At 40.5% G+C, this 64,540-nt stretch overlaps 2 protein-coding genes across 4 annotated transcripts; one reads left to right on the forward strand and one right to left on the reverse strand.

Moving 5' to 3' along the window:
• Positions 1–284: 284 nt before the first annotated feature.
• On the reverse strand, positions 285–37,063 carry Nup153 (Nucleoporin 153kD). Of its 3 annotated transcripts, XM_065234354.1 has the most exons (8): positions 36,460–37,062; positions 29,536–29,874; positions 25,898–29,474; positions 24,905–25,842; positions 22,011–22,142; positions 21,678–21,806; positions 12,273–12,340; positions 756–935 (listed from the first exon to the last, which is right to left on the reverse strand). In XM_065234354.1, the coding sequence occupies exons 1-8, from the start codon at positions 36,610–36,612 to the stop codon at positions 851–853; spliced, it is 5,421 nt and encodes a 1,806-aa protein (XP_065090426.1). In that variant the 5' UTR covers positions 36,613–37,062; the 3' UTR covers positions 756–850. The 3 variants fall into 3 exon arrangements, with proteins under 3 accessions (XP_065090425.1, XP_065090426.1, XP_065090427.1); XM_065234353.1 differs by lacking the exon at positions 12,273–12,340 and having other exon boundaries at positions 285–935; positions 36,460–37,063; XM_065234355.1 differs by lacking the exon at positions 21,678–21,806.
• Positions 37,064–50,148: 13,085 nt separating this feature from the next.
• On the forward strand, positions 50,149–52,093 carry LOC135711463 (uncharacterized). Its single transcript, XM_065234317.1, has one exon. It carries the CDS (start codon positions 50,195–50,197, stop codon positions 51,785–51,787), a length of 1,593 nt encoding a protein of 530 aa, XP_065090389.1. The 5' UTR covers positions 50,149–50,194; the 3' UTR covers positions 51,788–52,093.
• Positions 52,094–64,540: the final 12,447 nt, after the last annotated feature.

Here is a 64,540-nt window from a genome sequence, read left to right on the forward strand (position 1 = left end):
GGTCATGTGTGTGTGTCTTCTCAATTCAATTATTAAAGCATCCTACAATCGTACTATTAATGTTGAAGCTTAAATAGTAGGTTTCTGATATAATTACAGGTGTGATCCTCTGTGCAAACCTCTTTTCCCCGAGACAACAACTGTGAACTTTTCAAATCGTTCGGGAAAAGAGCTTTGACAGCTTTATGATTCTTGTTTATGTTTTCGATTGGGATCATTCAGTAGAATATATTTCATATACATAAGAAAAAAGAGCAGGTCGTGTTCCTTTTTTTGCCATCCGGGATGGCAAATACAGCTGCTTTCTATAAAATAATTTAATTCCTTCATTCGGGAGGAGAAGGGGAAAGGCCTATTTTCCTCAAATTCGACTGTACAAAAACAGTGCAGTGTATCTACCATTCCGTTCGGATGGACCGGCGGCAAGACCGATCCCGCCCGTGAATTTCATACTTCTAGTTTACTTGTTACTTCACACATAACAAATTTTGCAGCACTTTATCCGTTCACGACATTGCGTCTGGCTCCTGTTCGGGCAGCTGCTGACCGGAGGAGGATGTCAATTTACGTTTCAACTCCGGCGAGACGTATCGGAATCGAGATTTGTCATAGTTCTGCGATGATGATGGAGGCGGCGACGGACTGGTGGCCGCCGCCACCATCCCGGCGTAGGTACTCGTCTTATTTGTCGTCGTTGTACGTGTCGGGTTGTTGTTGTTGTCGTTGCTGTAGCTGCTATTCTGACGACCGTCCTTTGTCCATACTAGGTTAGTGTGTTTGTTGCGAGTAATCGTAGCGGCGTGGTTCGATGCTGTAGTAGTTGCTGCTGCTGCTTGATGGCGTCTTGCTCCTACCGTGGTATGATACGTCGCGTGGCGCGGATTTTCCGCCGAGTGGCTGGCTGCTGCTGATTTTGACCAGGTATACTTGTGGCGCTGATTGGTGGAGGAAAAGAGTTAATCATTCGAACGGGGGGTTATGTTTATATAAATTTAAGAAAAAAAATGAAAACGCGAACATGCATTCAACACGACACAAATTTTGAATTGATGTCATTCGAGTGATTATTATTTCAAAATTATCAAACTCATTGCAAGTTATGCTAAGGAAAACTGGGATGGGATATTTCACAAAGTGTAGTTATCACTATTTGGCTGCCGGTACCCCGTACCCACTTATACCGATAAATAATTACATTGTCTACTGGTTGAACTTCAACAGAATATGAAAGAACAGCTCATGATCAGGCCTGAACATACTCATTACAGCTAAAATGTTACTTTTAGAAATTATGAAACTATGAGATATTATAATAATAATTTGTAGATGCAAGATGCAAGTAGAGGAGGTAAAGTTTGTGCATGACACATAAAATCTTTCAATTTCGCTTCCAGAGTGTCACAATTAGCGATTAGCTATAACGAATAGTACTCACTCATGCCGATTACTCATTACACCTAAAATAGCTAGTTGTGACCCTCTGAAAGCAAAATTCACTCGTTTTATATGTCATTCAATTCACCAAACTTTACCTCCTCTTCTTGCACATTACATATAACAATTATTATTATAATATCTCATAGTTTCATAATTTTGAAAAGCAGTATTTTAGCTATAATGAATACGTTCAGGCCTGCTCACGATAAAAAGAAGGAAATATAATCATTTACTTGGTGTTTACCCTTTCTATGAACATGAACTGTTCTTTTTTCGTGTTTATGCCAAAAGACTTTAATGTCAAACGGCAGTTATGCCAAATGGAGTAGAGCCATAATTTCCTCATCAACTTATAAAGGCCCACGCACATTAGATCCGGATCGGACGCGTTGCGGTAAAGTGACAGCTAAATCTATTGTCTAACTGTCAAATTTACGTCAACGCAACGCAAACGGATCTAACGTGGGGGGCCCTTTAGATCCGTTTGCGTTGCGTTGACGTAAATTTGACAGTTAGACTATAGATTAAGCTGTCACTTTGCCGCAACGCGTCCGATCCGGATCTAATGTGCGTGGCCCTTAACTGAATGTAATAAAACTTTTGAATATGCTTCAGAGTCCAATTGTTGCACGCATCATTTGATTTGCAATTCTATTTTTTTTTTATTAAGGAGATTTTCAGCCGTAGGCTGCACTGAAAAAAGTTTTCATATAGTTTCCATTGGGAACGCACATGATATTTTTCCAATAACAAATTTAATGATTTTTATCTGAAATTCACATAACATTCACATGATCACATGAATTCTATGTTATAAATCACATAAACTTCATTGGACACATAAGGTTCATGTGATTTCGTGGTGCGATTCCCAATTATGAGATCACATGAAAGTTATGTGAAATCCTAATGGATATTTTCCATCGGAATGTGATTTATTTTTTTGAGTGTGGTTCATCTCCGAAAGCCCCTGAAGGGGACTAACCCAGTAACGTAGTTTATAATTTTCCGGTGAACCCTGAGGGGGTTCTCCTACGTATTGGTGTGCTTAGGGTGTTCCCTTGGTACATAGTATATTAACGTTTGTGTTTCGTGGTTGTTCAGCGTGGTTGGCGGTTCATAAAGGGGATGGCAGTGGTCGTTGTAGAGAGTAATCAGATAATCGTTGTGTGGTATCCAGCTTAAAGTAAATCGGGTCCGTGTTAGGGGCCTCATAGCCTAGTCAGTAAAGGCACGGTATTATCAAGCCGGAGGCGGCGGGTTCGATTCCCGGTCCGGTCGAGGGAATCTTTCAGGTTGGAAATTTTCTCGACTTCCCTGGGCATAGAGTATCATTGTGCTTGCCACACAATATACAAATTCATGCATTGGTATTAGCATCGAAAGCTCTCAATTAATAACTGTGGAAGTGCATTTAGAACACTAAGTTGAGAGCACGCAATAAGCTAATATGCGCTAAGCAATAAGCTTGAAATGCGAACAAGAAGAAGAAGAAGGGTCCGTGTTCGGATTTTTTTGTCATGACAGAACGTGACAGTGCTGTGATAATCGTGATTACTAGCTCATGTATTGCTATTAAAGTTACTTGTACCGAGGAAATCTTAAAAATATATTCACTCTACCGATTACATATGGTTACTTGCTTAAATTCATCTAAATCAGTTAGAAATGTTGATGTCAAAACTGCATAAAAATTATTCTCATGAGTGCTTGATCATTGGAAAATGACAAGAAAGCTAATGATCGGTCGTTTCGTCTCGTGATAGTTAAAGGACCTGTTTTCACATTGTAACATGACTTCCGTGATATTTACCAGCTCTGATTAGAGCAGCTTCCGTGGATGGGTCGTTAGACAGGGCATTGCGTATGCCGTCCGATGAGTAGATGTAGCGCTGCCCATATTATGGGTTACTCGTATGCGTCCAGATCGGAGCCGAGATAGGACCTGTTGTTCGCGTCGACTCGTAGTGTCATTCCATTTGAAGATGTCGTCCTTTATTTTCATTAAGAAGGGTCCCCTTTTTGTAACCCACTTTTGGTTCCAGGCGTCTCGAATGGTTGTTTTCACCCATGCTTTAATGTCTGAACTGGAAACAGATGTGGTAGTTAACGCGTCGGTGCGCCCAGTGGCGGCGAGATGGTCCGCTTCGCAGTTACCGCGTATACCACAATGGCCGGGTACCCAGACAAATAAGGTTTTCGGCGGTGCGGTCTTTTGTATTCCTTAGATCCAGGGATGTTTTGATGTTGCTGAATTCAAGGCATATAAAACGCTGGCAGAATCTGTTAGAACGCAAATGGGTTTATTGGAGGGCGTAGTGATGACTAAGTAGATGGTCGCGGCCTCCGCCGAGTAGACGGAGCATTGATCGGGAAGTCGAAAGAACATATCTGCTACTACGTATCCTACTTTCCCTGCAGCCTTGGAGCCGTCCGTGAAGCGGTGTTGAAAATTGGCATACTTAGTTCTGAGTATCTCCGCTAGGTGGCTGTGCTTAGCGTGAGAGTTGGCTCTGTCCATCCTCTGGCTCCGATCCAGTGTAACCTGTGCTCCTGATGGACCAGGCTTCCTAGGGCCCTATTCTTCTCTATGAGGAGAAAGGCCTCGTGGTTCCCAGTGTTCTTTCCAGGTAACTGGATGTTCTGCAACTCAGCGTTACGGCGATTTGATATTGGAACGGCAGTACACCAAGTTCAACGCATGCCGATTCAGCGGGTGTAGAAGACAGAAGACCTGCGACGACCCGGATGGCCTGGTTGTAGGTTGAGTCTTTGGAGAGGCAGGTTAGTTCAATCCCATAAAATAGTCTACTGTTTACGGTGGCCTTGGCTACCTTTAATATCTCTCTGTTGCTGCTGCGGTGCGGTTTGGAGAGTGTTCGCAGGAGGTTTAGTCGCGTACGGCAATTGGCTTTAGTGTCAGTAAAGTGTGCGTTGAACCTCAGCTCCCGGTCCAGGCGCACACCGAGAACATGGATGGTCTTTTTCTTATGCCTTGGCTAGATCCAGAAGTGAAGTTCCTCGTCCATCGCTTCCTGAAGTGTGTCTCCCAGGCCGGTAAAGTACGTTCCGGTGACTGAACGCATGCTGTCGGTGGTCGAGATGGTTGTTGTCCTCAAGGAACCGCATTAGCCGGCGATTGACCATCCGTTCCATGACTTTGCTGGTACAGCACGTCAGTGAAATCGGACGGAAATTTTCCGGTGTTGAAGCAGCTTGTCCCTGCTTTGGGGACTACTAGGCTGTGAGTCCATTCTTTAGTCAGGGTGCTGTCCGACCAAATTTTGTTTATTAGATTTAGCAGTCCGATTTTGGTGTTGGGTGGGAGGTGTTGCAACATGGGACCAGCAGATTTACTTTTGCTACGGGATAATACTAGATTAAGTTCTTCGAATCGAAAGGGAGCGTTTAAACTGGTAACATCGAGCCCTCCGGGATGACAATGTTACGAATACTCTGTGTGAACAAGTGTTTTTTTTTGTATGAAAACCGTGTCGTAACGATTAGGACACCACCTATGCGGCAGGAATACGAACTAAGCAAAAATCACCAAAAGTTTGTCCTTAATAAACTGAGCAACTTTGTCGAAGACTGCAAATCTGTAGAATGCATACCCACGGCCAGGGATGGATCGCTCTTTTGGGACAATTTCATTGCTTTTTTATATAGAATGCTAACATTGAATCCAATTGAATTTTCAGTTAACCCATCTTAATATAGATAGTTTAGTGCTATTAATCTCCCTGTAAAAATTCAAAATTCCCGCAGAGCCACACTCTGTGTTTTCACTGAAGGTGCACTTGAGAGCGCTCTCGAGTGCACCTTTAGTGAAAACACAGAGTGTGGCTTTACGAAGCAGAAACTTTGCATTCTGATAGGGAGATTAATAGCATCAAACCATCTATTTTACAAAGGGTTAACTGAAAATTTGACTGGATTTAGCATTCTATAATAAAAAGTAATGAAAAAGTTCCAAAAGAGCTATCCATCACTGCCCACGGCACTAGAGGTTTTGGCCATGCTACCGGTTCACTGCCCCACTGTGCCCCGGTGTACTGGTTATCGTCCATATCGCGCACGCCAAGCTCACGAGTTCAAATCTCATCCCCGCACAAGTCACAATTGACCCAAGGGGCTGTCCATAAACTACGTAGAAGTTTTTGAATCCGTCAGGAAAAATTTGTATCAATACATGGTTTCGGAGTTATTTCGGTTTCCTTTGGGGTCACTCTGGGTCAGCATTCGGCTTTAAGGTTCAATTTACTTTGATGATTTTTGGAAAATTTCAAAAGCAGTTTTTTTCCGGCGCATTAATTTAGATTGCAAAAAGCTCGCACTATTCGATTCATTTTGATATCTTACACAAAATGACGCGAGCTTTTTGCAATCTAAAATAATGCGTCGAAAAAAACTGCTTTGAAATTTTCCAAAAAGCATCAAAGTAAATTGAACCTTAATGTTCTGTAATAATCATGCACACGGTGAACATATTATTTTCTCACTCAAATGATGTAATTCTCGATTACTTTTTCGAAGGGAAGTATCAGCTTTTGTAAATAATACATTTGATCGTCGATTTGGCGTCACTGGTAGCTCACCCACGCATGCTGACACTACCATCGGATAGGGGACATTTTTCCCTACCTGATAGTGGTGTTAGAATGCGTCGGTGAGTTACCAGTTACGCCAAATCGAAGATCAAATGCATTGTTTACAAAAGCTGTTACGTCCCTTCGGAAAAGTAATCGAGAATTGGACCATTCACTGCTATACCGATGATCCATGATCACCTCCCGGGTCCATGATCAGCCCTCCCGGACTTGTACTGGTGCCACCGGTGAAGTTATCAATTCTCAACTAGTATTAAAACTCGTCGTGCGACATATCAAACTTCATGATTTTACAAAACATGGCCGGTTATGGCCTTATTGACAGTCCACGATCACACTAGCCCTCCCGGGCATGTTTCGATATATATGAAATTTGACTTCATTCGAGTTGTTCGCAAAATCATGAAGTTTGATGTGTCTTTGTTGAGAATTGGCCACTTCCCCCAGTATACCAGAACATTTACGGGATTGACAATGTGACCGTGGCATCTCAATAAAGCCATTACAAGCCTAGTTTTGTAAAATCATTAAATTTAATATGTCATACAATTGGTTTTGGTTCTTGTCGAAAATTGGCCACATCCTCGAGGAGCACCAGAACATGCCCGGGAGGACAAGTGTGACCGTGGGCTGTCAATAAGGCTATTACCGGCCAAGTTTTGATAAACCATGATGTTTGATATGTCGCACGGCGGCTTTGGTTCTTGTTGAGAATTGGTCACGTCAATGTGATCATGGTTCATCGGTATAGCCGTAAATGGTCCAATTGCATCGTTTGAGTGAGAAAATATTATGTTCACCGTGTGTATAGTGAACAGTAAAGCCAAATGCCGACCCAGAGTGACCCCAACGGAAACCGGAATAACGCAGGAACCATGTATTGATCCAATTTTTTCCTGACGGACTCGAAAACTCGAATAGATTCCCGACAAAATGCAACTTGTTGTGCAGAAAAAGAATGAGAAATTATGTTTTTGGAGCTAATTGAATTTTCAAATCTATGCAAATTTGGACGTTAGGTTAATGTACATGGAAAATCACACACGGTCTTTTAAAAGAGTAGTCGGGAGTCGACGTGGTATGTGGAAAATTAATCGGGCAAAGCCAAGAGGGAAGAAGAGTCTAATAATCGCTCTAAAACCCTTACACAATTTATGGATGTCCCCCTACTACAACAAATTGCTCAATAATTCATAGATCTTAAAGGAACGCTTAACAATTGTGTACAGTATCCCACGCTAATCCGACAAATTTGTGGTCGGATTATCTGGATTGATCACATAATCCGAACCAATCCATAGAAATCAATGCTACCAACCTAACAATGAAAAAAAAAAAGCTCCCTAAGAGACCGTGATGTCGGATTAACGAGAGCCGGATTAGCTGTCACTGCGCGATGCTGGAGATGCGCATCAATGATATTAGAAGAAGATATCCAGTGCTTCTTGGAACGATCATCTCCCCTCTCGAATTTTCTTGACGGCCCGCTTGAAGGTATCCACGAATCGTTCCGCCTGGCCATTCGATTGTGGATGGAACGGGGCTGTCGTGAGGTGGTGAATGCCATTAGAAACGCAGAAATATACGAATTCGGCTCTAGTCGCTGACTAGAGTAACGGGCATACCCAGCCGAGCAAACAACCCACGCAGGATGCTGATGGTCGCAGAGAGGTGATGCGGGTCGTTTGGATGATCTCGGGCCACTTGGAGAACGAATCGATAGCGAGCAGGTAGTATTCGCCTTCGATCTGACCAGCGAAGTCGACGTGGACGCGTTGCTGCGGAGCGGTCGTTTTGGGCCACGGCACCGGTGGAGAGTGAGGAGGTGATCTAGCTACGGACGCACACTGTTGGCATGCTTTGACGAAGTTGACGATGTCGGCATCCAAGCTGGGCCAGCACACATAGCTTCTTGCGATGGCTTTCATTCGCTGCATGCTTGGATGACCACGGTGGAGCTGTTCGAGGCACCGTTTTTTAAGCAGCGACGCACAGTGGCACGAATATGAATAAAGACGGTCAAAAATATTTTCTACCATTTTTTCTACGTTTAAGTGACTGGGTGTCTTGGGAGAAGTTGCTCAAAATTATACCTCGCATCTTTTGAAATACACACCTGAATAATATTTAAGCTAGTATTACACATCCATATTCTAACTTTTTCCAGTTACGAGATATAATAGATTTTCTCTTAAGACTACCCAAATATTGGTTTTTTGAGTTAATTAGTGCCTTTTCAAATTTGATCAATTTATCATGTTCTAAGAAATTGTTGGCATCATTAAAATATACAACTTTGCTGAATACACCAATGCTTTTCATTGACATCAATGAAAAGCCCATCAGCCCATCAAGCGTTTTTGTGACGTCATATTCAACGGCTCGAAAAGAGGGTGGGCGGGCCCTGGCGAGGTCTAAACCTGGTTGTATTTTGAAGATTACCTTATAAAATAGAACTTCTGCAAATTTCAGCGTTGGGTACAGAGGGGTACCTAGCCAAATCTCGATTCGAAAATGTCAATATTATATACAGCCCATCGGACGGTTTTGTGACGTCATATCGAACGGCTCGAAAAGATATTAGGCGGCCCCTAGCAAGGATTAAAACCGGTTGAATTTCGAAGATTACATTATAAAATAGTACTCCTGAAAATTTGAGCGTTGGGTACCGAGGGGTACCTAGTCAAATCTCGTTTAGAAATATTTAGTACAAATTATAAACCAATGTGTGCTACGAGTGTGCTACTTACTCATGATAAAATTTACAACTATGTCTTAAGAGAAAATCTATTATAGCTCTACAGAGTTATGATGTAGAAATTTGGTGTCTTTAGCAAATGTTCATAAAACTAACTGCTCTACAACTTTGTCCAAGACATGCAACCATTATCTCGTAACTGGAAAAAGTTAGAATTTGGATGTGTAATACTAGCTTAAAGATTATTCAGGTGTGTATTTTAAAAGATGCGGGATATAATTTTGAGCAACTTCTCCCAAGACACCCAGTCTCTAAAACGTCGAAAAAGGGTAGAAAATATTTTTGACCGTCTTTATTCATATTCGTGCCACTGTGCGACGGGATGATAATGAGTAGAAGATCGGAGACGTCATGTACAACTTGTGGATCGAAGATCATCGAATGCTGCGCTCGCATACAAACCAACTTCGGAGTCGCCTTGCTTGTTGGGTGCCTGGAACTTGCCAAATCAATCGCCAGGTACACTGCCACCGTCGCCGGCTACGCCTACTCCGTCAGCTGGTTCATCTTCACCTGCATCAGTGCCTGTCCCCAATCCTGAGCATACCGCGCCGGCTCGTGCTACGTCTACGCCACGTCACGAGGTTTCGGCCATTGTTCCGTCTATGTCAAAGTCATCAACAACGTCAATATCAACCGCCTTTAAGTCCGCTGTTGAAGTGGAACCGGTGGTAGATCTTCCTAGGTGTTCTTAACGTATCCGAAGACCGCCGCAAACCCGTACCACCTGTACCACCTGTATTAAGAGGAGAGATGTTGTGGACAACTCTAATGCGGAGTATGTCAGGTTCCTCGTTTGTTCGATACTTCGCAAAGTCGCAGGGCTCGAGTGCCATTCCCGGGGTATCGGCGGTACAAAAGTTAGATATTCGATTCACTCTTCTTTATTGTGTTGGTTTTAGTTAACAGGGTGGCCACTGGATTGAGGAATTCTCAGTTTTTTTCAAAGTTGTCTAAAACAGTTTTCCCGGTTTAATGGAAACAGATAAATATGGTGAAATACACCAACAAGTTTTATCGAAATTTCAAAGAACAAGTTAATATAAACTTAAATTGATAAAACTTAAACTGTTATTTGGGACATAGACTATTGCTTCGGATAACTTTTGTCCCATAGGAGTGCAGTATGTAGTTGTGAGATAAAAATACGTAGTTTTCAAACGATTTCAGAACAGAATTTCCAGAAGAATTTTTCACAAATTTTGAGAAGAACCTCAACGTGAATTTTAGAAAAAAAAACCAAATAAATTATGGGTAGAATTTAAAGGGAATCCAAAAAGAATGCTTTGAGAGTACTAAGCTAAATTATCAGAGCATTCCTAAATAGTTCTGTTTAGATTTCCAATACAATTCGGAGATGAATTCCAAGAAATTTCTTAGGAATATTTCAAAGATAATTTCCAAAGAGTTACTATTACAGATAATTATGAAGTGTGTTTTAAAGGTATTATCACGAGATACTACGATTACTGTAGGATATATTCTAAGAATTTCCTACAAGGGATTCCTAAATAGGTACACCTGTATTCAATATAATAGTAGCGCATGCCGATTTCCATGCAAAATGGTCAACTTTGACAAGTTTTAACTTTGTACTCTTAAGATCAATTGAGCTGAAACGTTCGCCACAGAACTACAAATAAGTTCAATTTTACGATTACAAAATACCAAATTTTTGGAAGCACCTGCCGGAAAGTGAGACACTAGGTAAAATTGTTCAAAATAATAGCAGTTCTAATAATTTGCATTTCAGCTCAATTTTGAGATTTTAAATTCAACATTTCTCAAAATTCTAACAATCCCCACCCAATTAACAAATATAAAATATTTGCAGTACATAAAAATTCAAATGAAAAACTGCTGTTATTTTGAACAATTTTAACTAGTGTCTCACCACAGACAAACAGACTTAACTCTTTGAATAAGTTTTTCTTGAAAACATAGTATCTCAAAACATATGACCTCAGTAACGACATCTTGTGTCTTCTTCGCGGAAAACAAGCTTGCTCGCTAACTCGCAATCAATATTGCATACAATTTCTATACGCTACGGTGAGTAGTTCGCGGAACTGATAATATTCAAATCAACCGTTAAATGCGTGAACGAAGATATACAATGAAGTGTTACGTCTGTTTGTCTGTGGTCTCACTTTCCAACAGGTGCTTCACAAAATTTGGTATTCTGTAATGGTAAAATTGAACATATTTGTAGTTCTGTGGCGAACGTTTCAGCTCAATTGATCATAAGTTAACAAAGTTACATCATGTCAAAGTTGACCATTTTGTATGGAAATCGACATGCGCTGCTATTATATTGAACACAACTGTATGTATGAACAGCCCCTGACGAGCTTTAAACAATAATTATTCAGCCAAGTACGGAATGATTATTCCGTGACGGCATTCTGACATGCAACCCACGGAGTTAGGCTAAAGGCACATGGCCACAGAAGCAAAATGGCGTCTGTTAAGATGCATCTTTGCAATATTTTCCCTCTGCAAAAACGTTTATCATTGTATATATTTATTCGGCATTCATTTTGAAACCATAAAGAATGGAACTCGTAACGAATTAGATTCAAATTACCAGTTGATTGACACAAATCTTTCAGTCAAACAGTCAAATTTCGCTCTTTGGGCTATGTTTAGGTGGACTACGTTTTAGTTGGGCTCCTGTTAGTTGGGCTGCAGCCTAAAGCCCTACAGTAAAAGAATGGACGTCTGTCAAAAATTGTTTAAATCGAACCGTCAAAATGCACCGCTTTGCTCGATTGGAACAGCTTTTTTCAGTTTTGTGGAGACAGTCGTCCATACTTTTACTGTAGGGCTTTACTGTAGCCCACCTAAATCAAAGTCAAACTTCATTTTTTACAGTACTAATTTTCGAGGGGCTCATGTATGAACAATTTGGATAGTTGCTAAAGGATTGTGATGATGATAAACAATCGGTGTATCCCTCAACCAATTTTCAGCTTGACAGCTCAGCCCAACTAACGAAAGTTTTTCACTAAGTGGGATACAGGTTTAGCCCAACGAGCGAAAATTGACTGTACTTGGTGTGTTTTGGACGATGCAGAAGTGTTCAGAACTTAATCAACTATTTTCAATTATAGTACAAGGTACAAGTGTATGAAACGATGATGAATCAATGCATATGTTTGGATTATATGAATAATTAGCGAAATTCTGTACAGAAAGTATTTGTGATATTTAACAGTGAAAGTAAAGGTATAGTTTTGCTTATGTTCCATCACAAAACAACCAGGTTAGAAATAACATGACTTGTGCCGCTTCAATATAAAAATGGTTATACTGGAAAATCACACGAAAAACCGATAAACAACATTCAAATGAATAACATCTAGGGGGTAGCCTCCAAACGTATTACGTGTTAATTGGGATCACTTAAAACTCTAAATACAATGAAACGAGTAACGATAATTACAAAAAAAGAAATGAATACTTACGCGAACGGATTCTGCTGGGGCATAGCGCTGGCGCCAAACTGGAATGCCGGTGGAGCGACGGGTGTGGCCTGTATAGGTTTTTATTTTGGTTTGTTTGTTTGTTTATTGCAACCAAGAATGATCCCGGGTAGGTGGGAGGAGGCGTAGATAGAGAGAAAGAACAAAAACAAAAATACGAAAATTCGAATTGGCATCTTTTAGTCGATCTTATGTATATTTTTTTTTTCAAAACTTGTGTGCAAGTTTTGTAGAATATTAGATTGTTTTTTTTTTCGGGAGAGGAGTTGAGACCAAAAAAGAACCACAAAAAGAACACCAAGCAATGATGGTAGAATGCATTGAAAATAGTGGATAAAATGGAGGGAAAAAGTGGCTTATGATATTGTGGGGGTGGATATTGCCAATAAAGAGTTTCCGATCGGATGTGTGGCTGTGTGTGTGTGTATGGGTGCGTGTGCGGTGACAAGTTGTGCGTGGTAGAACCGTGATGTAGAAGAAGATGAACAAGCAATGATATCTGGGTATCAAATTCGTGTCGAAGGGGGTGCTGGCAGCAACAGAAGAAAACAATAGGAAAACCAAAAAAACGGAAGCATTTTACAATTAAAAAGCGAACCTATTGTGTGACGTTTTACTCACCGTAATCGTTTGTAGTTCGGCGTGACCATTGTCGATTGGATAGAAAGCTAGTTATGTACTTAATGTTATTGCTTGTATAACGCGCAAAGCAAATTAACAGTTTTAAATGAAATGACAAAATGTTTTACAGAGTTGCAGTAAATGGTGACAGTTGGAGACTTTTGGACGGAATGCCGGAACGTAATTTCTACTTTTCTTTATCGCTATTACGTCCCAACTGAAATTATACGCAGGTAGAACACTACCGCCGCAAAAAGTTGCAGCATTTCAGTGACGCAAAAAGTGTCACAATGCAACAACACAAACAAGCAGTACTCAACAATTATGATGCAGTAGAATTATTGCTGTCCTAAAAGAAACTGATCTGTACAACAAATTGTTATTAATTCAATTTAGACATGAATGCAGGAATAAGTGAAGTCAGTAACAAATTATGCGTTATGTCAACTTGAATTTGCCTAATATATGACAAGGTGACAAAGCTTTATCTGCTTCGCCAATTTGCGTTTTCAGTTGTACAAATATCATCATCCAGCCGTTTAATTGAAATTGAGTTTTAAGTTCTGACAGTGGAAGCTTGGTAAACTCTGTTGATAAGGTGGGAAAGTTCAATGAGATGCTCAATGGATCACTTTTTCACTTCAATAGAATTTCCTGAGCTTGCACGAATTACCCTAAGCCTCCTTAAGATTATCTAAATTTCTATTATGTTTTCTGAGCTTCTACGAGCTTGCCTGATGTCTTAGGTTTTCAAAGAAACATGTTTGTAAGAAGTACTCTGGCAGTTTTTTTAAGTTCTCTGAAAGTACCCTGACCTGCTATGAGATTTCTTGACGTCTTTTGTGGTTCCCTGAAATTAATTTAAAAATCAAACTTCTATAAGCTTCCCTGAATGTTTCTGTAAAATCCCGAGGTTCCCTTAAGTTCGCTTGAGCTTTTCTGAGCTTCCCTTGAACAACTCCGAAGAGTCTTTCTAATTGTCCCCTAAAATTCGTTGTGTGTCTGTTTTTCCCCTGCGCTTCACATAATTTCGTTGAATTTGTCTATACTGAAAAGCCTCTGCACTTCACTAAACTTTTTTGGCGTCGCCCTGAACTCAATCCACCTGACCTAACAAATAATAAAAAAAATATCGGTTCCATTTGATACAAATCAGTGAAACTAGAAGACCCTATGCCACACGAAACTGATTAAAATCCAACCATGACTCTAAATAACGCTTTCAAAGTTGTTGAACAGACATCACTGCTTTGACGTGGTCTGCACTTCACTGAATTGGTCTGAATTTATCAGTGAACTTCTGAGAGGACCAGAACCTTCTGAAAAGGAAGTTCATGAAGTAAACTGCTATGATTTTCAATACACTGAAAATAAAATTGAACTTTAACTGCTCTGAACTTCAACAAACTTCTTTGAATTGCTCTGAACTTCACTAAACTTCTCTCAAGTGCTCTGAGCTTTACTGTGAACCTCATCAAATTTACCTGAAGTGCTCTGAACTTCACTAAGCTCTGAGCTCCACTAAACTTCACTGAAGTGCTCTTAATTTTCACTAAACATCTCTGCTCTGAGCTTAACTCTTCTCATAAGTGCTCTAAACTTCAATAAATTTCTTTGAAGTGTTCTGTACTTCACTGTGCTTCTCGGTAGTGCTCAGAACTTCAACACACTTCTCTGGTGCTCTGAATTTCAATAAACTTCTCTGAAGTGGTCTAAACTTCATAAAACTTTACCCTAGTGCTGCAAACTTCAACAAACTAGTATGAACTGTTCTGAATTTCTCTACACTTCTCTGAAGTACTATAAACTTTACTCAACTTCGATCAACTCTGATCTTCACATCTATCAAATGCTAAGAACTTCGCTCCACGGAAATGATCTGAAGCCCACTAAGCTTCTCGGAAGTGCTCTGAACATTGAACACTCTTCTCTGTAGAGCTCCGAACTTGAATAAACCCCTCACCAGTTCCTCATCAACTTCTGACTTTCATTACACTTATTAAAAGCCGTATGAACTTCATTAAAACTCTTTAAAGAGCTCTGAACTTCAATACATTTCTCTGGAGTGCTCTGGAGTTTAGTAAATTGCTCTGAACTTCTCAAAACTTCGCTTACTTTTGTGAAGTGCTCTGAACCAAACCTTTCTGAGGTGGCCTAAGTTTCTCTGAACTGCTCTGAGCTTCACTAAACTTGTTCAAAGTGCTCTTACCTCTGAACACTCTTCTCTGAAATGCTCTGAAGTTCCAATAGAATTCTTTGAAGTGCTCTGAATTTCACTAAATTTGTCTAAAGGGCTCAGAAGTTCTGAACTAAATTTAATTTCTCTGAAGTACTCTGAACTTCAATAAATTGCTCTGAAGTGCTCTGAATTGAAAAAAAATTCTGAAGTTTAGTAAATTGCTCTGAACTTCACAAAACTTCACATACTTTTCTGAAGTGCTCTGAACCAAACCTTTCTGAAGTGGTCTAAGACTCCCTGAACTGCTCTGAGCTGCACTAAACTTGTTCAAAGTACCTCACTAAAATTTTCAGAAGTGCGATAACTTCACTCATCTTCTTTATGTGCTCTGAAGTTCACTAAACTTCTATCAAGTGCTCTGAACTTCACACTAAATTTCGCTGACCTTCACTAAACTTATTAAAAAAGCTCGGAACATAACTAAAGTTTTCTGAAGTGCTCAGAACTTCGCTCAACTTTTTTAAGTTAACTTGAATTTCAATAAACTTGTCCAAAGCACCCAGAAGTTCTGAACCTCACCAGTGCTCTGAACTTCAATAAACTTCTATAAAGTGCTTTGAACTACATTTAACTTCTCTGAAGTACTCTGAACTTCAATAATTTCTCTGAAGTGCCCTGAAGATTAGTAAATTGCAAATTGTAAACTTCAAAACACTTTAATAAGGTGTTTTGAACTTCACTTAACTCCTCTGAAGTGCTCTGAACCTCACCAAATATTTCTGAAGTTGTCTAAGTTTCTCTAAACTGCTCTGAGCTGCAATAAAATTCTTCAAAATGAACCTGAACCTCATTAAAATTTACAGATGCGCTCTGAACTTCACTCAACTTCTCTATGTGCTCTGAAGTTCACTAAACTTTTATCAAGTGCTCTGAACTTCAATAAACTTCTCAGAAATACTCTGAACTTCACTAAACGTTTGTATGCGCTCTAAAGTTCACTAAACTTTTATCAAGTGCTCTGAATTTCAATAAACTTCTCTGAAGTGCTCTGAACCTCACCAACCATTTCTGAAGTGGTCTAAGTTTCTCTGAACTGCTCTGAGCTGCACTAAACATCTTCAAAGTGTTCTGAACCTCACTAAAAATGTTCAGAAGCGCTATGAACTTCACTCACCTAGTCTATGTGCTCTGAAGTTCGCTAAACTTCTATCAAGTGCTCTGAACTTCAATAAACTTCTCGGAAGTGCTCTGAACTTCACTAAAGTTCACTAAACTGCTATAAAGTGCTCTGAACCTCACCAAATATTTCTGGTGTGGTCTAAGTTTTTTTTTTAATGCTCTGAACTACACTAAACTTTTTCAAAGTGCTCTGAACCTCACTAAAAATGTTCAGAAGCGCTCTGAACTTCACTCAACTTCTCTATGTGGTCTGAAGTTCACTAAACTTCTATCAAGTGCTCTGAGCATTATTGAACTTATTTAAAAAGCTCTGAACATAGCTTAAGATTCCTAAAGTGCTCAACTTCTCTTAGTGCAATGAATTTCAATAAACTTGTCCAAAGTACTCAGAAGTTCTGAACCTCACTAGTGCTCTGAACTTCAATAAACTTCTATGTTGTACTCTGAACTACATTTAACTTCTCTGAAGTACTCCGAACTTCAATAAATTTCTCTGAAATGCGCTGGAGTTTAGTAAATTGCTCTGAACTTCACAAAACTTCACTTACTTTTCTTGTCCAAAGTACTCAGAAGTTCTGAACCTCACCAGTGCTCTGAACTTCATTAAACTTCTATGTTGTACTCTAAAATACATTTAACTTCTCTGAAGTACTCCGAACTTCAATAAATTTCTCTGAAGTGCGCTGGAGTTTAGTAAATTGCTCTGAACTTCACAAAACTTCACTTACTTTGACATGAATGCTCTGAACCAAACATTTCTAAAGTGGTCTAAGTTTCTCTGAACTGCTCTGAGCTGCACTAAACTTGTTCAAAGTACTCTGAACCACAGAAAAATTTTCAGAAGTGCGCTGAACTTCACTCATCTTCTCTATGTGCTCTGAAGTTCACTAAACTTCTATCAAGTGCTCTGAACTTCAATAAACTTCTCGGAAGTGCTATGAACTTCATAATCAATTTCGTTGAAGTGCGCTGACCTTCACTAAACTTATTAAAAAAGCTCGGAACATAACTTAAGTTTTCTGAAGTGCTCAAAACTTCGCTCAACTTCTTTAAGTTAACTTTAACTTCAATAAACTTTTCCAAAGTACCCAGAAGTTCTGAGCCTCACCAGTATTCTGAACTTCAATAAACTTCTACGAACTTCTTCAAAATGCTCTGAACCTCACTAAAATTTTCAGATGCGCTCTGAACTTCACTAAACGTCTCTATGTGCTCTAAAGTTCACTAAACTTTTATCACCAAACATTTCTGAAGTGGTCTAAGTATTTTTGAACTGCTCTGAGCTGCACTAAACATCTTCAAAGTGTTCTGAACCTCACTTAAAATGTTCAGCAGCGCTTTGAACGTCACTTAACTTGTCTATGTCTATATACTATAAAGTTCACTAAACTGCTATCAAGTGCTCTGAATTTTAATAAACTTCTCTGAAGTGCTCTGAACCTCACCAAATATTTCTGGTGTGCACTGAACTATTTCTGAACTGCACTAAACTATTTCGAAGTGCTCTGAATCTCACTAAAATTTTCAGAAGCGCTCTGAACTTCACTCAACTTCTCTATGTGGTCTGAAGTTCACTAAACTTTTATCAAGTGCTCTGAGCGATATTGAACTTGTTAAAAAAAGCTCTGAATATAACATAAGTTTTCGAAAGTGCTCGAGGCTTCGCTCAACTTCTCTAACTGCAATGAATTTTAATAAACTTGTCCAAAGTACTCAGAAGTTCTGAACCTCACCAGTGCTCTGAACTTCAATAAACTTCTATGAAGTACTCTGAACTAAATTTAACTTCTCTGAAGTACTCTGAACTAACTTCGATAAATTTCTCTGAACTACACTGAAGTTTAGTAAATTGCTCTCAACTTCACAAAACTGTGAAAACAAGTGCTCTGAATTTCACTTACTTCTGTCAAGTGTTCTGAATCTCACCAAAACATTTAGAAGTGGCCTAAGTTTCTCTGAACTGCTCTGAGCTGCACTAAACTTTTTCAAAGTGCTCTGAACTTCACTAAAATTTTCAGAAGCGTTCTGAACTTTACTCAACATCTTTGCTCTGAAGTTCACTTAACTTCTATCAAGTGCTCTGAACTTCAATAAACTTCTCAGAAGTGCTCTGAGCTTGATTGAACTTATTAAAAAAGCTCTGAACATAACTTAAATTTTCTGAAGTGCTCGGAACATCGCTCAACTTCTCTAAGTGCGACGTGGAGGCGAACCAGCCCCAGGCTGAAAGCCTCCCTAATAAAGATAAATTAATTAATTAATTCTCTAAGTGCACTGAATTTAAATAAAATTGTCCAAAGTGCTCAGAATTTCTTAACCTCACCAGTGCGCTGAAATTCAATAAACTTCTATAAAGTGATCTGAACTTCTCTTAAGTACTCTGAACTTCACTAAGCTTCTGATCTCTGAACACTCTTCTCGAAAGTGTTCACAACCTCACTAAATTTGTCCAAAGTGCTGAGAGTTTCTGACCCTCACCAGTGTGCTCTGTATTTTATTAAACTTCTCTTAAGTGCTCTGAGCTTCAATAAACTTCTCTGAAGTGCTCTGAACCTCATCAGTGCTCCGATCTTCATTAAACTACTATGAAGTGCTCACCAAAATGTTCTGAAGTGTTCAGAAGTTAACTAATCTTCAATGAATATTGCAGTGAACTTCTAAGAGGGTCAGGCATGCTCTGAAAAGAAGAGGTTGTTAAACCTGAGAAACTTTTGAGAGGTTCGTCGAACTACAGAGGTACGTTCGGTGGATTGCGGAGATCTAAACCGGGCTTCAGAGAAAATCAGCGAACTTCAGAGTTGTGCAGGGTGCAATCATTCCTAAATCGGTTGGTTTTAAAAAATATTCTGTGGGAGGAAATAGTTGGTGCATTTTTGTATGAGGAGATTATAACTCTTCAGTGTCATATCCTATTATTGGTATGGAAAATTATAATAAAATTTAATCATTCTAATTTCCCCCAACAGAATATTTTAAAATAAACCGATTTAGGACCCAAATTAAATTTTGGCTAAGAAAAACCAGATGTACATGGAAATTGAATAATCCATCATTTCGGACACAGTGTGCTTCGTATGTGTCAAATGAGCTCGAAACGAGTGCACTCTGGGAACTTCTAACAAGGTAATGAAAGTACTGAGCAGCTTTAGAGATTTCAGGAGTTCTTATCTGAATATCTGAAGACTACCTAGATCGTCCGGAGGTTTCGTTAAACACTGTGACGTTAAGTTTGTTGGCTATTTAATCGTTCCAAAAAAGCCATATGAGTTCTTGCTGAGCTCCCACCTCAGTGCAGTGGTGGATAACAAAACATTATTCTAAGGGATTTCTCGTTTTCCATGATCATGATGTTATCTTAGTGAATGTATTAGCAAAGACTTGACATGACATGTAGATCGCCTGAAATTCAGATGATCCTGAATAAAAACACTGATCATAATAGTGACCTAAGATTTACGCACATAGCAATTGATAACTGCTGAAAATTACTAAAAGGCTTGAGCAAAATATTCTAACTTAAGGTGCGGCTTTGTTCAGGAGACTAGAAAAAAAAAAGCAAAAAAAAAGTGCATGTTCACTTTAGGTCGGATTTTTAACTGTTATCGAACAGTTCCGTAGTTGAAAAATTACCAAAAAAGGGAAGCCTAGACTAGGGCACACTAATCCAGACCTCCACCGTTCGATAAATATTGTACCACAGAGCTGTTCGATTAAAGTTAAAAAATCCGTGAAAAATTCAATAATTCATAAATTAATTCCGAACTTACAGAAACTTTGTTCAATTTACCCCAACTCATAAAAAAAATGTCAATTTTATTGATATCGCAAGTGTAACGACCATTTGAAAATTAAACCGACTTGTTCTGCTGTTCAAACCCCTGGTAAAATTCTACCGACTTTGGTGATCTGAACTAAGTGTGTGTGTCCGGTTGTTCCAGTGCTAGGTATCAGTGCTGAGATTTGTCATTGTCACTGACAGACTTTCGCGCGATATTGACTAAATTGTTCGTCACATAGTCACTGACAGACTTGATCCTTAAAAAAAACCTTCGTCAAAATCTCATTCATTTTTTCGTCAATGACAAAGATTCACCTGGTAACAAAAAGTGTAATTTAGTACATTCTGTGTCACATTATTGTTATCCAAGTAGCTCAGGACGTAGATACTTGTTCACTAAAATGGATCCATGTAATTGTTTTGCTCAAGTCATTTAATTTCGTTACAAATTTGGCTAATAAATAAATCTGCACATGTTCGTCACTGACAGCATTGTCATTGACAATTGACATGGTTTGCCTTGACTATGACTGTTAGCTCCAATGAGTGACCAAAGCAGAATTGTCAATATCACCGTGTACTGTCGAGATTTTGCAGCACTGCTAGGTATTGATTTCTGAAATCTGTGATCGGGAAATCACATTTTTCCACCACAAAAACGCCAACTTTTCTTATGCAAAATGATGGATGTACGTCCACAAAACGCACGAATTAAAAATAGTCCATATTATTTGCTCAATTGGTAGATAAAAGATGTACCGAGAAACGATTGGAGGGATTTCCCGCTAAAATGTTCTTATCGCAAGATACTCGCGATAAATTGCAAAACTGTGCATCACCCCAAATTGATCATAACATCTGAGGTGCCGGAATGCATAGTGAAGATGTGAGTGAAGAACGGCCTTTTTAGTTAAGCTAACTGCGAATATGGATGTCCAATGAAATTATGAGATTGAAGCATTTTTACCCCAGTCCAAAAAAGATGTGTGCATTTCCACCGGCAGTGCACGCAGTATGGCCACTTACTTCCATAACTTCCGTCATCCTTGAAAATTGTTTCCATTGCCATCCGGTTGTGTCCTTAAACGTAAGCCTCGCTATAATTTACCATAACTGCTCCTCCTTGAGCCGTCGTCTCCATGACGGATCGTCATCCCCGTTAGAGGGCAGGTAATGTGAGCACGAATGAACCGCAGAATGAGTGCATATTGTTCCATCATATTACATAGTGCAAAATGCCACACGCATACAAAACTGCTCTAGCATTATGTTAGTACACACGCGAATTAGTAGGATCGTTCTTTGTTTTTATACAAATCCACATTTCATCAATTAGTGCACTCTTCAAAAGCAGTAGAGAATTCTTAAACAACACATGCAAACTGAATGGGGGGTGTCGTGCGCTGGCGATATGCAAATGAGATGTGAAACAAATGGGTGCACGGTGGTCACGCATCCCTTCCTGATCCTTTAGCAAAGTTAGTGACTACGAATTATACAAGGAAATTTAACGAAAATGATATACCAATCGACAACGCTCACGCTTCAAAACTCAAACTCAGAGGTGTAAAAACGAAAACAAAAAAATCGAACGAGTTATGGCCAGAAATATTTAAATTGAAACACGTACGTCAGCCATTCCTCCTAGTCCGCCGCCGGGTGGTGCTGCTGGTCCGGCTCCGACCGCTGCTCCAAAACTGAAAACCCCGCCGCTGACCGGCCCGGCCGGTTGACTGCTTCCGAAGGTAAAGGGAGCCGACTGATATGGGGAAGACGAACAAAGGCAGGTAGGCAGGCAGGCAGGCGGACGGAGAAGATTCAGCAGAGTGTGTGTGGGAACGGAAAAACGGGTGAATCAGAAATTTAGTATCGGAAATAAAAATAGCTACTGGAAAGTTAATTTCGATGGGCTTTTTTGGATTGGGGGGAGGGGATAGAGATAAGGATGAATCAAAACACTTACCGTTTGTCCAACGTTGGATCCAGCGGTGAAGTTAAAGCTGGGCGCAGAGTTCGCCGAGAAGGAGAACGGTTTTGCGGTGTTGTCATTGTTGTTGTTGTTATTATTACTGCTTCCGGTGCCAAACTGGAAGGCCTATCGAGAAAAAAGAAAAACAAAGCAAAAATACTGATAACTTAGACTGCTTAGGAATGAGAAGCATTTAGTTTGCTGGCCCGGAACCTTTTTTTATATTTCTGGAACCCGAACCAATCCGCGTAAATTACCCAATCCTGGAACGGGGAGGTAGTGACGAGAAAAAGCAATATAAGACTCTTTTATGATGTCTTATAATTGGAATGAGTTGAGCATAAATCCTTCAACAAGGATCAAGTGGAGGGCAAGTCTGGTGCCAGCAGCCGCGGTAATTCCAGCTCCACTAGCGTATATTAATTGTTGCGGTTAAAACGTTCGAAGTTTATTCTTGTCCTGTTACGGGTGCTACTCCTAATGATGGCAGTAGGTCACTGGATTGTTGCGACTATAAGACTGGGTGCGCCGGTCGTTTCGGCGGCCGCGCGTAGTGTGGAGCTGATGCCTTTCATCAGGTGCAGTTCTCCACAAACCCAGCTGCTATTACCTTGAACAAATAAGAGTGCTCTAAGCAGGCTATCCTACGGCCGAGAATAATCTTGCATGGAATAATGGAATATTCATTGGTTTGTAATCCAGATCAAGAGGTAATGATAAACAGAAGTAGTTGGGAGCATGAGTATTACGGCGCGAGAGGTGAAATTCGTAGACCATCGTACTGACTGACTAAAACGAAAGCATTTGCCATGGATGCTTTCATTAATCAAGAACGAAAGTTAGAGGATCGAAGCCGATTAGATACCGCCCTAGTTCTAACCGTAAACTATGCCAATTAGCAATTAAGAGACGCTACATTATGGTGCTCTCAGTAGCTTCCGGGAAACCAGAATAAGGTTCCGGGGGAAGTATGGTTGCAAAGTTGGAACTTAAAGGAATTGACGGAAGGGCACCACCAGGAGTGGAGCCTGCGGCTTAATTTGACTCAACACGGGAAAACTTACCAGGTCCGAACTTATTGAGGTAAGATAGATTAAAAGCTCTTTCTCAAAATTCAGTGGTGCATGGCCGTTCTTAGCTCGTGGAATGATTTGTCTGGTTAATTCCGATAGCGAACGTGCCTCAATCAAATTAAATAGAACGCTATCAAGCAGTCAGGTGTTGAAACCGCCGGTTGGGCCGTGGGCGGCTTCGGCCGTTCGCACCCGCCGGCGGTCTAGTGTGACCTGATAATACGTCAACTCATCGAGGTTGACTTCTGCTTAATAGGACAATTTGTGTTCAGCAAAATGAGATTGAGCGATAACAGGTCCGTGATGCCCTTAGATGTTCTGGGTTGCACGCGCGCTACAATGTGAGCAGCAACGTGTATCCTAGCCCGAGAGGGCCGGGCAAATCACTGAAATGCTCATTTAGTCGGGATTATGGATTGAAATGGTCCATATGAACCTGGAATTCCCAGTAAGTGCAGGTCATTAGCTAGCGTTGATTACGTCCCTCGGGATTATATTTGACTCGCTGAAGTTGACCGAACTTGATGATTTAGAGGAAGTAAACGTCGTAACAAGGTTTCCGCAGGTGAACCTGCGGAAGGATCATTACTGTATGATTCTCACCTATCAAGATATTTCCTGTGTCCAGATCGAACGTGTGTCTGGTGGCCTGCCGCCAACCGCACGAGCACGTTACCCTGTGTGTTTTCTGAGGACTCTGTGACCACGCCGGTGTTGTTACTCGTATGGTGTCGCGCGCCTTCGCTCGCTCACTCGACCCGTGTACGAACGTATCGTTACCGTGCAGTGCAGTGCCAGTCCGCGATGATTTACCAACCCGACCCATGCATGCATGCATGTATGGGATAAACCCAAACCAATGTTTTACCCGTTTTTGTTGCTCTCGAAATCTTGAAACCAAACCCTAGACAGGGGATCACTCGGCTTGTGGATCGATGAAGACCACAGCTGAATACGCGGACACATGAACACCGACAAGTTGAACGCATATTGCTCATCGCACAACAGTACAATGTACACATTTTTGAGTGCCTATAGTTATCTATTCAACTATACGTGTGCGTGCGCGTTCCACTTCGGGTGGACAGGCGCAGGTGCCCCCCCCCCCACGGCACGTATGCGTAGTGATGATTTCCCGCCTTCGGTGGCGGTAAAACATTGAAGATAGTCAGACGCGTCCTCCTCCGCTGACGTGGTTGATGAATACATCCCATAGGCCACTGTAGGCTATGTTGTATTCCATCACACACCAACCAACCAGTAGGCCTCAAATAATGTGTGACTATCCCCTAAATTTAAGCATATTAATAAGGGGAGGAAAAGAAACTAACAAGGATTCCCTGAGTAGCTGCGAGCGAAACGGGAAGACCTCAGCACGCAGAGGTGATGCACTTGGACATCTACTTGGTTCCGTGTACTGGAGATTTCGTCGTCTGCCGTAACCAGCGGTTACCAGTTCAAGTTCAACTAGAATGTGGCTTTTATTCCCATAGAGGGTGATAGGCCCGTAGAACGGCCAATTTTTATAATTTCAGAAGGGTGTACACAATGTCATGTAAGCAGTACTTGGAAATCAGGTCTTATTTACCTGACAAATCGCGTAGATAATCGAAACTTAATTTTTGCTCGGCTACGTGCAATTCCGATAAAAGCAACTTGTAAAATAAGATAAATGATAACCACCTATGTTTTAACGTAAATCGAACGTAAAGTATATATTATGTTCCCGCCATAGGAAATGTGGAATATCATCCGGACCACATAAGTCCCCGTTGCCCAGTGCTAGCGAGTTGATTTTGAAAACTATACACTTACCGCCGCCGTAGGTTGACTATTCCCGGTGGAGCTCGAGCCAAACTCGAACATCTTCTTTGACTGGGGTTCATCTCCGGTGGCAGTGGCGGCTGATGCGCCGCCGCCAAATGGACTGCTTGATCCAAATGCCGGGGGAGCAGCACCGAACACGGGGGCCGCCGATGAGCTTGACGCAGCTCCGAATGCCGGCACCGACGGCGCCGTTGTTTGCCCGAAGATCGATCCAGAAGCACTTCCGGCTGGGGCGGGTGATGTCGTTCCAAAAGTACTAGAGCCAAACGTTGGCGTCGAGTTGGTAGCATTGCCAGTCGCTGACCCGAAGCTGCCAAATGTGGGAGTATTGGTAGATGTGCTACCGAAAATGGGGTTGGCAGAAGCTGCCGCTGCAGCTGTAGTGCCAAACACTGGAGTAGCGTTGGTCGCCAGGGATGAATTGCTTTTGCTAGCGCCAAACGTAAATGCAGACGTGGTGGATTCGGCAGGTTTTGGTGTCACGGTGGAAGCTGCCGCTCCGCCGAAATTGAATCCTGCAGTAGTCGTTGCACTGCCGAAGATTGAGCTCCCTGTAGCCGCAGTAGCAGTCGAGCTAGCTGTTGCAGCAGAAGCTGCTGCTCCAAATGTACCGAACGTGGGTTTATCGGAGGATGCCGTGGCTGCTGCACCGAAGGTCGGCACTACCTTGTTGGTCGGTTGACTGCTCTGGCCGAAAACGAAGCTTGATGCTGCTGGCGCTAACGGGGCCGTACCGGTAGTGGTTTTAGTAGTACTGGTTTCTGCAGGTTTGGATGCATTCGATCCGAAAGAGAAAGCTGACGTAGCTGTGGTTGCCGCGCTAGAGGATGTTGTCGAACTAGTAGCAGCTGCAGAAGGTGATCCGGTTGCAGCGGCCCCAAAGCTAAAACTAGGGGTAATCGAAGGTCCGGCTGGTTTTTGAACACCTGCAATGAATAAATGGTCAAACCCTGAATAATTAATAAAGTACATACAGCTTACCACCAAATATAGGAACACTGGAAGTACCGGCGGTACTGGCGGAAAAGGCCGATGGCTTTGTTTCGACTGTTGGCACTGTCGTTGCAGTAGCCGTCGAACTTGTGGTCGAAGCAGATGGAGCTGCAGATTTTGAAGAACCGAAGGAAAACATTCCGCTTCCAACGATGGCTGGCTTGCTTTCTTCACTCTTAGCTGTTGCTGCTGCCGCTGCAGGTGATCCAAAGCCAAACGAAGAACTAGCGGGCGCTGTAAGTGTAGAACTTGCTGTTGTAGCCCCGGCAGCCAATGAACCGAAAGTAACCGCTGATTTCTTCTGTTCTGTTGCTGAGTTGGTACTGCTCGTCGTGGACGTAGTGCTGGGCGTGACGACAGCTGCAGGTTGTCCAAACGAGAAACCTGTGCTTTTTGCTGTTTCTGCAGATTTGCTGGCGGCTGAACCGAAACTGAATCCACTGGTTGTCGTCGTGGAAGTGACCGTTTCGGAACTCTTCGTCGGATCGGACGTTGCAGATTTGGAACCAAAACTGAACCCACCGGATCCGAAAGATGCCGCTGGTGTGGATTGCTCCTTTTTCCCACTTGTCTTAGAGCTATCCGTAGTGTCAGAAGAAGCGGCATTTTTAATACCGAAGCTTAATCCACTCCCCGTACCGAGGGCTGCCGTCGTGGCTGCAGCAGCCGTACTTCCACTACTTCCAAAGCTAAATTTGGGCTTATCTTCCGAGCTGGTCGCACTTGTCGTGGACGTCACTGAACCGAAGCTAAATCCTGTACTGGTTGATGCTGTGGCACTGGCCGACGAACTAGCCGGTACGCCGAAAGAAAACCCCGTCGTATTGGAAGCTTCCTTTCCGTCTGAATCCTGAGGCACTCCGAAGCTAAACTTTGCCGCGGCGGAGGATGGTTTGCTTCCGAAAGAGAAGGATGGTGCATTCTCCGGAGTCGAGCCTGGTTTGGCCTGTTCACAACAAGCGCACTTTGATCGGGAAGCTTCATTCCGAGTCATACAGGCGCTGCATTCCCACTTGTTGGCTGATTGTTGCGCGACAAGTGCTTTGAAGCCCTGATCCGAACTGCTGCCAGTCGGCATTGAGAACATCGACTTTACGGAAGCGGGAACGGCGGCCGCTGACGCTGCTGCCACGACTCCCGGTTTTGCTTTCTCACAGCACGCGCACTTGAGCTGATCGGAATTATTTCGTGTCATACAATCGGAACATTCCCACTTGGCCGACTGCTGAGCGACGAGCGCCTTGAATCCGGAATCAGTCATTGTTGCTGGAGGAGCAGTCTTGCTCGATGCCACCGGAGATGCACCGAACGAAAAACTACTCTTAGGCGCTTCCGGTTTCGATCCCGGTTTTGGACTCTCGCAAGCCACACATTTGGTCTTTTCCGGATCGTTTCGTACCATACAGGCATCACATTCCCATTTGTTAGAGCTGGTTAGCTTGAAGGCGTTACCGAAACCAGAGGTAGTACCGTTACCAACGGCTGGAGCCACCGGTTTGGCCAATGCTTGCAAACAGCTTCCAGATTTCAACTCCGTAACGACTGGACTGCTTTTCAGAGCGTCCAAACAGCTACCACTTTTCAGTGGTAATGGAGTTTTAAGAGTTGAAGGACTTGTTGGGATCGCTGCAGGGGCTAGAGTTTTTGGTTTGGCCATTTCCGGATTGAATTGGAATCCTCCCAGCTTGAGGGAAGTGATCGGTGTTGAACTACTGCCCTTACCAGCTCCAATCGGTTCCGGATCACTGAATCTAAAGTCGTTTTTGGCCTTGGAGATCAAGACGGCCGCTGCGTTAGCCGTTACGTTAAGCTTCGCAGGTGATGAGAATTTATACACGTTGTTATTCTTGGCTTTAACGGAGCCATCCGTGGTAGCTGAAGTTGTCACCGGTTTGGTTTTGGGATTTTCGGATGGCTTTGATGACGACACCGTCGACGATATTGGCAACTTGATGTCAAATTTAGGAACTGATTTCAAACCAGCCAGCTGCACTTCCGGCAGGTTCACTTGTGGCACTGGAGCTTTGTTGCCGCGATCCGAGTGGGATTCCTCCCGGATTCGGTGCAACTTGTTGCGCATCTTGCTGGTATGTTTCACATTGTTGTTGCTGTCGTCCGCTTCGGCATTCGGCAGTTTGTAATGTGTCGGTTCGTTGAGCACCGTACTGCCACTGGATTCGGTTGCCATCCGCCGAACGGACTCGGTATTGGTTTGGAGACGTTTCATTTGCAATAGTTGAGACATGGTGGGGATCTGTAGTTCTGTTGTTGGTGGCTTGTTGATGGAGGAGGTGGAACTGCCGATGCCGGTGGCACTCTGCGGTCTAGTGTAAGGTGTTCGAGGACTAGACATTCGTATGCTACGGTTCATGCTGAGATCTTCTTCGTTAAACCGCTTGCGTGCCTGAACCAGTCCAGGAACTTTGGCCGATGCCAGCGTGCTATTCAAGCTCAGACTGCTACCCAGCTTTCGAGCTTCGTTTAACGGCCCGGAACATTGGTTCATAATTTCCAAAATTCTCTTGGCCGTATTGGAAAGGGCTGACGTATCGGATGCCAGGCTCGCATTGGAAGAGGAGAAATTCGACAACGAAGATGATGGTCTGATCTGAACCGGAACCCTCAATGCCTTTTGACGAGCGTCTCTGCGGCTACTATAAGCCGATGCCCCTCCGTACATTGTTCTTCCATTGTAGAATGGAGAATTCGCAAACAAACTGCTATTGGTGCTGCCCAGCGAAGAAGTGCTTCCATAAAGCGATGCGTTGAACGCTGGTCGTCCTGACTGGCCTGAGTTTTTCATCGAAAACAGGCTCTTTTCCGTTTCCAAATGCGATGAAAAGCACAAGTCTCCCGTCGAACCTCCGACCCTGATTCGCTTGCTCCGGCTGTTCCCCATGAACCCAGATAATCGTCTACTGCGCTCCATCTGGCCCTCCGTCTGACTCAGGTTCAGATTCGAGACGCTACTGCTCTCCGAAGCACTCTCGTTCATATTACCATTCGACAGAACGTTTCCCTCTCCATCTTCTTCCCTCCGAAGATCTTCACTGCTTCCTTCTTCCTCCTGTTGTTGCTGCTGCTGCGTCTGGGGAGGAAACTTTCGACCGAATATTGGAGCCGGGGGTTCCGAAGTGGAACGATCCGCTGCCATCGGTGGGATGTTCAAACGCTTCCGACTGCTAACCTCCCGAATGCTTTTACGATGCCGAATTGTTGTCGATATACTTTCGTTTGCTTGTTCCGATTCCTGATCTTGCTCCTCGGTGATGGGAGTCGTAAACGCACCGAAATTGTACGGTGCCGTTGCCCGGTTAGTGTAGCCAATCAGGCTAGTCCGCGTCAGTCGATTGAATGCACCTTGTGCCGTTGACGTTTGCTGTTGTTGTTGTTGTTGCTGCTGCTGTGGGGATGTGGAAGGTGTCGACGAGGAGAATGTGTTCCGGTACCGGGGAAGCTGAGCTGCCATCGGAAGCGAACTACGACGATCAATGGCGGAAATGTTGATACCACTCGGGCCCGGTACCGCGCTAAGATCTTCACTGAAATCCACCAGGGAAGTGTTCTGGGAGAAAAGGATACAAATTAAACCGGTAGGATGGAAAAAGAAGATGATGTCTACTCACAAATTCCTCCCCCAGGCGTTTCTTTTTCCGAGTCGGCGGAGCATGATCCTCATCCTCCTCCTCCTCGTCTTCAGCATATGAATTTTGCTGCGGTTGTTGACGCTGTTGGTCTGTGCCTTGTTCTTCCATCTCGTTCGAGCTGAATTCCCTAAGACGGTCGCCCCTTCTCAATAGATTTCCATTCCGGCCTGCCGGTGTCCCGGAGCTTCCGCTATTGTTCTGCTCATTGCCACTGCTGCCTCCGGACGTGTCCCGTGGTCTCTTTGCTGGGGAGAACCACTTGGACAAAGCATCCGGCAGGATGCTCGACACTCGGGACCGGACCTTGTTGATGATAGACTGTGGGAAGAGGGATAGAAATGAGCAAAGAGTTAGTCATTTATCGCTATGATCGGGATTCAAGCATATTTCTTAAGATGTCTTCTATGACGGCATTAAAAACAAGTGCTTCATATGTAAAGAAGTAGAAGGTGAATTCCTGCTGACAAAATCGACAAAACCAGCAACAACAATTGCATAAGGAAGGGGGATAGCAAAGGATAGTTGACATGGCTGCATGTTGACAACAAGCAGTGGAAATGCATGTACAGCTTCAACCTAACCAAAGGGAAAATTGAATGCATTTTTTTCAGTCTAGTAATTACTTGAGATTTTCATGGAAAAACATAATTGATGGGAATTTTGTTCAGTGTGTCGTCTCGACGAAAATAGAGCATGAATAGATGCAATAGATTAGAATCAAGAAATTGAATGGATGTGAGGGGTGTTAAAATTTTTCACGATTATTGAATCTTGAATGTGGAGGGGCTTTAGATAAAACTTATGATGTTCTACTCAGTTAGCAAAAATGGTCGCTCTAAGGCCACCGAGCCCCTCATATCACATTAAACAATCTACGATCGCGTTGTTGTTGCAACCATTCAAACCCGACCCCAGATGTGTAGAAAGGTGAAAAATCTTCTGCAACAATATTAACCAACGCTCACAGATCAAGTGTAGAAAACGGTTACAAAGGGTTGGTATCGATGGATCACTAGGTTCCGGTTAATATTCCCAGCTGTATTTGGGCGGGAATTTGATTCGCAATATTATCGCACAGAAAGTCTATCAGCCTGTCGGTGACTCCCTTCACCACTAGCTCTTCCTTCCAAACCCTTGACCAACACCAGCGACGAGTGACCTGCACGTTAAATTCCTTTTCCTAATGTTTGACGTAGGGGATTCGTTATCCGGTGAGGCTTTTCCGGGGCTTTGATCAGCAGTTCGAACGGAATCAACAGTGGCTTCGTGTCCGTTCCGCACCTTCCATGCTACCACACACCGACACCTGGTTGCTCTTCTCCGTTGGAATCGATCGGTTTGAATCAGGAAAGTGGATGGGCGTTGCCGTCTCTTACATGATGCGCGGGAATCCAATCGATCCATCCCTTCATCCTTGGCCTTCAGCACATCTGCCATTTTACCGACGAAGAACTTATCAAAACCGGTGGGGATCTTTATTAGTTTTGACACCGATTTTGACAGCTAATATTTGTAGGTACTATTGATTCCTATGGAATACGTTTCAACTTTGGTCACGTCCTCTAGCTTCTGTCGATTGACCTTGAACGACTCAACATGCAAATCAATTTTTTTATCACCATGTTTGTTGTGGAGATCGTTGAAAACTGCTGTACGGCAGAGTGCTTCGCAGTTGACCTGAAAACTGCGAGAAACTGCAGGTCTTGCTTGACAATTTGTGTGTATGTAGAATGGATAAGTTTGGAATAGGAAGAATAGATAGAATGGATTGAAATTTTGTGCACGTTGAAAATTTTATGAGCGATTTGAGTTAAAATGGGATAATCCTGAACTATCGTTCCTCCTGGAAAAACCGTGTTTAAAGCGAAACTGAGTAAACGGAGCTCAGCTTCTACGACCGAGTACGGGTTCTAAATATAGGAAGACGCTGTGATATGGAGTCTAAGAAACACCAGCTGGCTTGAAGTCACCCAGAACTAGTATATTCTACCCAGGTAACAATTCTCGAGAAATTTACCAAAAGTCACGATCGAGAAAGATTTCGAGAGATACCGAACAAAAATTCTGAGGAAATTCTGAAGAAGCTTGTGAGAAAATTTGGAAGACACTTCCAGGGGAAGACCAGATAGTCAGTTTTAGGTGAATTCTGGAAAAGCGAAACGAAACTTCCGGGAAGAGTCGGACGCGAGAACAAACTCGAAATAAACGTCCAGAATAATTTGAAGAGAAAAAAAAACGTTCGGTTGAAGTTTGGATTTGAACAAATCATGATTTACAAGATCGATTCAAAGCTTGCTTTTTTTATAAATCTTATAGCAAAGGGATACTCTTTGAAGACTGCTATGGAAAAAAATCCGAGGTTGAAGAAATATTCTAGATTTTAAGAGAAATATTCAAGATATTAGAATGTTTGTTGTCAGAATTCGGTGAACAATAAAATATTGTAAGATTCCAATCAGATTCCCGGTTCTACCTGTTCGGTGGCCACCCTGCGAAAAGTTTTATCGTGCCAAATGTAAACAATAGCTTTGTTCAGTGAGAGCTAGAAACATACCTAGATAGAGGTGAAGTCTAGACTAACATTTGAAAAGGGCGTAACTCCAAAATGTAAACAAATCATATTTTGCCACATATAGAGCGAACAGTTCACAAACTACTCGATAAACACGAAAAAGTAGAAGAAAATATCACTTCAAATCATCAAACCGTTTCTTCTTACATGGCGTACTTCCAACTTTCAACTCTATGATGCATCTGGTTGTTACGCCTTGCACCAGAACAACGAATTATATTGTTTTAATATGCCAAAAGTACTGTTTCTGTAGTATCTAGTCACGCCCGATTCATTTGAAATGCATCCGATTGATATTTCACGTGTAAACGACGAACAAAAAGAAGACCAAAAAATCTCCGGGCGTAATTCCACTCTCACAAAATTTGCGAACGAAGAACCAAGGCGTAACAACAAACGAAAAATCCCGAGGGTGTACTTCCACGGCGTATCACCAGTGTTGGCAGTTCAAAGGGTGGAAGATCTGGGGGGTAACAACATGTAAGAAATTATCAGGACGTTTGATGTTTTCTTCTCAATTGCACGACAAAGAAAACTTTTTTTGAGTTTTCGGTGATGCATGATGATAGATTTCACTATTAACTATATGTAAAGCTTATAAAATCATCCAGAAAATGGAAAGTCGTGAAATAGGATTAATTTTTAGGTCTTTAAAATTCAGAAGCGATTTTCTCGATATGGTCATTTTGGAGTTACGCCCTTTCAAATGTTAGTCTAGAAGTGATCTCAAGTGGCTCTGTTCTTTTTAATTGTTGGTGGAGTGGTCTGTATTTTAATTATTTATCTACTTTAGAAACTGAACCGGTTATCCGTTCAGTTCTGTTGACGTAGTATGCAATTGGTATCAGTTTCACTGATTGTTATTGCCCCTGATTATACCCGCAATCTTTACTGTTCCATAAAATCTCCTCTCGTTTAATCTTATGCTATATAGTTGGCATAAACAACGAAATTGCTTACAAGCTTGTATACAACATTGCTAATTCGATATTGCGCTTCAATTTATATGAAAGTCGTGATTGTCGTGATCATTAACTTCTGTTAAATTTAAGGCGAATCAAACTTTGAGATTCTAGTACGAGAATGGGGTATGTCTATAGATATACTTGGGACCAATGGGCTAGTCAGTACTGAGCCAATTTAAAATCGTTAGTTTAGTATTGTTGGTAGTACCATAGAGGTAACCCTAAGACCAGAAGGTCCCGAAGAAACGTGTCGGTCAAACTTTCATAACGAATCAAAGTTAGTTTCCACCAGTTGATAGTACCGATGTGTTGTACTTCTTTAATCTAAAGCCGTAATTGACGTACTGAATTAAAGGGGTCCGAGCAAACGATCATTCAATAACGCAAAGTAATACCACCATCATCGGATAGAGAAGACAATCCCCCATCTGGGGTAATATTGATTGAGGTACACCGGGCAAGTGGAACCAGTGGCGTCCCGTAACCTCACTTTTTACCTGTGCAACAACTTTCAAAGCCAAATTTAAGGCCATATTCATACTAGAATCGGTTGAAAAATGCACTTAATCTTCTACATTCAAAGTGTTTTTATGTTACTTCATACACGAAGTTTGCAATTTTCAGAGTTGGTTGGAAATGCTATCTAACATGAAGCTTTAGTGTGATAATTTATTAGCTAGAGAATGATCTTAGAAGAGGGTAGGTGGATAGTTCCGTTAGAGTACGGCAGTATGAAAATTGAATAGAAGTTGAAAATGAGCGAAGGGCCATTAATGCGACAGTACAAAGTCAAACGCACACCTTCTGCCTAACCCGTACGATGTACGCGGAAATTTGAACAATGTCTTCAAATCTACAGGCAAAAAGTGTGCGCCCGCCTTTGCTCATTACTGTCTGCGGCTGTGGAATAGTACTAGCGACGTTTCATCACTACCTCGTCATGACCAACGTGGTCATCTCAGAGAGAAAGCAGTAGGGTGGTTGTTGCGTGCTGCCCACGTAAACCAACAACATCATCGGGTGGGGCAAATTTCCCCTTTCCGATAGTTGTATTGGTTTGCGTGGGCGTACTTCGGTTCGCGTGTAAAGGGCCTTACAACATTTGTTTACAAAAGCTTTTGTGCTGTTATCAAATTTTACGCCTGATATGTAATAAGTGCTTGAAGCACATATTTTTAGAAATGGATCATCCAAAAATACCGTAACGCCTCGAAAAGATAGTAACTTGCATACGAATAGGACAGAATAAATTATTTAAATAGAGTGCAAGGTAGCTCTTTACAAGTAGCGGTAAGTAAAGTTAGTGAGTTCAAAATTGTTCAATACACCAAATAAATGGTCGCAGCGCTAAAGTACCCAACAGAAAATCCTCTTTATGGATAAAGTCATATGCATTCCATATACATGTAACTTAATATTTGTTTTATTCATTTATTTATTTTTGTAGTCCACTCAATTGATGATGAAACGAAGCATTATAGTCCTGAAAAATTATGTAAACATACTTCTTACAATTTCAGTTAGGTAATAAATATTGTTCGTTTTTGGAAAATCTGCTTGCAGTTATTTGGTATAGGGTAAACGCTTCTATAGTTGCATTACGTTAGAAGCGTTAGGTTCCTTTAGTTGTGTATGGAGACTCTATACACAACTATAGGAACCTAACGCTTTTAACGAACCCTACATCACTTTACACGGCGAAAAATTAGTTATTAGTTGGCTGGTTTCAGGTAATCATCACATCGCATTTGCATTAAGTAAGTTGCAAACATTCGTAGACGGGGTGGTACAAGCCCTAGACTATTACTTGAGAGTACTGCCACCTCCGTCCGTTACCGTTTTGACCGATAATTAGGATTGTTCTCGGCCTCTTAGATGGAAGTAGCAGTATCTTCAACAATCGAAAACTGTCCTGGCCATGTCCTTGCAACTGCTGGGGTTAGTTAGATTTATGTAATATTGATGCAAACTATCTCAAACTTTCTTGTAAATTTCTTTAATTTACTTATGATTATCAGCTGATGCCAGCAAAATAGGCCTATCTCAAGTAAATCTTTACATAATGTCATAAAAGAACAAATTCTGCTCTAAGTGCACGTCTTCCCCCGGAAGGGTGCTCATCTTGTCCGGGGTGTAAAAAAGTTACTTTTTTAATTCATATTGTAAATAGTCAAATGTTTTTACATTGAACTATATCAACCCTAGGGAGCCAGAGAAGACGTCGAAAAACTGTGACAGACAATATTTGAATGTATTCATTGTGATTATCTATATATATATATAAATGAATTTCTGTCTGTCTGTTTAACCCTTATAGACTCGGAAACTACTGAGCCGATCGGCGTGATAATTTGTATGCAGGGTTTTTGGGGCCGAGAAAGGTTCTTATGATGATTCGAAACCCTACTCGGTTATGTAGATTTGCCAGGGACAGCCATGAGAAATCATCGAGAGAAGTAATTACAAAAGTTGTTACGCCCTAATTCCAGCTCTATCTAGATATATTAGAAGATTTCAGGAAAAAAAAAGCCTAAATCAACGAGGCGATTCAAATATGACGTCCACTCTTGAGGAGGGGGAGGAGGTCAAAGAATTTGTGACAATAATTATGGGAAAAAGCGTGACTGGTGGGGAGGGGCTAAACAAAATCGAAAATCTTGTGGATGTCATATCCGGAGTGACTCGGGATTTGGGCATAATTGCTTTTGTAAACAAACAACTCAAGCGCCGATTTCTTGCGAATAAAACATCACTATCGAAAACTAGTAACACAATCAGGTAGAGGTAGTTTGTTAACGAGTTCGAGCTGTTATACGCGAAAATTCGACGGTTGACATGTCTGTTTACAAAAGCTATTACGCCCAAATCTCAAATCACTCCGGATATTTGAATCGCCCGGAAAGTAAAACCAGGAACATCTCAAGCTTGCATTTTTTTTTCTTAATCGATCTTCAACGAATAAAAAGCACCAACAACAAAAAACACAACCACTGGCAACCTTGCGGCGCCGTTCACGAGCACCGTACAACCTCGCGTACGTCTGTTCGCTGCTAGTGTGTGCGTCGTCGATCACAGAAGACTAGCCTTTTTGGAAGAAGAAAACACGAGTAAGAAAACCCCGTCATTGAACATGAGCATGAGGAACAGCAAGAAGAAGAGTGCATGGAGGGAAGAAAATGCTGCTTAGATGCTGACCATGGACTGAGCCAAAGATTATGAACTACGAAATTATGCACATCAGTCACCAAACCTAATCACAAGATCGTTCAGTTTCTTACAATCCTATCCAACCAACAAAGAGAGAAGGGATCGGCACACTAAAGTGCCAAAATGCGTAGAAAAATGTGCTTTCGAATAAAAACTCACACTGTTGGGGTCATCGTCTAAATTGCTGTCAGTGCTGGTATTGAGCGCTGCTCCACTTGCTGCTGCTGCTGCGGTTGTAGCAGCCATTGGTGGCGATGATGATGGACTTCCCTCGTTACTCCTGGTGATTCTAGAATGATGCGCTTGAAACATATTACCGACTCGAATTCTTTGCCCTTTTTTATCGAAAGGATTCACTGAGATGCACTCTGGCTAGCACTTTTTCACTGTCGACATTTTCTGCGCTTTCAAAATTGATAATTTTTCCTCACTCCTCCAAAATACACACTCTATTTCCTTGCTTGCGGCCACACGCGAATTCGAAAAAAATCTTCCCTTTCTGCTTGGGCCGTCTCTTGGTAGCTTCTTATTCGGAACTGGAAACACAGCCGGTGCAGAAAACTCCTTCGCTTCTCGGTGGTTCCTGCTATCCGAAAAGTTTTTCCACACCGTAAACTCCCGACGGTGATGGGTTTTTCTTCGTTTTTCCACCTATAGAGTTCCAAATTTTCCGAGGAAAGTTTTCCTTTTTTTCACACACGCACACGCGACGACGACTTCGAAGACGAAACGACGACGACGAAGAACTCTGCGCTGTCAAACGCGGTCGGACGGACGGCTTTTTAGCTCTTGGCTGTTCCTTTGCTACCGGAGCGAGCGAGAGGGGCATTGAAAATTTCGCGAAAGATGCGAATGAAAAAGATGCGATGATACGGCCGAAGTCCAGCAGAGTGAGATAGGTAGCTAGTTTTGGTCGGTGCAAGGAAGATGGGTGTTCGAATGTTTCTGCTGTTCGGATTTATGCTACAGGAGGGCTGCCTGATGCGATTGCGGCGTGTTTCACGTGCTTTACTGGGCCAAAGCGACGCCCCGAGTCGAGTCGGTTAGATGTGGGGGGTGGCGTCGTGCATGCTTGTTCGATTGGGCGGTTGGCGAGGAACATGAGCCTTTATGTTGCATGATGTTTTTGGTCATGATACACAATGAGCAGTTTTGACATAATTTGGTCAAAAACAGATCATTAATAAATAAAAAAAAATTTCTGCTTGTCAGTCGTAATAGGGGCCACTTTTTCACCTGCAATAATTGCAAGAATTATTCTCACTTCGATTTTTTCGCCGAGCCCGGCAAAAAAGGTGCCAACATCTAGGTAAAACATTAAATTGCCGTGTGGCAAAGAAAAATTTACCACAAGTGTCAAATTTTGTCATACCTTCGGCTGGATTAATTTCCATATTTTTTTTAGCACCGGCAGATTTTTTTTAAATTTTGTTTTCTTGTGTAATTATAATCGATATAATTCTAATTATGAAGAAAATTAAAGAAGTAGGGAAAATGTATATAATGTCGGCCTAAGCGTCCCTAATTTGGGCCCAAACATAAATTCAGCAATCGACTAAATTTTCAACAGCAACCAAAAATATCCATTAGTACCGTCGCGTCCCAATGACGCGTTCATCTAGATACAATTGATAAATAGCGATGGACCCAATCTTATACCTTGTACAGACATACAAAATACCCTGTTGTACCAACAATCAATACGAAACTAACGATTTTAAATTGGCTCAGCACTTTAGTAGCCTATTGGTCCCAAGCAAACGATTAACGTACCCTATTCTAGTTGAAATTCTATTACTACACTATGTTTGTTTTGATTCGCTATGAAAGTTTGACAGATAACATCAGGGGTGTGTGGATTCATGCAGAACATGCAGGGGTGAGTGAAATAGCTTGGGACTGCTTGGGACCGTTGTTCTGGTACTGAGTGAGCCAAAAATAATAATGATTTTCTTCGGGACCCAGTGGTCTTAGAGTTACCTCTATGGTAGTACTAGAGTTTCGACTTCACCTTTTGAGGCGTCTAAAATTTTTAAAGCCTGCAAAATATCCTGCACTTGAAGTTGATTGAGGCCAATGTCCTTGAAAATTCTGGAAAAAATGCCAAATAATCGCGGTCGCCATCTTCTTCAGAAAATGTCGTATAGATTTCTTGAAAAAATTTTGCAAATAGATTGCAGTTTTTTTCCTAGCTATCACCAACATTTTCGTCGAGATGCATTATTGATGCATTGTGCGATCGTGTGAGAATTATTGAGGGTATATTTAATTTGAAGAAATTCCACTTATTTCTCAAAATAATAGAAACCGAAAAATTTCCAAAAATTCTTGTTTATTCTCTAGATTGCTGCAATTTTTCCGCATGAGCATTTGAAACGATCATCAGAACATCTCTTCAAACGTAAAATAACTATTTTCGTGGTGTTATTAGATATCAAGCTGAAGAGATGAACTAGCCTAAGGCTAAAAATCTCTTAAATAAAGTCTTAAAAAAAAGATATCAAGCTGAACAATGCATTAGGTCCTAAGTAACATTGACAGATTCTCTTCGTCGACTTTTTCTTTGCATCCTCACGGCCATGCGTCGCCCATACTTAATGTTGAGACTCGAGTTATCACCACAAACGAAGTGACAGACGACTAACGGGCGAAGAAATTCATTAAAATAATGTGGTTCACTGTAATAGAATTTTCTTGGAAGCTTGTGCCATCATCCACCAGATGGGTTAGTTTTTTTGTTTTGATTTGAACAAAGTTGATTTTGTGTACAATGATTCTTTGACAGTGTGCAAAGAGTGCGTATCATTTTGTCATTTTTTTATGCATTTCAGTTTTGAGTAGAGTGAAAGAGATAGAACCAAAATATTCTAGTACATTTGGTGAAAATGCTAGTTCAATCCAATAGTAGTGTTGCCATGTGGTACAATCCAGTTGTAGTGGTGTTGCCATGTAGTACACTGAAAAATTGCAATAGAAGGTTAGTCACCAAAGTTTTCGAGCCGCTCCGTCTGTCACTTTGTTTGTGGTTATCACTTTGTGCGATGGATGAGTAAACTGAACTAAAATTTGGGTTGACCTTATTGACCGTGTATTCAAATGAACTGTCAAATCAGTTCAAAACAAACAAGACAAAACAACGGAAATCAATCGAGTTGTTTGGTCAATGTGGTAAAATTTGAACACTGCTTTCCCTGCATCCGTTCTTCCAGGAATTCGAAAAGCCTCCGGGGGGAAGTGGTCGGAACATAACTGTTTCGTTGCAAGCGCTTGGACTCCAAGTAAGAAGAAAATCTCCTGTAGTTCGGGCATCCTTAGGAAAATTGTGAATAGATTTTCGCTTGGTAACACCAACAATCAATACGAAACTAACGATTTAAAATTGGCTCACTACTTGACTAGTCTATTGGTCCCAAGCAAACGATTAACGTACCCCATTCTAGTCGTAATTCTAGTACTACGCAATGTTTGTTTTGATTCGCTATGAAAGTTTGACAGATGAAATGAGAGGTTATATGTTTTTCCTATGTTTCAAGGGGTGAATCGATTAGCTTGGGATCGAAGAGAGTACCAGCAACAATCAATACGAAACTAACGATTTTAATTTGGCTCACTACTTGACTAGCCTATTGGTCCCAAGCAAACGATTAACGTATCCCATTCTAGTCGAAATTCTAGTACTACACAGCAAAAAAAGTTGTTGAATATAACATCGAAACTGCTGCAACCAGCTCAATCCATCGGTTGTGTAATATCACATTGTACGATGTACATCGATTTTGCGAACAAAATTACATCCATTGCATCCATTGATGTAATATTGTATCTGCTTTTTGCTATAGAGCGGTTCCACGAACAAGTGGGAAATTTTTCCAGTTTTTATTTTTTGTATTTTTTGATTTGCATGAAACCTTGCATACAAGTTTTTGGGGAAGAAAAACGCCGTTTTGCATACTTGGTTCGCCATTTTGAATCTAGCCTTACTTATGAGAAGGGCCTATGAAAAATGCACATGATATCTTCAAAAAATTGTATCTCGGAAACGGTTTGTCCGATTGGTTTGGTGTCTTGGGCGAAGTTTTAGACAATTGTTAGTGTTATATGGAAAAAATATGCACGGTAAAAAAAAAAGTTTGGTATTTGTGTTTTGAACTAAAATATAAATTTTCCCTTTAAAGTGACATGTCAATAATTTTTTTATTATCCTTATGTTATAGCTGACTAAAAATGATATCTAATGCACAGTAGGTTGTTCTGGAGAAAAATAGGTTACAATGAAAAAAATTGTTTTTTAAAAAAATACAATTTTCAAAAAAGCTATTAGGAAAAGTCAAAAAAGTTTGTAACCCTAATTTTATGAAAGTACATCAAATTTGCAAACAAAAAGTACTTCGGTAACATTTTTCTAAGATGCACCGTTTAGAAGATATTACTGATTTAATATTGTTTTTTTTTGATAACTTAATAAGTTTTGGCCCTTTTCGGATGTACTCCGTGTTTTTCCAGTTTCAAAAGTATTTTTTTCGGAAAGATTGGAAAATTTTGAGTTAAAATGACACTGACAGCTTAAAGATTCGAGTGAAATTCTCTGCCTTAAAAGTATTTTGAAAAACAAGTTACAAAATCCCACTATCAGGAACAATGATTTCTTCAAATGATTTTTGGTGCGTTGTGCTGAAAACGTGCTAACAAGTATTAGATACAGGTAATCAGATACCAGTTAGCTGTACTACGTACAGTTGGTGATTGTAAACATGGTCTTTGTTGGAACTAGTCCACCATGGCCACGCTGGCCATAACGAGGCTAGCTCCGTCGTTGACCGTTCCTTAATAATAAATAAAAAGAACGCAGGAGTGGGCTGCCGACTGATACAATCAACAACCGCCGCACTCTTTATTCATTCCAGGTATATACAATTTACAATCTTCTTCAATAACAATATACCTACGCCAGCAAATCTACCTCGCTCCAGCTCTCCAAACTCGTACCTGAAGGTTCGACGATACCTGAGCGTTCAACTCTACCTATCTTCCAACAGTCTTTACCCAGCATTCTATGATTTCTACCCGTGAGCTGTATAATAATGTCTGACTCGGTTCTGAATTCATCCAGTATCTACTAGGGAAAACCAAACAGTAAATGCAGAAAGGTTGCTAGTAGCATAGTGATTATAGTAATTTCAGCTCATAATCCTGTGTTTTTGAACGAGATCCAGTGTTGTTTGATAACATAATAATTGTAAAGGAAAGTGTAACACGTTTTGGTGCAAAGGTAAGTTTTAAATACACATTTTAATTATATGTTTTGTGATATTTTCGTACAAAACTAACAATTGGAAAATATTTTCTATGTTACAGATTACAAAATGAGTAAAATAAGATGTATTCGCCCATTCAAAGACATTCAGTGTTCGAAAGAGCTGCGATATCTCACGGATGGTATCATCCAAAAACTAAAATCAATTGGATTTTCCAAGGTATCCACACTGAACACCAAGGATTTTCGTGTTTGTTCGTCTTGCCGTCTACATATTGATTCAAGAGCTCACCCAAAACGAGGAACAAAGCGTAGCCGACGGCTCAAGGATGCCAACTGTTCAGACCATACCTGATGTACCTGATTCGCAAAGCTATGAAAGTTTGGTCACGATACCATCAGAGTCAACGCTAAGCACAATTAAATCAAATGAAGCCTTCACGATGCCTGTAGACGTCGAAATATTCAACCGAGGAATAGCAGCTATTCGTGTTTCGCCTATAGATTTAGGTAAGGTTAAAAATGTTCACTATCCTGAAAAAAAGTGCGCTGAAATCGTCGAAGGTGTACGAAGAAATCTTTTTAAGTTAGACGCTAAAACAGAAAAAGCAAACAAGTTTGATGAAGTCATAGAAAATATGAAAATTAAATTTTTAAATTCAGCCACAAGGCAAGAAAAACTATCAATTTTATCATTGTTGCCAAAATCATGGTCAGTACAAAAAATTGTAGACTAATTTAAAACCAGTAGAAATATGGCATCAGATGCAAGAAAGGAAAGAGATAATGTATTTGATTCATCTCAAGGTTCAAGCTCTGGAAAAGCTTTGAGTAATGAAACAAAAGAACTGGTTTTGAATTTTTTTGAGAACGATGATATAAGCCGTGCAATGCCAGGCCAAAGAGATTTTGTTAGCGTAAAGACAGGAAATAAGAGATTAGCTGTTCAGAAAAGATTGTTAATGATGACATTGAGAGAAGCTTTTAATCGCTTTAATGAAATGTACGTCAATGTAAAAATAGGGTTTTCATCATTTGCAAGCCTCCGGCCAAGGCAATGTAAACTATTGACTATCACAGGAACACATAATGTTTGCGTTTGCACTACGCATGAAAATGTCAATTTAATTCTACATAGCTTAAAAAAAATACAATGTCTTGAATGATCTAAAAACATTAACGAATAGATTACTTTGCGAAAATAAGACAACTCATTGCCATCTACGAAGATGTAAAAACTGCCCAGATACCTCAGTTTTAGAAGACAGTTTATTGAAACAACTGGAAGAAAACTTTGTTGAAAAGCTTTCATTCGAACAATGGGTTACCACTGACAGATGTGATTTAGAAACTATTGTAAAGCAAACCGATGAGTTTGTTTCATTTTTCAGCTCAAAATTAGAAAGTTTGATTCCGCATGATTTTGTAAAAACCGAACAATCCAATTTTTTGAAAACTACAAAACAAAACTTGCAAGATGGTAAATTTTTAGCTATTTGTGACTTTTCTGAAAATTACAGGTTCGTTTTGCAGGATGAAGTTCAATCACACCATTGGAACGTGCAACAGGCCACAATCCATCCTTTCGTAATATATTATACTGAAAATATGCAAATTAAACATTTTAGCTTCATTATAATTTCTGAAGAACTAAGACATGATTCAGTCGCTGTCAATTTGTTTATTGATAAAATGATAAACTTTTTACAAATTGATCAAAATAAAAACACAAAATTTTTTATTTTATGTCAGATGGTGCTGCTTCACAGTATAAAAACCGAAAAAACTTTTCTAGCCTTTGTAAATTTAAGTCAAAGTATGGTATTGACGCTGAATAGCATTTCTTCGCAACATCGCACGGAAAAGGTCCATGCGATGCTATTGGAGGTACGATAAAACGCATGGCTACCAGAGCAAGTTTAGCCAAAGAACGCGAACACCCGATAAAGACTGCAAGAGAGTTGTTTAATTGGGCAAACAAACGAAAAGAAGAAGAACTTACAAAGTTGTCATTTTGTTATTCTACTACAGAAGAATACGAAAATATGTCTTTGCAGCTAAATAATCAATATAATAATGCAAACACAATTCAAGGAACTCTAAAATTCCACTCATTTCTTCCTCTATCAGAAAATACAATAAAGGCAAAGCTTTATTCAAACTGTCCTGACAATGATGCCAAAATATTCAATATTGTTAAGAAAGTTGTGTAAACAATAATTTTATAAAAATACAGGAATAAAAATAAACTGATGATATCCAACATATAATGTTATTTTTTATTGCGCACAATCACCATCCCTGAAAAATAAGCTTAATTCGCTCTTTTGAATCTTGCTAATTGAGGAGCTTACATTTGCAGTTCTCAAAAAGGTCTATCTCGAAATCGAGTTGTCTCATCGGTTTGATGTCTATGGCGATGTTCGGCAATAGAGAGAAAATATGCACAGTATAAACACATCCAGTTTAAATGGATTAAACTGTTAGGCGATATGCAAGAGTTGAATGCACATTTTCAGCACAACGCACCAAAAATCACTTGAAGAAATCATTGTTCCTGATAGTGGGATTTTGTAACTTGTTTTTCAAAATACTTTTAAGGCAGAGAATTTCACTCGAATCTTTAAGCTGTCAGTGTCATTTTAACTCAAAATTTTCCAATCTTTCCGAAAAAAATACTTTTGAAACTGGAAAAAACACGGAGTACATCAGAAAAGAGCCAAAACTTATTAAGTTATAAAAAAAAAACAATATTAAATCAGTAATATCTTCTAAATGGTGCATCTTAGAAAAATGTTACCGAAGTACTTTTTGTTTGCAAATTTGATGTACTTTCATAAAATTAGGGTGACAAACTTTTTTGACTTTTCTTAATAGCTTTTTTGAAAATTGTATTTTTTTAAAAAAACAATTTTTTTCATCGTAACCTATTTTTCTCCAGAACAACCTACTGTGCACTAGATAGCATTTTCAGTCAGCTATAACATAAAGATAATAAAAAAATTGTTGACATGTCACTTTAAAGGGAAAATTTATATTTTAGTTCAAAACACAAATACCAAACTTTTTTTTTTACCGTGCATATTTTCTTCATATAACACCAACAATTGTCTAAAACTTTGCCCAAGACACCAAACCAATCGGACAAACCGTTTCCGAGATACAATTTTTTGAAGATATCATGTGCATTTTTCATAGGCCCTTCTCATAAGTAAGGCTAGACTCAAAATGGCGAACCAAGTATGCAAAACGGCGTTTTTCTTCCCCAAAAACTTGTATGCAAGGTTTCATGCAAATCAAAAAAGATGAAAATTACTCGTTGCTTTAATGATATGGAACCGCTCAGTATTGAGTTCTCCAAGCAGGATCTCACGAACACTACACTAACAATTGACAAATCCATGTTTCAATCGACCACCGTGACGCTGCAATCGCAGCGGTGATAAGCCCGAAATAATGTGTCAAACTGAATACATTTTTGAAATTTCAACCAAAAAACTATTATTTTCTATTTATTCTAGCGAGTTTCTGTGAAAGTCAAAACATGATCCGAGCAAAAAAGTAGTACTCGTAATAATGGTATATAATGCTGAATTTTATCGTGCTTTGTTTCGAAAATATCTTCCAAATAAACAAACATCATCAAAATCACCCGAATCGTCCACCGACTAAATCTATTGTCACTTAAAAATTAATTTCAGTTGGTGTATTAATCAGCAGATTAAATCGTTTTTGTCTGGTGCTACACCGAGCAATCGGCCTATTTAATAGTTTTTCGTCGATTGATTTAGTCGGCCAACTTTGTCTGTTGTTTAATCGGCAGATGATTTCAAACCTTAACATGTTTTCAGTAATTTATAAGTCTTGAAGTAGCTTTTTATTTAAGAACAATGCATTACAAAATAGTTTTATGCATTTTGTACAAGATTCATCCATGCTGACAAGAAATTTTCATGAAATTACATTGAAATTAAATAATTTTGCAAACAATCAATGAAATTTTCAAGGGCTGTCACAGACTTATCACCGTCGGTTAGTGCTTATTCCTGCCACCAGGTGCGCATGAGTTTAAGTTGGATTTCTCAATATAATTTTACACACTAGCGTATACTGTCATGTGCACGGTAAGAATCAAACATCCATTTATGAGTAAAGGTGAACCCATTGTCAATAAAAGTGGCACTACTAATTAATGAGTAATTTATTATGCCAATTAAGTAGTAGCTGTTAGCTACTGTTAGCAGAAACTCATTGTTGTTAAAATAATTTACTCATTAATGAGTAAAGCCACTTTTATTAAAAATGGCTTAAATTTTACTCATAAAAGGGTATTTGACCCCCGTGCAAGCGTAGGGTTTGTTTTCGTTTTGTTGTTTATTTTTACTTTAGAATGACAGTTCTTACAGCAAACAAAAAATTTCTCACAGCTAACAAAAAATTTCATCTCACTAACACACGCAAATAGCACCAATACGAATCCACCTGGAGAGGACTATAATACTGGAATTTATACTAGAATGGAGTACGTTAATTGATTAGCTTGGGACCAATAGGCTAGTCAAGTAGTGAGCCAATTTAGTTCGTTTCGAATTGATTGTTGCTTTAAGTATCTTAAATATAAATCGTCCAGCTGATACCTTTGTATGGGTAAGCGATGAGATCATCATCACCCTGCACTGTATATCCAACAATCAATACGAAACTAACGATTTTAAATTGGCTCAGCACTTTAGTAGCCTATTGGTCCCAAGCAAACGATTAACGTACCCTATTCTAGTTGAAATTCTATTACTACACTATGTTTGTTTTGATTCGCTATGAAAGTTTGACAGATAACATCAGGGGTGTGTGGATTCATGCAGAACATGCAGGGGTGAGTGAAATAGCTTGGGACTGCTTGGGACCGTTGTTCTGGTACTGAGTGAGCCAAAAATAATAATGATTTTCTTCGGGACCCAGTGGTCTTAGAGTTACCTCTATGGTATATCCGTCACAGATATGCGTTTTTTTAGGTGGAAGAACCATTGAACTCTTTCATGGTTATTTTTATCAGGGAAGATAAGAAATAATTCTGAAACTTTTTTTTGGTGATAAGGAAGATTTGGATTAGACCAAATGTGTGAATCAATCATGTTTACTTTGAAGGCTGTAGAACCTTGATTGAGGCATGTTTCTGAGAACTGGTTTAAGCAATGGGGGGACTCGTACGATAGGTAGACGGATTTTTTTTTTATATTTTGACCCGAGAAACTAAGATAAGCTTCTATTTGCAGTTTTCGGGCGAAGGCGATTCTGGCAAACGGGATATAAAGATTTGGAAGGGTTCAGGAATCAATAATCATGACCGTTATGAAATAAATATTTATGATAATTGATTAGGATTGCAACTGACTTTCGACTGAGATGGATGGAGAGGTGGTTGATTTTTTTTTTAAACTTTTGCCCACATCATCCGAATCCTAGCTTTCCTTCTACCTCGCCTTCTACTTTAGATTTAGAAGAGAGATATTATCGAAATTGGCGATCAATTGGCATTTGAAAAAGTAAGAGGTTGTAGGGCAGGATGGTGCAAAACACATCGTTTAAGCAAAATTGTCAATCGCTAGCGTATGGAAGCTAAAATCATGGAGAAAGTAATGGTGTATGGTTCATTGCCATGTTTTCTACGAAAATCGAGTGATTTCTAACTACAAAACGATGTTTTTTTTATGATTTTCAATGTATTTTATAAATCGGTTCCAAAATGATAACGGGGCTGAACGCCTGATTCATGGTGCAATATGCCAATATCGTCTTCTTCTTCTTTCCTATATTTAACGTCGGTCTCTGTTCCGCAATCTAGTGCCAATCACCGACGGACATCGATTGCCATCCATTGACGGCAATCGAATGTGCAGGAAGGCAGCTTCCACACATGCGCAGGATATCGCACCCATACAACACACATGGGCAGGGACCAACGACTTTACTTCCCTTCCGAAGGAAGACGTGGCCAGAGATTTTAATGCCTCAGAAAAATCCCACCGACCTCGGCTGGGATTGAACCCAGACGACCCAGACCCATTGGGGTGAGAAAGCAGTCACGCTTACCACTACACCACCGGTGCCGGCCAACAATGGCTAAAACGCACCACAACATTGGGGTAAAATGCACCGCATGTTAGACAAACCATAGCCCCTGCAAGTAGATAATGCAAAGGATTGAGGTACACAGCAAAAAAATGTAATATCGATCAATGTAATTCAAGCTGATCTATGAAATAATGTTGTAATAGCAAAAGGCAGATACAATATTACATTAATGGATGTAATTTTGTTCACAAAATCGATGTACATCGTACAACGTTATATTACACAACCGATGGATTGACCTGGTTGCAGCAGTTTGGATGTAATATTCAACAGCTTTTTTTGGGGTAGAAATTTTCATTAGGGTGAGAAAATACACGCTATTTCAAAACTACCCAAATTTGGGTAGAATTCACCCAGATCTGTCAAAACTGATCGGCTTGTCGATGTTGTTCATTAGTCAACTTGTCACTCCCAACACCGTTTACCCATTTTTGGGTAGGTTCAGTTTTGACCGATCTGGGTGCATTCTACCCAAATTTGGGTAGTTTTGAAATAGCGTGTAAGGAACAGTCAGCGCACGGGAACCGTGTGCGTTACTTTAAGTGTGGCAGAAGGAATGTACTCGATCCTTTTGCGATGCAATCAATTCAGTGCCAACATTTCAAAGGGGCGTAATTGTATTTGTAAACAATGGCTTTAGCCGTCGATTTCTCGCGAATAAAAGCTCACTCATGAAAAATAATGACACCAGCAGGTAGAGGAATGTTTCTTTTACCAGCTAGCATTGTTATTTTGGAGAGGTAAGATTTCATTCGCGAGAAATTTATGGGTAAAGTCATTGTTTACAAAAGCAATTACGCCCCTTTGAAATGTTGGCACTGAATTATTATTTTGCACGTAAATCGAATCAAAAATGAAAGTCATGTGAAATGCTGGCTTCTAGCAAGGGTTGCAAGATAATTTAGGTATAAGTCCCCAGAGTCGATGTTATAAGAAGAGTCCCACCAAGAGTGAATCCAGAAGTACCAATCCAACTGTCAAGCGGGGTACCAAACAAGCAAAGTAAATAAACATCATTGTTCCCACAGCCAGTGAACTACAAGTATTGCATTCATTACTGACAATATGTTAGTAATTTTAGATGAAAAACATTTCTTCGCTTTATTTAGTACATTGTGGTATTTATAAGTTATACCAAGCACTTGTTTGAACATTTTTCAGCTTCTATAATTGTTTTTGTCTACCAGAAGCTCCGTTATCGACATGAATTTTTTTACTTCTGAATGAAAGTCATCCGATGCTAAAGCTGAGTTTAGACTAGGCAAGTCAAATGATCAACTCAGTTGAATTCAACTGACTTGAACGCGAATTGAACGTGTAAACCATCCCTAATAAAAAATAACCATAAACGAACGATAACCCAAATCATTGAACTATTCCACAAATTGTTTGGATGATACCCAGAACACGTCGTTAAGCAAATTAACCATACAATTTTTATTAGGGATGCCATTCAACTGACTTGATCAACTCACTTGAATTGAAAAAAGTTGAACCAAGCTCAACTTTTCAAGCCAATTGAATTCAACTGAGTTGATCATTTGACTTGCCTAGTCTAAACCCAGCATAACGCAAAAAATCTGGTTGGCGTTTACCTACTCTGACGAAAAATAAATCACAAACAGTGCTGCTTGTTCGCAACATTTTCTCTTGGCAGGACTCTTATTATAATAACATATTATTATAACATCGACTCTGCTCAACCTGAGCTAGGTTTTAAAAACAAACGACCAAATTGACGTTTGTCAGAAAACAAGCAGACCTAATCTTAATACCCGATTCAGGTTGGAACTGAATACTAAACGAATTCGCTATTATTTATAGCGAATTCGTTTATTATCGGGGTTCACATCAGTTCCAACCCAGTGCGAAACCGAACTTTTTGTCAGTGTGAACCTCAACCTGAGCTAGGTTTTAAAAACAAACGAGCAAACTGACGTTTGTCAGAAAACAAGCAGACCCAATCTTGATACCCGATCCGGGTTGGAACTGATTAATAAACGAATTCGCTATTAATTTCACTGTTTAACATGATAACAAGACTAACAATTGAAAAGGCCTCCACTCCATTTTGAAAACAAACCTTGTAAGGTCGAAGCCTACACATTCGCAAACCTAAAGCACAGTCGGGTAGAGTAGAATTTCCCCTACCTGTTCATTTTTTTGGTTTGCGTTGGCAGATTTCGGTTCACGACAATAAGGCTTTACAAAATAAAATTAGGGCCTTTCCAATTGTTGGTCTTGAATAATATAAAATATGTTTGACAAAAACACTGCATTCCGTCATGGCGCCAACAGTCTCTGTTATGCTTTGAAAGCATATTTGTGATGCGCATGCGTATCTACCGTATCCACTCAAGGTCCCCTACCCCACATCAATGCAGGTAAATATCGTACCACACACCCAGTCCAGTAGCTTGCGAGACGTAAACATTATACGTACCTAGTACCAACAGTATACCTATCGCGTCGTAGTATAATCTTCAATCAGAACTGTTTTAGCTCATCATGGACTGGGCATTGCTTCCACTGGAACTGCTGGAGGCTATCTTCCAGCAACTGTGCTTCAAGGATCGACTGCAATGTTCGCTGGTCTGTCACAATTGGAATCAGGCACTCTTCGAGTGCCCTACGCTCGCCCGGAGCATAGTATTCTCGATTGGTCCCGCCCGCTCGGAGCATCTGCAGAAGGTCATACCGATGAGTGAACGAAACTATCGTCAGCTGGCTATCACATTGAGTGATGGATGGAACCGAGAGACCAACGATTGCCTCAAGCAAGCTGTTCAGCGGTGGAACATTGGGTTTATATCTTTGGTAGGAGAACCGAACCTGGTGCGAGATTGCTTCCAGTGGAATGGACATCTATTCAACTCTATCACAGAGCTGAATCTGGAGTTTACATTGAACCGTGCTTGGCCAGCGGTTGAGGTTCGAGAAGTTGAATTGAGTCAGCTGAAGAAGATGCACTACCTGCAGGTCTACACTGGTTCTACTAAGGTGAACTGTCAGTTTCGGTTTATTGTTCCGAAGATGGAAGATGTTTCCGTGGTGTTGGATTCGCTGGCAAACGAGGAAGCCATGTACTGGGAGGATCCGTTGATTGAATTGACCGGTTGCGTCAATGTTAGGTCGGTGGAGATTGACTTGAACGGTACCATGTGGGAAAGTTTCTTCGCAATACATAAACCGCATATGGAGCGACTGATAATCCGTCGGGCTATCGATGAGTATCAGAGCCGCGATTGGGATTGCCAGTTTACCAATATGCCCAACTTGCGCCACGTGGAGTTTACGTTTGCCAACAATGATATGCTTGCTTGCTTGAATCGGCACTGCAAAAGAGTTGAGCGACTTCAAATTAACGGATTCTGTCTGGACGATGGTAACTTCGTCAGCAGTATGCAGTTTCCGTTGTTACGAAATCTACACATGGACGGTTGGTTCAATGGATCGCTCTTTTCGAATGAACTGACTCTTCGATTGGATAACCTGGAGGAACTCACCTGGAAGTACGTGGAGCTGGCCCCAGTTCAGGATACATTTACCCTTATTACGCCCAAGCTGAAACGATTAACACTAAGAGGTTGCGAGTATGTACGATTTCATCTGGACATCGGCAATCGCTTGGTATCACTCGATATGGATTACTACGGCGTGCAGATGGCAGCACCCATGTTCCTCGATTACCTGGATAACTTACAACACTTGATCCTGCACATCAACGGTCGTTCGTCGATGCTTGTCCAAAAGATGTGCCACATTCCGCACGTCAAACGATTGGAGGTGGTGTGCTCAACGGAGAGCCACGGCTACGATTGTAATGCCTTGCTGGAAAGCATGAGCCAGAATTTCCTTGAATTGGAGGAATTTGTCCTTCGGAACGAACATGAAAATCAGCTCAGCATCGATTACGGGCAGTATGTGAGACTGTCCCAGCTGAGGCAGCTTAAAACATTAACTTTGCAGTACATTACGATACGCAACGTTACCGGCGAGATTGGACAGAAGCACGTGCCGCAGCTGAACGTGTGGGGCTGCTCGACCCTAGGAGTCTGTACTGGGACCGATATATTTAGTTCGATGGTAATTGAAGGGTGACCTTTGTGAACAAGCACATTGCAGCAGTTTTGGCGAGGAAAGTATGTTCACGCCTTGAAAGCGCGAGCTTTGAGCGGCGGTTAAAACCGAAGCTATTCTGTAACAGTTCAGACAGGATGATTGCGTCGTAATTGAAAAGAGCAGATAATAATTTCATTAAAACTCTAAGTAGCATTGAAAATAGCAATGCACGACGACTGACCTTCGACTCTGAAACTGATCGAAAGGAATGTACTACCTTTTTAGCATCACACACGGAGTGCTATTTTAAGAATAATTATATGGATAACTCTAATATAGAAGTATTTATATTGTATACGTTAATTGGTATGCTATTTAATAAACATAAAAAGGATAAAATCGATGTTTCCTGTCGGTGTTAGTTTTACATTTCAATTCTTACCGAAATCCATCCTAATATGCCTACCATTTTGTTCCATGCCCTTTTTCAGTTTTGGACGACAGAATTTGTCCGAATAACTCTCGAATATTGCAACTCTAAATAGAGCATTCTTTGCTTTTATGTTGAGAACCAGCTTTATAGTTAGTAGTAGAGAAAACAAATGTCGAGGCAATCAGGCAATGAGCGCAGATGGCGCCACACTACCAACTATTATTTTATTACTATTATTATTAATATTATTATTGCGCCATGCTGGAGTGGGCATTGAGGCTGGTCGCCAGTGTAATTTTGGTGACCAATTATACACCTTTCATGCAGTAATCAAATAGATAAAGATGAGATGACTTTTAGATAATGACTTATGCGAGTCGATTGTAATCAGCCGAATATTAAATAAGGGTTAAATTGATCCTTAACATAGAAGCGTAGACGCATTATTGGCGTTGATGGCATCGTCGAAAAATTTGCTCTTCCAGCAAATTTAGACACTTTCTTATGGGAATTTTCAGTGGAGTGAAAGGATAGTACAAAGTCCGCCATGTTTCACGCACAGTCTGACGTTTGCTTATGGATTTTCTCATAGGAGTAAAGAGCTACAGAGTCGCCGTCAACGCCAATAGGTGAAGGATAAGAGAAAGTAGAGACAAAGGTATTGAACAACAGAATTGGTAGAGATTGAATGCCCATGAATATTCATTTGTGTTTCATGTATGCATCACTGTTATCAAATGGATATTGGCATTACATACATACTTCCAGGTTCGAAAATATTCTTTTCAAACCTAGCACGTAAGGGAAAAGTTGGCTTCGGCAATAGCTTAACCTATTATCGTCAGGGGGTAAACAAAGTCCTAGAGTACTCAAATTTGGCCAATAGTTGCTCTGAAACACAATGTATCCACATGCCAAAATTGAGCTCTCAAGGACGTTGTTTACCCCCTGACGGTATTAATTTTGATATTTAATTTATAAAGAATATTTGACCCGGTCTCACCATAATCCGCTGGTCTGCTGCCGTTGATTTATTCTTTTGGAATCTCTTGGACTTTTTCTCTAACGCTTCGTATTTCATTCCGTGCTTCACCGGCAATTGCCTTCCGTATATCGTCCTTGGTCGGTCCTGACATGATTCCGGGTTTTTCTTGTTTTCCGAGGGAGATAAATCCACACTAATTTCCGCTCCTGGTTATATGTTGACTACTTCCTCGCTGGTTGGTGTGGTCGGTTTCATGTCCACCATCTGTTACCGTAGTGTCATGGTCATCTGGGACGAGGCTCACGTCCAAAGTCGCTGCTCCACCGAGCACTCGGAATGAGCGCTCCGTACATCATTGTGCGAAAAGAGAATGAAAGAAATACGAAAGGGATCAGTTTCAAGAAGTGACAGTTTCATCAGATTCCTCAACTAATCAAACTCAAGCAAAGTAAGTATATACGATCTACATAAATGTTGATCTATCGAATAATCAAAATCATAATCATTGCAGAATTTTAAACTATTTTGAAGAACAATCATAAAATTTTTGAAGAGATATCAAAAAGTTTGGGAGGGTTGGACAGGAGATTTGTAGCATGTTTCCTAAAAAATTCTGAGTAGCGTTCCAGAATATTCTGAAGAAATTTTCAAGGAAATTTTGAGGGTAAGCGGAACATTGATGTCAACTTCTTCAAGGAGAACAGGGCAATCGGTGCGTCCTTGCAAAATATCCCCAATTAGAAAAGCCCTTGCTGTATCTCTTCGCACCGATGGGGATCAGTTGCAAACGACTTTCGTAGGCAATCGGAAGGGATCCGTCCACGGCAGTTTACGTAGCGCATATCTCAGGAACCGTCGCTGAACAGACTCAACTCTTTCGGCACCGTTGTTGTAGTGAGGAGTCCAGACAACCGAGCAGTATTATAATATGGAGCGAGACAAAGAGCAGTACAACGATTTAAGAAAGTAGATATCCGTGAAGTCGTTGGCAATCCTGAAGATAAGCCCTAAGCGCCCATTACACATATCAATATATTGACAATAAATTGACATACTGACAATATTATTGAAAAGGTGATATTGAAGACAATGATTGATGGCAAGTTTTGACGAAAAGCTGATTTTAATTTCACTTTTTCAATACTCAGAATGTATTGACAAAAAACGATCAATTTCGCCATCAATATCATCGATGTACAAATATTGACAACATTAATGGCAATACGTTAGAAGTCTTTTTTACCTCAATGTATTGAAGTCAATATTACTTGTCTCAATTTCCCCACACAAGAAACATGGATCAGCGAAAGAAAGTGTGTTTAGAGTTCATGTTTGCATTCGGGTTCAAACAGAAACGATTGCTGGACCTGTATGTATTGAAAATACTAGCTACACACTGAATTCGGTAAATTTTGCCGGGTTTTGTAACAGCTGAGAAAATTGGAAAAATTTCAAATGGCCGTTACTCGAAGGAAATCAATAAAAATTTCAAATTGGTTTTGTATCGTTCAAAAGGGGTTAACTAGGTCCGATCATTTTCGGTATAAATTTAAATTTTTTTTTAAATTTTGCACTGATTTGTAAACTTTTACCGAACAATTCCGTAGTTAAAAAATTACCAAATTGCGGAGTCCGGGTTTAGTGGATATACATAGAAATTAACTTTCACCCAACATTTACTCATACATACTTGCTCATTTCAAATTAATTTTCAGGATTTTTAGAATAAATAGTGTTAAATTATGATCTATTCCAGGCCTACTCTTAAGTTCTCAGAATGATGTAAGAATTAGGTGATTAATTATAGCTTCCAATATTATTTTTGATATCACTGAACTCTCCTGTTTCATTAGAACAATAATGTTTACCTAATGTTACCCATACATATAGGGGGTTATTCCGAGAAACGAAGTGATTTTTGTTACTATCGAAGTTAGAAAAGTCACGTCGTGGTGTCGTGACTCTCTATGCAAATCAAATGGAGAGTCACGTTACCACGTGGGTAATTCTGCGTAAGCTGTAAATTTGTCATTCAAACACCAAATTGGTATACCAAATGTTGTGACTTTTTGACAGGACACAGAAAATCGAATTTAATCAAATCGATTGTCGAGTGCGCGGAATTACTACACGTGTGGAATACCCCACGTTAACGGTACGCAGTTTCCCAAATAGAAACTACCATGCTGATCTTTTGCTAAACATTCATAAATGCAAATCATGCATATCATAATTAATTTACGTTACATGTAGGTATGTGAAACGCTGATAGTATTTATTTTATTTTAAAGTTACAAAAAATAACATGGTTATGCTTGTGATTTTGTAGAAAATGTACATCCATTTAAACGAAGCCTGGGTGATTGGTGACAGTAAAAAGATACATTTTTTTATTTAGTTTGAAATCGATTGCATATCACACAAGAAAATTTAAACAAATGGCAACACTGCATGCCTCGCTGCATGCGCGAAGGTGCTTTGTGAGTTAGTCGATCTAAATGACGTACGTTCTCCCTCCTCTTGGGTAGGGGAAGAATATTGACAAAGTGAAATGAAAATCAGTTGTTCAACAATACTCGTCATCAATCCATCGTCATCAATATTACCTTTTCAATCATATTGTCAGTATTTCAATTTACTGTCAATATATTGACCAGCGTAACAAGCACTTTAGCGTATTGTCATTAATGTTGTCAATGTTTATGTATTGATAATATTGTAAGGAAATTGACAATACGATGTTTGTCAATATATTGACATGTGTAATGGGCGCTCTAGAATTCTGGTGTGGTGGATGCGAAAACCAATTGAAAAACAGTTTGATTAAGATCCGTTAAAAGTGTCGATGCGCAACATAAACGAAAATCAAACTTGTAAATCAAAATGACAAGCGTTTCCACCGGGTCTCAAATAAACATTCCTAAGAAATCCCAAATGCAATATAATTTATTTATTTAATATGTTTACTAGGTCAAGCGCAAGGCGATCAACAACGCACGCAGACGGCGCAATGAATGAAATGATTGTTTGCATAGCTTAGCATACTTGCAATAAGCGCAATCGATTGCGTGTGACTATTACCACATGGTATCGGGTCGATTCGTAAATAACAGGGAGCAACATAGCAACATTGGACTTGGGAAAGTTAGAATATGATTCAGCATAAAAACAATATTGAATTCCATATGCGCAATTGGTCAATTATTAAAACTAACTGAAACTGAAATATACATTGATTCTACAATCGCAAGTCAGAGTGTTATTACCTTCGAATGCCAGGTCACTGGAAGCTTTGTCGACGGCATACGATATGTTCTGCTTGAAAGAGAGTTGTATATCCAGAATCACACCTAGGTCCTAAATTTGGCTGACGCGCTCTGCGTAAGATAATCGTGGTCCCTCAATTACCAGATTAAGGTCGTTGAAGTACCACCAATGACAACAGTAAGATGGCGATCGGTGCGGTACGACTGAAACCATTGCAAAAGGCAGCCGTGGATACCAAGCCTGTCCAGTTTTGCGATTGATATGCGGTTATTCAATTTATCGAAGGCAGCCAATAAGTCAGTAAAAATTACATCTGTCGGAGCACAATCCGACCTACTGTTAGAGATGTAGGAAGTAAGGTACAGCAAGTTAGTGGCAGTGGAGCGACCAGCCATGAGACCATACTGGTCGATACTAATATACGGCTTACAGTGAGCGAGTAACGGTTCCATCTCATCTCCCCCATCTGTTACTGTATTGCCATGGTCATGTGGGAGGTGGCTCGCGACTAGACTCGCTGGTCCACCGAGCACTTAGAATGAGCGATCCATTCATCATTGAATCAATGTAGAGATTAGTATGAGATTGTGTTATATACAAAGTGCGAAAGAAATACGAAATGGATTAGTTTCAAGAAGTGATAGTTTCATCGGATTTACCAACTAACCATACTTAAGCAAAGTAAGTATATACAAAGCTATAGTGTGACTGTATGCACACTGTATGGTTACTTGGGTACTCATATGGCCGTCAGATAATTAAACATTCAGTCCTGCGCTTCCAGTTCTTCAGAGATGTCTTGAAGTTATTTGAAGACATGTATTTAACCATTTGAACAGTAGCATATATTTTCAAAAATGATGAAAAAGTACCCGCTTTTCGTTTTTGGATAATACCCATTTTTTGACAATTTTGAATAACTTTAAAAAACGAGTACATGAAACTCATTTAATGGTTACTTTCGAGTTAGCGTGTGGTCGAGCGTAGTAAAGCCCTTTAGTTAAAGTGTGGACGACTGTCTCCACAAAACTGAACAAGAGCTGTTCCAATACGCCTTTTTAATGCACCACCAACGTAGAGTGCGCCACGCGAGTTCGAGAAGAAACGTCAACCAAACCGTTTGTTTACATCAGAATAACTATTTTTCACAACGCAAATTAAAGCATTTTTCATTCAACATCTTACCAATTTCTATCGGTAATTGTCTTATTGTACGATTGTCCACAGATCTGAACTGATTTGTACCTTAACTATTCACACACAAGAAATCCGGAAGATCATAACCACTAAGGCACTCTTCTAATTTTCCATTTTTCTCAACAAAAATATTCCTGAACACCAACAGGATCTTTGCAAAAACGTTACAGAATTAAATTTTTCAACTGTTTATTAAGTTCTCGAGCATCTCAGATGAATCAATTTACCAGGAAAAGTAAAAAAGTGTTCCGCTTCCTATGTCTCAAGGCAAACATTTCTGCTCACAACCAGTGCTGTAAATTTTCATATCATTCGATTGAAGATGAACCACTACAACCATTCAATCAATTCTGTGTAAACGAATTCTCAAATGACCATAATTTGAAGAGCCCCTTTCTCATTCGAAGCTCATTGTCACTGTCAATTGAGTCACTCAGTATCATTTGATATACGACAGTGGAGTATGGAAGAAATCCAGGAAAATGGTCCCGAACAGACAAGTCGACCCGATGTCGGATCAATGTAAGGCTAATTTAAGGTCGATGTCGACCCAATGTCGTGTTAATGTTGGGTCAATTTTGGGTTTATGTCAGGTCAATGTCGGATCAACATCGCGTTGGGGTTTGATAGAAGTCAGGTTGGTGTCGGGTTGGCTTAGCTTTTTCGCCGGAATGTCGACCAGAGCTCCGTTTGTGTGTAGGTTACACTCAATCGAATGATATATAGCGTTTCTCAAATGAGAATGATCCATGCCTTCGTCAAATGACTAAGCAACTGATATCACCCATTCGGAGGAGGTCCCCTTTGATAGCGAATAGCTACTTTTCTCATTTTCATCAAAAATGTTCAAATGATTTTGAGAATTTACAGCACTGCTCACAACACTCTTTTTTACGTTCTCCTATTCACCACCAGAGGTTGAATCGATCGTTTAGTTCCCATTAAAAAAGCCTATCGAGCAAAGCGGTGTATTTTGACGGTTCGATTGGAACAACGTTTGACAGACGACCTTACTTTTACTGTAGGGCTTTAGTGCGTAGTGGACTGATTAACGGCGGTTGCGCAACGAAATTGATTTGAACAGGTGGGTACTAGTACGATCTCTTTTTTTCGTTGCTAGTGTGAATTTGCTTGGGAAGTGATAACAAGAAGAGCTGCTGACTACCGACACCTATCTTTACTACCCCACCAGCAGTGTCACTGGGTGACCCCGGAGGACGACCCTCTAGCCTTATTGATGGATCACCCGTTGGTCCTACTCTGGACCCACAAGGCCTGCACGGAGAGCTTGTTGTTCTCAGGATGGAACCAGCATCGGACGCACAAAAACTTCCAGAACATCCCTTCCTAATCCGTGCTTCGATTGAGTCATGGATCAAAGAAAAAATCGACGGTGCTTCCTTTGAGGCCAGATGCAAGTCATACGCACTCAAAGTACGTTCCGAATGGCAAATGTACCAGCTCCTTGCTCGACTGCTCGATGGTACGGAAATCAAAATCACCAAGCATGTCAACCTCAATTCTGTTCAATTTGTGATTATTTGTCAGTAAGGAAGAACAGCCCATAATGCACCCCTGGGGTAAAATTCCCACTTATTGAAAAACATCGATAACTTTTCCTCAGATGCGTTTTCCGGATAACGGTTTGTGATTGTTTTCAACTGGAGGTTTCACAAATAATTCTTGATCATAAAATCATATATTGACCTATTGATTCCTTTAAAAAAATAGCATTTTGTGCAAAACAGGACACAGTTGTTAAAATCATCGACTGAAAATTAAGCTTTTAACATCATATATCACAAAAAAATTTAACGAATTTACTTTTTGTATATTTTTTAGATATTTTACTTGATGAATCACAGTTTAACATTCTATTGAGATTTTGAGACCTTATTACTGATGTAACATAAAGAAATAATCATTTGAAATACCGCATCCCTTTGCATTATCTACTTGCAGGGGTTATGGTTTGTCTACCATGGGGTGCATTTTACCCCAATGTTGTGTTGCGTTTTGGCCATTGTTGTCGTGCGTCTTGCCCCAATGTTGTGGTGCATATTGCATCATGAATCAGGCGTTTTGCCCCGCTATCATTTTGGAAACAATTTATAAAATACCTTGAAAGTCATGGAAAATCATCCTTTTGTAGTTCTAAATCACTCGATCTTCGTAGAAAACATGGTAATGAACCAAACGCCATTACTTTTTTCTTGATTTTAGCTTCCATTCGCCAGCAATTGACGATTTTGCTTAAACGGTGCGTTTTGCACCATCCTACCCTATATGGCGAAGGTAAAAGAAAACATTTCACAAAACCGGAGGATCACGAGAAAAGCAGACAGCGGAAATGATCGAGTGAATACAGCTACAGTAATTCTCACTGTCAATGGTACTAGGCTCCCGGAATTCATCGATGTCGGTTATCACCGATGCAAAACAAAACTCGACCTTATTACCCGGCACCGATGTTATGTTAGCGCTGTTTCAGCTTTGGGCATACCAAATTGAGATGCCAACAGCCAACCCAAACTTGTGGACAATGTTTCCAGCAACATGCCATCGTCGAAGCATTCTGATGCTCGAACCCTCCCTTCTGTCCCAGATGCAACACCAATAGCCATGCGATCGTAAGTCGAAGTTGTCCGGGTTACCAAACGGAAGATGCCATTCAACACATTAGTGTTGACAAGGGCATCCTCTACCCTGTCGCTAGGAAAATGTATGAGGCTGCTACAAGAAATAAGTCATTTGCCGGTGTTCGTAATGCTAGCAAGGACCAAGCGATTGCCGACTTATCAGCCAAATTCGACAATGTCACTTGTAAACTCGCGTGAAGATTGAGAATCGAGGCTCTAGAGGCAGCCCTTCGGAAAGACAAGATACTGGAACTGACTAGAAAACATGGTACCATCGCAGACCTTGCTATCCAAATACAACACCTCTAAGAAACCGTCGTCAAAAAATAGGGATATCTTCGTACAATGCTCCGTAAACGGTACCAAGAAACAGGAAGTTACCCAATCTGACGCGCTAACACAACGCCGAGATAATAAGCAACAGCAGTTACTGGAAAACCCAGCAACAACAAAACCGCATAAGCTAAAATCTGCGTAAACAACTTCGGATCAGCCGAAACTGGACTCGAAAAACTAAAAACTCTTAGAATACAGGGGCCCAAAAAGAAATCAATCGGTCAACAGTATAGCATCGACTTCGCAGCCAAACGAATCAAGAGAAATAACTACTCTGACTACCTCAGACTCAGAAGAAAACCACGAAGGTATCACTGACTCTCTGATGATGATATGCGGGGCAGTCAAGATCCACTGATGGAACTATAAACCCAGCTGCCATCCAGTCCTCCCCTCACACCAGCGCAAACAAAGCCGCATTCTTTATTCATATCAATGGACCCATCCCCCATTCGATACAGTGATGAAACTGAAGAACCGACAACTCTGTCTTTGGCGGGTCCCATAACGAGACTTTCGACTTGTGGAACTCTGCCGGCACCCGGAGAAGGGTCGAAAACGGAAGTAAGATCCCTTCCCTCTCAGGATTACGTGGAAAAGAAGCACGATAAGTCGATGACACCAATACTTGCCACAACAGCCCTAAGGAGATCACAACGAATTTCCATTAGATCTGCATTACCCTCGAGTGCATTCTCCAACGCAGCTGCTTATGATGCACTGCAACTAAAGACATTAGACACAACCTTACCCACGTTGAGCGGGCCCCACGTTAAAGGCTTCATCACGCAAACAGACACAAATTCTCAGTACTACGTGAAACGGAACAGCTCTAGATCCTTCTACCGATGGAGCTCTGCTGGGGTCTGACGTGCTACCTCACTCAGTTCGAAATCCATTACCACATCCTACCAAAGATCGGAGAGACTAAGAAATAAACGCCAACCACCAACTAACACAACTTATAGCCAGCTGGTGGCCCAGCGAACGATATCAGCACAGAAACAGCCTCCTGTGCCTCTCCAAGCTGACGGCTCCCTCAATAGAAAATCACCGACATGCGAAGAGTCCGCATCGTGCTCTCTTGCCGTGCGGATCTATTTGCTTTTTGCTGAAGGAAGTGTTACTACTACCTAAAGCTACAACAAATTTAAACAGCACTTTTCAGTGCTCAACCTGTAAAAATTTTCTACCTTGTTCAACTCTTATTCCTCTTCGATCCTTGTTTGGACCCTATCCGAGGTAATCCTTCTTGGATATCGATTTGGAAAATTCCTCTTCGATCCTTCAGATTCTTATAGTAATCTGCTTGGAAGTCGATTTGGATAACAATTGACTGCCGCCATGGCGCCTAAACGCAAAAGAAAGGGGCAAACTCTTGACCCCCCTTCTGATGAAATTAATTTGAGTAATCTATTTGATTTGCTCACGGATGATGAGAATGATCCATCATCCAAGAAAAATTCTAGTAAACTTTCCCGGCTTAATGCCAAGAAGGAAAAGATTCCCCCTATTGTGATAACCATTACCGATTTCCATGCTCTTCGCATGGAACTTTTGAATTTCGTGAAAGTTAAGTTTTCACTACAAATTGGACGTCGGGGTGAATGCCGTGTATTGGCTGAAACCTTGGACGGATTTAAATGTCTTCTCAAGTATCTTACTGAGAAGAAACACAATTTTTTTACTTACGACACCAAAACTGAACGTGTGTTCAAGGTTGTCATGAAAGGACTGCCCAGTGGTGAATCCCTGGATCAGATCAAAGATGAACTGGCAAAATTACTTGGAGTTGTGCCACTCCAAGTAATCAAAATGAAAATGAAATCCCGTCCTGGCGATTCGCGCAACGGGATTTCTAATGATTTTTATTTAGTTCACTTCAAGTCTAGTGAACTAAACAACCTTAAGGCCTTAGAAAAAGCTAGCCTTATGCTCCATGTCCGAGTGAAGTGGGAACACTTCAGGAAGACTATAGGAATTTTTTAAAACCTCACCCAGTGCCGTAAGTGCCAGGGATGGGGTCACGGAACCAAAAACTTTTATGTTCATTTTCTCCAGAAAGTCATTGTTTTTCACTACAACTTTGTCTCAGACGTCATTTCGTTTCGATCAGAAAAAAAAATCAAGTAGAGTCGAGCGCTACTTCGTCGTAATTGCCCATTTCCATTCTATCGATCATAAACGATCAATAATATCAATGATTTCACCGTGCACAAATCAATAATAGGTTTGTTCCGATGCTAGCTACAATCGAAGACATTAAATCAAGAAGACTGGGAACTCTGCCAGAATCTAAGCGGCAAATACAGTAGCGCTGCGCTCGAGCGAAGGTGGAAGTAACGCATATAGAAATGAGCAAATACACAAACCATTCTTCTGAGGTTGTAATCTTTGTCATCGAAGCATTTACCTTTTCGCGGCAGATGACGCGATTGTGCCGGTCTCATAGCGGTCGAATGAGAAAATGGTAGAGTTGTCAGTCTTCTTGATATTTTGTCTTCGCTACAACATAAATCCTATTCAAAACAAAAGAAGTTAATCCCCTTTTTCTACGTTTATCCGTAGGATGAAGAAAATCTAATGGCGTTTCAATGCGTTAGGACGGAATTGAAACTCGTATTTTTTTTCCTTTGATTTGTTTTCCGTCGATCTTGTTTTCCGTGCTAAGCACCAATGCTACCGACGCCAGGGGCCTCCCAGCTCCCACACCTGGACCCTACCTATCGACCCATCAACTCATGAACCGGGAACCAACGGCTTTACCTTCCCGAAGGAAGGCGTGATCAGAGATGTTATGCCTCAGAACATCCCGGCGGCGCCTGCTGGGGTGAGAGGTAATCACGCTTACCATTACACCACCGGCGCCGCTGAGAAGCAGTATTAGAGTTTAAACAATACCTCAACAATTTGTGACTCTATTTCAAATCCAACGGTACGTTTGGAAAGGTGAATAAATTTAGAAGTTATCTTTGACAGAAATATTCCTGTTTTTTTGTTTAAACTCGTTCAGACAAGAGAGGTAAAGCACGGGTTGTGCTTAGTAGGACGGAAATTAGATCAAAAACCCTACACTATTTTGAAAATTTTACAAGATCCAAAATGGCATAATTTTAGCAAAAATTAGAATCATTGCCCATAACAAACAATCACGTAAAATTTTATGCAAATCGGAGAAGGTCGATGCAAACATTTTTTGGCTATTTTGCCTGGAACTGCTCACTTTCGGTTATGGACAATTGTGCTCTACAAAGTTCCTAGAATCACTACGAAGTTTCCTGAATTTCTACGATGTTCGCTGAACTTCTAAAAGTAACTGAAGTTTTGTGAAGTTCCCTGAAGTTAACTCTTTCCTTCCCAGAAGGTTTTTCGTTATGAGATGCAAAAATCTGTTTTTGAAAAAAGTGCTAAAGCAAAAGCCTAAAATCATCAAATTCGTTAAAAAAGTGTTGGTTTAAAATCAATAATATCTTAAATGTTTTTCAATAGGTGCTCAGTTGAATCCTCAAGAAGAATATATATGGACGAGAATAATGAACCGACGGAGAAGCTTAACTAATTATTGACTATTTAATGGTAGTTTGGAAAACAAAAGACGGACCGAAAAGTTGTGAATCACCTGTGCTACCATGGGAAGGAAAGGGTCAAAGAATTTCATAAAATTACATTTCGTTAAGTTTCTCTAAATTTCTACAGAGGTAATTTTTTTTTTAGTTCTACAAATTTATAGAAAATTCGCCGCAGTTTTAAAACATTTTCTTCCTAGGAAGAACGACGACAGTTATATTAAGTATTTACTTGAGTATCTCTAGACTTACCTCCTGGATTCAGCCCTGGTACTCACTATTGAAGTCTTCGGGACATTTCTTCCGGAGGCCTACAAAGTCCTGGGGTTTCCTTGATTTGTTCAGTAGGTCCCATGTCATCAATTGCCA

Source organism: Ochlerotatus camptorhynchus, unplaced genomic scaffold, assembly GCF_037179485.1.
Source record: "Ochlerotatus camptorhynchus isolate MF236.1 unplaced genomic scaffold, CSIRO-AGI_Acam_v1.1 ptg000433l, whole genome shotgun sequence".
Lineage (NCBI taxonomy): Eukaryota > Metazoa > Arthropoda > Insecta > Diptera > Culicidae > Ochlerotatus > Ochlerotatus camptorhynchus.

Excerpts from the sequence above, each read along its gene's own strand:
- Nup153 (XM_065234353.1), bottom strand. The coding sequence starts at position 36,612 with ATGTTTCAAGCGCATCATTCTAGAATCACCAGGAGTAACGAGGGAAGT. Across the intron at positions 29,475-29,535 it reads AACGCCTGGGGGAGGAATTT|AACACTTCCCTGGTGGATTT; the intron begins GTGAGTAGACAT and ends CTTTTCTCCCAG. Across the intron at positions 936-21,677 it reads GACTAGGAGGAATGGCTGAC|CGCCACAAGTATACCTGGTC; the intron begins GTACGTGTTTCA and ends TCCACCAATCAG.
- LOC135711463 (XM_065234317.1), top strand. The coding sequence starts at position 50,195 with ATGGACTGGGCATTGCTTCCACTGGAACTGCTGGAGGCTATCTTCCAG.